Source organism: Entelurus aequoreus, linkage group LG13, assembly GCF_033978785.1.
Source record: "Entelurus aequoreus isolate RoL-2023_Sb linkage group LG13, RoL_Eaeq_v1.1, whole genome shotgun sequence".
Classification (NCBI taxonomy): Eukaryota; Metazoa; Chordata; class Actinopteri; order Syngnathiformes; family Syngnathidae; genus Entelurus; species Entelurus aequoreus.
This window is the reverse complement of record NC_084743.1, coordinates 20,158,422-20,230,510: the sequence shown is the minus strand read 5'-3', so window position 1 is coordinate 20,230,510 and position 72,089 is coordinate 20,158,422.

The following is a 72,089-nucleotide window of genomic DNA, read 5'->3' as shown; positions in this document are numbered from 1 at the left end:
GAAAGTGTGTTCATGGTTTAATTCAGTGGGAGATTTGGGCTTAGCCATCGGTTTCTTACTTGGCTTACAGATGCTTTTAGAGAAGCTTTTTGGACATATTTGCTTTTGAAGCGTTTGTGGGTGAAAGGGGTCAGCTGTTGCTAAGTTGTCATCAGAGACATAGTCGTCCATTGAGAATAGGTTTGACTTGTTCTTTGTACTGGTACTCCCAGAGTGCCGTTTCATTATTCTGGTCTTAGTAGCTTGCCTGTCCTCCTCAGAACCTACCCTAAAAAGAGTAATTTGGAAACCGAAGATGGGTCATTCTTCTTTGGCTTTTTTTTTACCTCATTTGAAAACCTTCGCTCAAGATTCTGTTCATCCATCAGTCCATTTTCTACCGTTTGTCCCTTGTAAGGTCTGCAAATATCCAGAAGCTTATCGCCACTATCATCAGTAACACTACAGAGACAAGTAGAGCAAGCTATTGGAATTCATGCTTTATATATAAGATTGTGTTTTTAAGTACCTTTTAAAGGCCTACTGAAACCCACTACTACCGACCAGGCAGTCTGATAGTTTGTATATCAATGATGAAATCGTAACATTGCAACACATGCCAATACGGCCGGGTTAACTTATAAAGTGCAATTTTAAATTTCCCGGGGAACTTCCGGTTGAAAACGTCTATGTATGATGACGTTTGCGCGTGACGTCACGGGTTGAAGCAGACATTTTGGAATAGCACGGTGGCCAGCTTAAGTTGTCTGTTTTCACCACATAATTCCACAGTATTCTGGACATCTGTGTTGGTGAATATTTTGCAATTTGTTTAATGGACAATGAAGACAGCAAAAAAGAAAGCTGTAGGTGGGATCGGTGTATTAGCGGCTGGCTACAGCAACACATTCAGGAGGACTTTGAGTCGGATAGCAGACGCGCTATCCGACGCTAGCCGCCGACCGCACCGATGATCGGGTGAAGTCCTTCGTCGCGCCGTCGATCGCTGGAACGCAGGTGAGCACGGGTGGTGATGAGCAGATGAGGGCTGGCATAGGTGGAGAGCTAATGTTTTTAGCATAGCTCTGTCGAGGTCCCGTAGCTAAGTTAGCTTCAATGGCGTCGTTAGCAACAGCATTGCTAGGCTTCGCCAGGCTGGACAGCATTAACCGTGTGGTTACAGGTCCAGGGTTTGGTTTGGTGTCTCCTGATAGTAGAAGTAATAATAGTATTGTTGATCTTCTGTCTATCCTTCCAGTCAGGGGCATGTTTCTTCTGTTTCTATCCGCAGTTAAGCACGATACTATCACGTTAGCTCCAAAGCTAAAGTGATTCACCGATGTATTGTCGTGGAGATAAAAGTCACTGTGAATGTCCATTTCGCGTTCTCGACTCTCATTTTCAAGAGGATATAGTATCCGAGGTGGTTTAAAATACAAATCCGTGATCCACAATAGAAAAAGGAGAAAGTGTGGAATCCAATGAGCCCTTGTACCTAAGTCACGGTCAGAGCGAAAAAAGATACACCCTGGCATCCTGCACTGCATTCTAATCCTTCACTCTCACTTTCCTCATCCACAAATCTTTCATCCTCGCTCAAATTAATGGGGTAATCGTTGCTTTCTCGGTCCGAATCGCTCTCGCTGCTGGTGTAAACAATGGGGAAATGTGAGGAGCCCTTCAACCTGCGACGTCACGCTACTTCCGGTACAGGCAAGGCTGTTTTTATCAGCGACCAAAAGTTGCAAACTTTATCGTCAATGTTCTCTACTAAATCCTTTCAGCAAAAATATGCCAATATCGCGATATGATCAAGTATGACACATAGAATTGATCTGCTATCCCCGTTTAAATAAGAACATTTCATTTCAGTAGGCCTTTAATAGCACTATATAATTAAAATCAATTGTTGTTATTATTGTTTACGACCTTCTATATTGTTTATTATATTTTAAAGGAAGCCATTTATTTTGACACTGAAGGTTTCCGTTTTTAAAAAGTACGTTGGTGTGTACTTATATGACAAGGAAATGTGTGATAATTGGAAAGAAGTGTCTATCAATAGAAATTCTTAAAACGTGTTAAATACTTAGCTCCTGTTTGAAAGACATGGTATGTAGTTTGAGTACAAATGTTCACATATTTGTGCCATAACGGGACAAGCGGTAGAAAATGGATGGATGGATGGATATTCTACTGTGTTGTTGTTGTTCGATGCACTGCTAAACCACGTGTGTATAATCTCTGATTTAATACAGTATGACAAGTGTGTGGTTGTTAACTAATGTCATAAATCTACAATCCACATATTTTAGACATATATAGTGTTTATGTATATGCTTGATGTAAAGGACATGTGTTTTTATTCCTTAAATAATTAATATCCTGTTATTTACCATAGTATTGTGTACTGCACTCTCAAAGGAGGTTTAAGTGGTAAAAATTGTATATTCTATGGGTTAAGAATGTATGTGTTTGCAATTTAAGGTAAAGGAATTGGTATAGATTTGATTATATAATATAGACGAATAGCTAGAGTAAGATTTATTTTATTTTTTGTAACACATGTTTACATGTATATTGTTTTTCTTATAGCTCTTACGGTGTTTCCATTAACAAGGAGATATCAATAAATGAATTGATCATCAGTGCAAAAGAGTCTAATCATAATTCAGCCGGGGATGTTACAATTATTATTATTATAATGCCCATAGCGGAAAGTTCCATACCAAAATGTAGCTTGATCCCTGCATCAAACTGCCCACACACAGTTGAATACGATTTATAAATATGTGTGGGAATGGCATTGGAATGCTGAACAAATATACACAAAAGCTTTGATCTTATTGCAACATTCAGCAAACAACAAACTCAAATCCACACCTCACATGCAAATATGTTTTTTTCACACTTTGGACTTTAGTCGTAATATTTATCTTGTAAATACTTTCTATTGTGGCATTTCAAACTTGATACACCCCGCATGTTTTCACGACTGGTTGAAAACAAGACCTCTAAAAATAGCTAATGAAGCTTTCTGACAGTGGCTTCAGGATGCGCCGTTTTGTGGGCGGCCTTATTTACGTGGCTCACCTTCGGCAGCGTCTTCTCCCCGTCATCTTTGTTGTAGCGATGTAGCGTGCAAGGACGGGAGTGGAAGAAGTGTCAAAAGATGGCGCTAACTGTTTTAATGACATTCAGACTTTACTTCAATCAATAATGGAGCAGCATCTCCTCATCCGGAAACAACAAGTATACGGAATGTGTCCCGTAAAAAAACGTACGACCGGAACTGTTTAATAACTGAAGTTGCTTGGGTGAATAATGTAAACTCACTACACCGGTATGTTTTAGTGCTTTTTAGCAAGTTTACTGGCAGATATAAGTAAGAACTTTACACTACTTTATATTAGAAATGGCAACAGCGGAGGATGAATGTCCCATAACAAGAAGATAGAGAAAAAGAAAAAGCTTATCGACTACGTTGTCAGCACGGACTACAAAGGCGGACTTGCACAATTTTTCAGGATTCATGCAGATCCCAAATACAGATCAGCAGGTACCAGAAGGTAAGAAAAGTTGTTTTTGCATAATATTGCGAAACAAAACGCCAGAAAATGTCTTACCTTATACACGCACCATAATAATACTCGTATGTTTAATGCGCCAACAATCCATCAAGCGGTGCGGCTTCAAAGCTTACCAAAGTCGTACTAAAACATTTTGATAGAGCTTTGAGCACTGTGTGTAATGTTCTATATTTTCAATGGAACATATAAAATGTTGGCGTTGTTTACTTGAGTCATATTGCCATCATATTGCAATCTACACGTATCTCTTATGTTTGACTGCCATCTACTGGTCACACTTATCATTACACCATGTACCAAGTAAAATTGCTTCGAGGTCGGTAAGCACAACCAGCATTATTCCCTACATTAGGCGCATTAGGTTATAAGGCGTTCTGTTAAGTTTTGAAGAAAAAAAAAAGGATTTTAAGTGCGCCTTATAGTCCGAAAAATACGGTAATTGGATTTAATGCAACCTAATGTCATGTATCATGTCATATGTTATTTTGTTTGGGGTTTTCAATACTAAATTAGACTGTCTAAAATGTGATATGAAATCACATTTTATACTGTATCAGTGGCCTTCATGCAAACATTGTGGGGGCGAAAAACATGCTTCCAATGTTTCTAGAAAAAACACCAATTTGACAATCATTTTATCAGAAAAAAACAAATTAATTAACTTTGACAAAAAAAAGCTATTTCCATGAGCCACTTTTTAAATCATGTCATTTTGTCTATAAAGGGCTTCACATATATTTCTGTTTCTGACAGCTTTCTAAGTAATTTATTAGCTTGTACCAATCACATGACATGATTATTATGAGCTGTTTCAACATTTGACAGGAGGAGAGTAGCAGTAAAGTTACAATATGAAGAAACGAATGTACCAAAAAAGCGTGACTCATCAGTCCAGAGAAGGCCTCTCCACTGCTCTAGAGTCCAGTGGCGACGTGTTTTACACCACTCTGCATTGGACTTGGGGATGTATGGCTTAGATGCAGCTGCTTGGCCATGGAAACCCATTCCATGAAGCTCTCTGCGTACTGTACGTGGGCTAAATGGAAGGTCACATGAAGTTTGGAGCTCTGTAGCAACTGACGGTGCAGAAAGTCGGCGACCTCTTTGCACTATGCGCTTCAGCATCCGCTGACCCCTCTCTGTCAGTTTACGTGGCCTACCACTTTGTGGCTGAGTTGCTGTTGTTCCCAAACTCTTCCATTTTCCTATAATAAAGCAGACAGTTGACTTTGGAATATTTAGGAGCAAGGAAATTTCACGACCGGATTTGTTGCACAGGTGGCATCCTATGACAGTTCCACGCTGGAAATCACTGAGAGCGGCCCATTCTTTCACATATGTTTGTAGAAACAGTCTCCATGCCTAATTGCTTGGTTTTATACACCTGTAGCCGGGCCAAGTGACTAGGACACCTGATTCTGATCATTTGGATGGGTGGCCAAATACTTTTGGCAATGTAGTGTTTATTTTTCAAGTGTGGGGGGACCTGGCGAGCAGGACTGTCATGGACACTGCCTTATAAAATTCCAAATATTTAAACCGTAAGGTAAACTGAACTTGTGAATACAAATGTTGTTATTGCAGGCTTGTGTAACAACATCTGACATGTTTAAAGTTTTTAATAAAAATCATTTAACATTTAATGCAGCTGACAGAGAGAAAGGGAGAGGGGGCATTAACGACTACCACACCCTCCTCTTGGCTGATGTTTACAGAGTATATGAACTGTCTGCAGCAGGGTGTGTCGTTCTTATTCTAGCCTATTGATCAGTTGTGTTTTTCCAGACCCATTCATAGTCAAATTGGAAGCAGCTGCTCCAGCTAACTCTTTTGTTGGATTTGCTTACAGGATATATTCTGGGAGGTGTACAAGTGTTTTGCTACCCAGTAAGCCCAAAAGCCCATCATCTTGTCAAATGGCTATTTCCTTGACGGAAAAGTTAATGAATACTTTTCTGGCCAAGGTCCTCTTCGGGTGATTCTCATAAAACAATCTCCAAAAATAAGGACATCTCAGACAAGCAGTGGGAGACCCAGGATTAAATACATGGCTTAAAAAATAGAGAATACCTAAATCGCACATCCTGGGTCTTTATGAATGAAAGAATTCATCTGAAAGTCGTTACTGAAAAGTATATATCAACATGAATAGCACTCTTCTTGAATGAAATTGGTCTTGACTTAATGTCTGCTCGAACAAAGACACCACCTGCATAAAACTAAACACTTTTCCCTCCTAATTTGCTGAATTGAAACAAGAAAAAAGTAAAAGATGCAATGAAGAAAAATGATTAGACCCTGATGAACAATAGTCAATAGTTTAGCCTTTCGATTCAAAACTGAATAACATGTCTTCTGGTAGTTTCTAAGTACGTATGAGAGATGTTAGCACTTTCTTCCATACCAATGTTTTCGAGACTATCCAAATTGCTTAACCTCCAAGCACGGACCCAAACTTTCAGTTCTATCCACATATGCTCCATAGGATTGAGATCTAGACTCTCAGAGGAACACTCCAGAACTTTCATTTTGGTGACCTTCAAAAGGTTCTAGACAATGTTGATGTATGCTGAAGGTTGTTACCTGATAGAAAGACAAAATAAAGTCCAAACATAGACTGATAGCAAACGTCTTGAAAATATCGACATAGTCCCTGGCATCTGATCAAGGTTTCCTGTGCCTTAAGCAGCAAAACACCTCAGTACTATGCTCCCACCCCCATGCTTCAGTGTAAGTGCTGTACTTTTAGGGTTGAAGGCCTCTCCGTTCCTTCGCCAAACAAAAGCAGCATCCATTTGCCCAAAGAGTTTAATTCCATAAAACCAAAGAACCGACTTCCAAAACCCGCATTCCCTCTGGCAAACTTCAGTCAAACGTTGATGCGCCGCTGTGAGAGCAATTCTTTTTGGACCGTGGCCATGAGGTCCACAGTGATGAGGAGATTTTACAACGTGAAATGAAACAACTCCTTTGCAGAGAGGGTATTGTTTTAGAGTCTCAAACTAATATTCTCTCCAAATTTCTAGAAATGTTGTGTTTTTGATAACTTACGGGTTTATATTTGACAGAACTTGTTTTGTTGCAACACACAGCTGTTCCAGATACAGTAAGAGTTTCCTTTCATATCTCACTAATTTACTCAAAATTAGTGAAGAATCAGCCAGAATGAAGTAATCTGTGAAAAGTAAACATTCACTGAGAGCTGTTGTCTTTCTAATTGCCATAAGGGCCTTGCTCACACTTTTTGGCCCATATGTGAAATGTATCAGATTTTTCCATGTCAATGAACAGTGCGATTCTTTTTTCAAATCCGACCCAGGCGTCTTTCATATGTGGATATCAATCATATATTTAAATAATGCGACTGCAGTATGAACGATCGGGTAGCGCTCATCCGACCAATATGTCATGAAAAAGCGCTAAGCATTGCCAAAATAGACTATTTCAAAATAAATGGTTGACAAATGCGCAAAGCAAATGCCCCACTAACTGTGAGAACCAAAATACTTGCCCTCTTCCTTCTTAATCTTCTATGCGCAATAATACGATTCACGAAACGTTGACTTTGATTGCACAAAATCCTTGAAATTGCCACAAATGCGCCAAGGCTGAGACCTACTAGAAATGGAGTTTCCGTAAACACAGCTCGTGTGACGTCATGTCTGCATGCGGGTCAGATTGCGTTCATATTAGACATTGCATTTTTTTGTAACGTGAACGACCACATAAAAAGATAGGATTTGACTTAAAAAAAAATGTATTGGACATCCAACCTTGCAGTGTGAACGTGGCCTACTGTACTTCTCACCTCCTGTTTCTCAAAGGCAGGTGTTTGGTTTTGCTTCTTAACTGAACAGACTGATATCTTAGCCAATATCTTTACTCTGCCTTTTCACTATTTAATAACACAAAATGGTTGTGTGAAAGATGTGTGTCCTTTTTGTTTTATTTCTTCACAAAAGTACACAATTCTGACCACAGTTGATTGTTTATGAGCCCAAAAGTTTGGACACACTTTCTCTTTTCAATGCATTTATTTTCATGATTATTTACATTGTAGATTGCATCAAAACTGACACCTGTGAAGTGAAGACCCTTTCAGGTGACTACCTCTTGGAGCTCATCGAGAGAATGCCAAGAGTGTGCAAAACAATAATCAGAGCAAAGAGTGGCTATTTTGAAGAAACTAGAATACAAAACATGTTTTCAGTTATTTCACCTTTTTTTGTTAAAGGCCTACTGAAACCCACTACTACCGACCACGCAGTCTGATAGTTTATATATCAATGATGAAATCTTAACATTGCAACACATGCAAATACGGTCGGGTTAGATTAGTAAAGTGCAATTCTAAATTTCCTGCGAAATATCCTGCTGAAAACGTCTCGGTATGATGACATTTGCGTGTGACGTCATGGACTGTAGCGGACATTTTGGGACAGCATTGTGGCCAGCTATTAAGTCGTCTGTTTTCATTGCAAAATTCCACAGTATTCTGGACATCTGTGTTGGTGAATCTTTTACAATTTGTTTAATGAACAATGGAGATAGCAAAGAAGAAAGCTGTAGGTGGGAAGCGGTGTATTAGCAGCCGGCTGCAGCAACATAAACACATAGCCGGTGTTTCATTGTTTACATTCCCTAACGATGACAGTCAAGCTTTACCATTGGCCTGGGACAACAGAGACTCTTACCAGGAGGACTTTGAGTTGGATACGCATGCTTGTGGAGATGGGACAACAGAGACTCTTACCAGGAGGACTTTGAGTTGGATACGCGGTACCGTGAGTACGCAGCTGTGGCTTCCAAACTTTTGATCGCTTGCACGTACGTGCGTGCCGCTATGTGCATGTCACGTACGTAACTTTGGGGAAATATATGTGCTGTATGAACTTTACGGAGGTGAACGGTACTTTGGGCTGTGGGATTGAGTGTGTTGTGTGTGTGTTTGAGTTGTATTGGCGGGTTATATGGACGGGGGGGGGGGGGGGGTGTTGGTTATGCGGGATTATTTTGTGACATATTAAATATAAGCCTGGTTGTGTTGTGGCTAATAGAGTATATATACACTACCGTTCAAAAGTTTGGGGTCACATTAAAATGTCTTTATTTTTCAATGAAGATAACTTTAAACTAGTCTTAACTTTAAAGAAGTACACTCTATACATTGCTCATGTGGTAAATGACTATTCTAGCTGCAAATGTCTGGTTTTTGGTGCAATATCGCCATAGGTGTATAGAGGCCCATTTCCAGAAACTATCACTCCAGTGTTCTAATGGTACAATGTGTTTGCTCATTGGCTCAGAAGGCTAATTGATGATTAGAAAACCCTTGTGCAATCATGTTCACACATCTGAAAACAGTTTAGCTTGTTACAGAAGCTACGAAACTGACCTTCCTTTGAGCAGATTGAGTTTCTGGAGCATCACATTTGTGGGGTCAATTAAACGCTCAAAATGGCCAAAAAAAGATAACTTTCATCTGAAACGCGACAGTCTATTCTTGTTCTTAGAAATGAAGGCTATTCCACAAAATTGTTTGGGTGACCCCAAACTTTTGAACGGTAGTGTATGTCTTGTGTTTATTTACTGTTTTAGTCATTCCCAGCTGAATATCAGGTCCCACCCGCCTCTCACACCATCTTCTCTATCTGAATCGCTTCCAATGCCCTCTAGTCCTTCACTCTCACTTTCCTCATCCACGAATCGTTCCTCCTCGCTCAAATTAATGGGGAAATTGTCGCTTTCTCGGTCCGAATCGCTCTCGCTGCTTGTGGCCATCATTGTAAACAATGTGCAGATGTGAGGAGCTCCACAACCTGTGACGTCACGCTACTTCCGGTACAGGCAAGGCTTTTTTATCAGCGACCAAAAGTTGCAAACTTTATCGTCAATGTTCTCTACTAAATCCTTTCAGCAAATATATGGCAATATCGCGAAATGATCAAGTATGACACATAGAATGGATCTGCTATCTCCGTTTAAATAAGAAAATCTCATTTCAGTAGGCCTTTAAGTGCATAACTCCACATGTGTTCATTCGTAGTTTTGATGCCTTCAGTGACAATCTACAATGTAAATAGTGATGAAAATAAAGAAAACCAATTGAATGAGAAGGTGTGTCCAAACTTTTGGCCTGTACTGTACGTAAATATCCCATTTTATTTATTATGAATGTGCCTACATTACATATATGCTCACAACGTGTATATAAAATGTTGATGGAGGTTTTTCCGATGTTCAGTTCCCCTTTAAGTCTTGCATATCGTATGCATAGGGGAGTAAAAACCCAGACACTCTTATAAATATATATCATGGGTGATGTAAAAAACATTAGAAGGAATCCCATGGACTGCTGCACAATTCACAACGTGACTCTGACACATCGACTTGATGGGTTTGCTGTGTCCCCAGACAGCAGCAAAGAAATGGGTCTTTATTGAAAGTAGACATGGGTACCTTCCAAGTTCACAAAACTTCCGGTACTTTTGTGTGTGTTCATGTGATAATTAATGTTCATTTGTGTAATAATACAAAAAAAACTGAGATAACTGGGCTGTCGAGTTGTTATCTTGAATCTTTAGACTCCTGGGTCTTCTTTGCAAGTATGAATTCATGTCAGGTTGTCCTAAGTGTGTTGCCGTAGCCAAGAAGTAGTGGCTCCCCTTGTGTGGTGTTCGGGTCTGTGGGACCCGTTTTCATTTTTTATTAAAAGAAAAATGATACAATTAATTAATTTTTCAAACTGAGACTTTCTGACTTTGGCTAATTTTCTGTGAAGAACATGTATCAGAATACATATTTAATGACCACACACCATACACCCCCCCTACACATTTGTATTACATATAAGATGTCCGGTTCCACTAGACCCGGGGCTAATAGAAGTGTGGAAATTGATGTTCTGTGTACCACACGCAACCACCCACCCACCCACACACACACACACACCCACACACACACAGCAGGCCTAGACAGGAGGAGGACAGTGTGAGGTACACAGAAGAAAATGAGAGCAGACAGTGTTGACAAACAATGTTGCAACCTTGTGTGGGAACCGCAGGTGCAGAAACACAAAAGAAGAATCCCTGTGGGATGCAGAAACTGGCAGAGAAGGCTAATGCCTCACAATCAAACACTTATATGTTAAAATACTGAACAGATGTTTACCTTATCCCAATAAACATCTGTTCAGTATTTTAACATAAAAGTGTTTGATTGTGAGGCATCAAAAGCCACAAAATACAACGGGTCCATCAGACCCACAAACGCTGGCTGAGTAACAACAATATGAACATTACACAAGGGTTAAGTTAAACGTGCCAGTCTTGTCTTCTGTTGAGTCCTACAAAGTGATTATACTTATTACACACCAGCTGTTTGATTAGAATGCGCTGTATTTGTTTGGATCATTACTTGTACTTTTGATTGACAAATGTTGAAATTGCCATGTAAAATCACCAATGCTAATCAGTAGCATGTATATGGCATATCCAATGCAAATTAGCATCAAGGTAGCTTGAAAAGTGGAGCCTTATTTTTGAGCGCTTTCTATCAGACATGCTTGCTTTGTTGGCATGGAAAATTGAAAAATGTTTACTTTTGACACACTACTATATTTTTGTTTACAATCAAGGGGCAGTGTGAGTTCACACCTTTTGATCTCTAAACACAATTTACCAGAGTGAGGGCCAACATCTAAGGCCCCTTCTACACTATCCAGGCTATTTCCCACCTAACCTTATCCTTGTCCACACACACACAATGTCACCGTTTAAGACTCCCTCCCCCCTCCGTCGCAACGCGACCTAGTACGCATGCGCGGAAAAAAATGTGCGTGTCATAGTCACCTCTGACCTGGAAGTGTATCCTTACCCTGTGTTTCAATCTAGCCTATTGCCACATTTCTTTTAACAGTAAACCTTGCTCGCCTCACCATCAGCAGCTGTTGGACTATTGTAGTGAATCACACCTGAGCCATCATACGTGAATCATATCTATAATGGACGTGTGAAAGTAAACAATGTGATAAAGAACACTTTACAACAACCAATCTAGAGATCTAGATATCTGGTCAGGACACTGTGCGTGTTGACTGAAATTGGTGGTCGTACTTGACGGCCGCAACCACTTCATGGCTTCACAATAGTTATCGAGTACACAACTAGACGTTGAGTAATCACACAATAACTGATAGTCTCCTTTGCCAGTCCAAATGCATTCGCTGTTTTCCGTAGCACTCCCTCGTCCACGGGAGCCCGCATTCGCATTGTCTACCCTTCGACAAATGGACAAAGTTTTTCGCTAAGTAGAATCACAGCTGACCTGGACATTCGAAAGTTCTCTTGCCGTTTCGCTGGCACAGCACACTCGTTGACAAACATATCCCACCAGGTTGCGGTTCTTCCGGGGCTTATCCAAAACCGTCGCTCAACATTGCTATGTTGACGTCTGAGATGTGTTGTATCCTAAATAGCTGCAATTGTGCATTTCCTTTTCTTAAGGTGTTTGTGTATGATTTCCACAAGCGTTTGTACATGTAGAAGGAGAAACACAGGCATGTCTGAAGGATTCGGCTCCATCTTTTCAGTGGTTACCTCCGAGTTACGATAAAGTTAAAGTACCAATGATTGTCACACACACACTAGGTGTGGTGAAATTTGTCCTCTGCATTTGACCCATCTTCTTGTTCACCCCCTGGGAGGTGAGGGGAGCAGTGAGCAGCAGCGGTGGCCGCGCCCAGGAATCATTTTTGGTGATTTAACCCCCAAGTCAACCCTTGATGCTGAGTGCCAAGCAGGGAGGTAAAGGGTCCCATTTTTATAGTCTTTGGTATGACTCGGCCAAAACTCACGACCTACCGATCTCAGAGCGGACACTCTAACCACAAGGCCACTGAGTCTGATACCGCTTGTTATGAAGCTGGCTGTGGCGCGTTCTTTCTGACGTCACTTCCTGTGTGGGGCGCGGTCTTTCTGGCGTCACTTCGTCTCCGAACTCAGTTTGTAAACGAACGATGAGTCCATACAAAGCTAAGAGCCGGACATTCAAGAAATACACAGCGCACTTACACGTGTAAAAAATTATCCAAGGAGAAGATCCTTAAACGGTGGGTTAGTGTGGCTTAGGCTAAATAATTATTCGTTTAAATGGTAAATGGTGAATGGGTTATACTTGTATAGCGCTTTTCTACCTTCAAGGTCCTCAAAGCGCTTTGATACTATTTCCACATTCACCCATTCACACACTTATGGCGGAAGTTGCCATGCAAGGCCCCAACCACGACCCATCAGGAACAAGGGTGAAGTGTCTTGCTCAAGGACACAATGGACGTGACTAGGTTGGTAGAAGGTTGGGATTGAACCAGGAACCCTCAGGTTGCTGGCATGGCCACTCTCCCAACTGCGCCACGCCCTCCTCCCCCCGTTAAGGAGTTATCCGGCTTAATTTTAGACAGGGTCTGGGTTGTCTTTCATAAAGATGAACACATGCAGCTATAAAAACAAATGTGGATATAATAAAATGTCTTAATTAAGCATGTGTGTAACAATTTGCGTCGTACAAAAACAAAGCTGTGACTTAGGAGGACAGGAAGGGATTGTTGGAGGAAACGAGCAATGATCATCGGGTTAGGTGTGGAGGAAGAGCATCACCGTATCATAATTGAACACAGAAATGATCTTAGTCCTATATTGTGTTTCAGACTTTGATGGTTCAATGGTTTTATCACAATGTCCGCATTTGTTGTCATGCAGTAATTACTCTGTGATTGCCTGTAAGTCCTCTTACTCATTGCACTAGAATATGTTTCACATCTTTGAGTGTTTTCAAACACGACTTTCAAAGACTGATCTTCATTTGTTGCTGTGGAACACATGCAAGAACTCTCTGTCTTTGGCACAACTCGTCCACTTCAATCAAACGTGAATAGAAATGCACGGTGTAAACGGGATTTGAGGAAAGATATCTGTTTTCCGAAGCACGGTAAGGTTTGGATTTGTTGTCTGAATAATAAAGCGTTGCTTTATTTGGTGGTATTTGGAAAACACACAAATCACACATCTGAGTGTTGCAAAAGTTGTTCAAATGGAAGAATAATAAACACTCATGCAAATCACTTGTACAATAAATTAGATCTTTGGAACGTGTACACACATTTTCCAGAAGAAGTTTGTGACAAAAAGGGGAATAAATGGACTGTTTTGGACTTTTTTTCCACTAAAGTCAAGCATTTGTCAGATTTCTTGCAGTGCATACCGTATGTCCTCTTTAGTTTTGTAGAGCGCCTGGTCCTGCAGCAAGTTCAACTTGATGGCAGAGATGGAATTTACTTGTGCTAAGAACTACAAGCGCTGCTTTAAATGTACCTGGCACTCTGAGACTACCTTGTAGATTACCGTATTTTTCGGACTATAAGGCGCACTTAAAATCATTTCATTTTATCAAAACTCGACAATGTGCCTTATAACCTGGTGCGCGTTATGTACGGAATAATTTTGGTTGTGCTTACTTACCTCGAAGCTATTTTATTTTGTAAAAGGTGAAATGATAAGTGTGACTAGTGGATGGCAGTCACATAGATATACATGTAGACTGCAATATGACTCAAGTAAACAACACCAAAACTTCATATGTTCCATTGAAAATATAGAACATTACACATGGCACTCAAAAATCTATCAAAATGTTTTAGTACGACTTTGGTAAGCTATGAAGCCGCACCGCTTAATGGATCGTACTGTGCTTCAAGATACAAGTATTATTATGGTGTGTGGTAAGACATTATCTGACGTTTTGTTTCGCTAAGACACTTTTCTTACCTTCTGGTACCTTTTGATCTGTATTAGGGATCTGCATAAGTCCTGAAAATGTGCGCGCATCCACCTTTGTAGTCCGTGCCGACACAATAGTTGATAAGCTTCTTCTTTTTCTCTATCTTCTTGTTATGGGATATTCATCCTCCGCTGTTGCCATTTCTAATATAAAGTAGTGTAAAGTTCTTATTTGCTGTCAGTGAACTCGCCATGAAAGCGCTAAAACATACCGGTGTAGTGAGTTTACATTATTCAACCAAGAAACTTTAGTTATTAGAGAGTTCCGGTCGGACGGTTTTTCACGGGACACATTTCCGCCATGGTTGTTGCACTAGTAAGCCACGTATGAGGAGATGCTGCTCCGTTATTGATTTAAGTAATGTGTAATGTTCTATATTTTCAATGGAACATATAAAATGTTGGTGTTGTTTACTTGAGTCATATTGCAGTCTACACGTATCTCTTATGTGCGACTGCCATCATATTACAGTCTATGCGTATCTCTTGTGTGACTGCCATCTACTGGTCACACTTATAATTTTACCATGCACCAAATAAAATAGCTTCGAGGCGGGTAAGCACAACCAAAATTATTCCGTACATTAGGCGGGCTATAAGGCGCACTGTCGAGTTTTGATAAATTTAAAGGATTTTAAGTGCGCCTTCTCGTCCGAAAAATATGGTAAGTTCTTTGATGCAACCCAAGTACAATCACGTTATTGACTATAGGGAGAAACCCTGTTGAATTCAAGAAAACATTTGCAGCGAAGTACAGAAGTGGCATTTGCGCCACTGCCGAGATTCTTCATTAAAGGTAAAAGTGATGTTAAATGTTTTTTTATATCATATAATGTATATATTTCATTTTTCAATTACATGTATTTTTTGCGTAAAACTCGAATGATTCTGTATAAAAGTGTTTTGTGCTAACATTTTTGGTTGTCTGGAATATGTCATTTGGATTCAAATGTTTTCCTATGGGAAAACCGGTTTCGGTTTTTATACGATTCTGATTTTTGAAATGGCTTAACAAAAACAAAGGTACCATTGTACCACAATCAGTGGCCTTTCAAGGTTAGGAAACTCATATTTGGCCTACATCGTACAATGTGTCCATTTATTCATACATGAAACATCGAGAAAGGTTAACAAATGTTGTGCCATTTTCTGTCTCATGTGTGCTGGTGGATCAATCAAGGGCCTTGAATCTTTAAAACCAGTAACACCAGAACAAGATGCTAGATTTTTTACAGACTGAACCTTGATGGTGGTGGTTTATATTTAAATATCACTGATTCGCTGACAATGAAAAAGGGATTCAGCATCAAACAGATCATCCGATCAATATACAGAAGCCCGGTTTTCAGACCATTCTACTTCCCCATAGACCCCCAGAGATGTTGAGCGTCTACAAAGCATTTATCCAATTTTCTAGTTTCGCTGTCACGGAACAGCCCACTCTGTTCTTCCCTATTGACGTCTTTGGACGCTGAGGTTCAACACTATTTATTGCTGTGACACAATGAGAACGAATGAGTAGAAAGTTGCATCAGATACCAGCCATTGGTAGCCAAAGATGAACACGTTCTCGCAGAGTTTCCCTTAATTGAAATGTAACTACAACAATAAATATTTTGCCAATGATGTGAATACTTTTGTAAGGAACCGACAATGAGAAATAGGCACAACCACCGATCAACCAGCAGTGGTTTAAGCCACACTAAAACCCCAACTGACCATTAAAATTGTACCCCGTAGTCCTTGCTTTTGACAATGGAAACAAGCAGGTGTAGCCATAGTGAGTAGTTACTATAAGGTTGAAGCTCGGTACTGTACTTGACATTCTACATTTTTCACGAGATTAATTAAAAGAGAGTTTTGCAACAAAACTGACCCCAGGAAACAATTGACATCGATTCTATGTTATTATCTTGACAAAAAACAATAAAATGCTTCCTACTACGTGTGTGAGGACAGCTTTACACACTCTGACAGGGTTTGCGGAACTAATCTGGCAAGGCCGTGCCCCTGTTAAGAGTGACGGTATAAATTATGAGCTCTGAAATTACTCATTTATATTGGGAACATCTTACCGCGGTTGTTGCCACCCCTGTCAACATCCTTAAGTATGTAGTGGAAAGTTGTCAAGGTCCCAAATACTCACTTTTCCCTCGTGTCGATAATTTTGCTGTGCCTGTCATCGCCACACAGGGCGCTTGTGAACTTGCTAAAACTTAGTTGGAGCAGCTGTAAAAAATGTCTGCTCAGTTGCTAAACCGCATGGGCGAGTTTAGCAATGTCATCTTTGTAACAGATAAGACGGTACAGGTTATGGAATCGCAGCTAAAACGCAGAACCGGTGCTAAGATTTTCGAGAGTTCTTTGACTATGAGAAGATTTGGGGGTTGGAGGCCAAGTGTCATGATCGCTCATGACAGGTTGGACCTGTGTATGTTTTCCTGTATTTTGGTATGTAGTTCCTGTCCAGTGCTCTTATTTTACGTTCCATTTCCTGTTTGCCTAATCTAGGGGTCGGCAACCCAAAATGTTGAAAGACCCATATTGGACCAAAAATAAACAACAAATCGGACTTGAGCCTTGTATTAGGGTTGTCCCATACCAATATTTTGGTACCGATAAGACATATCGATGTAATCATGGTAGTATCGACTAGATACGCTATTGTACTTGGTATCATTACAGTGGATGTCAATTGTAGATCCACCTATGGCATTTGTTTACATTCAGGCGTGCTAGCTTTTGTTAGCGGTAACGCTGGTGAGCTATTGTATCCTCCTACAGTGTGTAGTGAAGCATGTTTAGCTATTCCTCGTCCTGCAGGGATGATACTTGTAAGAAACATACTTTATTCGTCGCCACGGAGGCGAGGATTAGTGATTTAGAAGAAGCTAAAACACTGCCGACTGCGGATGGATGTTCACTACTGGCTAGCTAGCCATGTCTTAAAGCACCTCTTCCTGAGGGCGTTTCAGTGTTATAGCTTCACCTTTATCGTTAGCTTTTAAGCCAAAATGCACTTGTTCTCCCTTTTCTGTCTACACACTGTGCCTCTGTGATTGTGCGCTGCCGAACATGCTCCTCTGGTCGTAAAACCAGCAATGTGACGACGCGCCGTCATGCCCGGGAAACCTGGTACTTTTCAAACAAAGTATAGTATCGTTTTTGATTCATTAGTTCCGCGATACTATACTAGTACCGATATACCGTACAACTCTACCTTGTACGAGTCTTATAATGAAGACAACACATGATATAAGTGTCTATATTAGCTATTATAGCCTACTATCAAAATGTTGCAGGTTGACGCAAATCTTCGTTGACAGAAATGTTGACATTTTTATATTTAATCTACACATTTTTACAACATTGAAATACATTAGAATAACAAAAGCTTTTCACAGGATGAGATAAAGTTAAGATGTGTGTGTCAAAGTTAAAGGAAACTGCAGGCTGTCTTCTAATTGATTTATTACAGTCTTTGGCATGCTGGGTAACATTTGCTGTGGTCTGGAACAACATAGCATACAAACTTTCAGAAAATCAGCCAATATTACATAGAGATAATTTGTCATGAGACATGCAAATATTAATTAAATACAGAGAGGAGATACTGTATGTAATGGAAATTAAATGAGCTCAAATATACCTACAAACAAGGCATAATGATGCAATATGTACCTACAGCTAGCCTAAATAGCATGTTAGCATCGATTAGCTTGCAGCCATGCACTGACCAACTATGCCTGATTAGCACTCCAACAAGTCAATAACATTAACATAGCTCACCTTTTTGCATTCTCACACAGCATAAAACGTTTGGTGGACAAAATGAGACAAAGAAGGAATGGCATGAAAAAACACGTCTTTCTGTGGCAGCGTCGGCGAAAGTTGCACATGTAAGCAAACTGTTGCGTCACAGTCCACACAAGTACGGTGAGTTCAAAGACCGTCGAAATTAGTAGGACAAAAGGGCGCGCGCCAAATACTCTCATCAGTGAAGAATAAACACAAACATATTAAACAGTGGGCTTCCTAACAATTAGGAATGTTTGTGTCACGTTTGTCCTCCTACAAAAACCATATAAAAACAAAATATATATTTTTTCCCTCATCTTTGTCCATTTTCATACATTTTTGAAAAAGCTCCAGGGAACCACTAGGGCGGCACTAAAGAGCCGCATGCAGGTTGCCTAATTATTTTTACACTGACTCCTCTCACTTGCTCCTGTTTAGTGTTCAGGCGACTCACCTGCCTCTGATCACTAATCAGAAGGGTTTACTTGCCAGTGTCGCCCATGGGGTCCACTATTGTCTGTTTGTTGGTTTGAACTTTTGCTTTGCCTTGTTTCACCTCAGCGATTTGCTTTTACCTTGCCTTATTTTTGCCATTTGTATCTCACCCGTGGTCCACTGCTGCAACCACGTCGCACCGTCTACCTGCATGTCGCTGCTGTCTCTGCATCCTGGGGTCACGTCGCCTTCCAACATGCCAGAACGTGGCACAGAAAATGTTGGTGGAATTTTTATTGTGTCCAGTGTGTATTTTTTTGTCATCTTGAGAGCTGTATATATCTATTCTGCTGATTAACAGAGATCACGTAGTATAAAGTGTTCTTTTAGACCAGGGGTCGGCAAACCAACATGTTGAAAGAGCCATATTGGACCAAAAATACAAAAAACTAATCTGTCTGGAGCCGCAGAAAGTTAAAAGCTTTATGTAAGTGTTATAATGAAGGCTACACATTAAGTAAGTGTCTCAGAGGGTTAGATAACTCCAGGAAATTACTGGCTTAAAACTGCCAAAGGTATAGATGTGTGTGCCCAAGTTAAAGGAAAGGACAGGCTGTGTTTTTCCAATGGATTTATTACAATCTTTGCAAGCTGGGTAACGTTTGCTGTGGTCTGGAACAACATGGCGCACAATCAGAAATGCAGCCAATATTACATACCGTATTTTTCGGACTATAAGTCGCAGTTTTTTTAATAGTTTGGCCGGGGGTGCGCCTTATACTCAGGAGCGACTTATGTGTGAAATTATTAACACAGTACCGTAAAATATCAAATAATATTATTTAGCTCATTCACGTAAGAGACTAGACGTATAAGATTTCATGGGATTTAGCGATTAGGAGTGACAGCTTGTTTGGTAAACGTATAGCATTTTCTATATGTTATAGTTATTTGAACGACTCTTACCATAATATGTTACGTTTACATACCAGGCACGTTCTCAGTTGGTTATTTATGCGTCATATAACGTACACTTATTCAACCTGTTGTTCACTATTCTTTATTTATTTTAAATTGCCTTTCAAATGTTTATTCTTGGTGTTGGGTTTTATCAAATACATTTCCCCCAAAAATGCGACGTATACTCCAGTGCGACTTATATATGTTTTTTTCCTTCTTTATTATGCATTTTCGGCCGGTGCAACTTATACTCCGGTGCAACTTATACTCCGGAGCGACTTATAGTCCAAGAAATACGGTACAGATAATGTGTCATGAGACAGGCAAATATAAATTAAATACACATAGGACATGAGTAAAGGAAATTAAATGAACTCAAATATACCTACAAATGAGGCATAATGATGCAATACGTACGCACAGCTAGCCTAAATAGCATGTTAGCATGGATTGTTAGCACTCCACGCAAGTCAGTAACATCAACAAAGCTCACCTTTGTGCATTCGCGCACAGCATAAAACGTTTGGTGGACAAAATGAGACAAAAAAAGGAGTGGCATTAAACACGTCTTTCTGTGGCAGTGACGGAGAAAGTTGTACACGTAAACCAACTACGGTGAGTTCAAGGATCGCCAAAATTAGTAGGACAAAACGGCGCTGGCCAAATACTGTCATCAGTGAAGCATAAACACAAACATATTAAACAGTGGGCTTTCTAACAATTAGGAAGGTTTGTGTTATGATTGTCCTCTTACAGAAACATTATTGATTTTTTTTTTTTTTTTTTTGAAAAAGCTCCAGGTAGCCACTAGGGCGGTGCTAAAGAGCAACATGCGGCTCGAGAGCAGCGGGTTGCTGACCCCCGTTTTAGACTAAGGCTTGCTCAGATGGTGGAGCGACCGTCCAGAAACTTCTGCGTTCCTGGTATGAATCCAGCTTCCGCCATCTTAGTCACTGCCGTTGTGTCCTTGGGCAAGACACTTCACCCACCTTGCCCTCCGTGCCGCTCACGCTGGTGTAGGAATGTGAATGAATGTTTGGTGGTGGTCCTACAGGCCGTAGTCGCAAATTGGCAGCTATGTTTCCCCAGTCTACTTTTAAGGGAAGCTGTGGCTACAAATCTAGCTTACCACCACTTATGTGTGAATGTGGCGTGAACGAATGATGGGTTCTCATTTCTCACTGTTAAGCGCTTTGAATGTCGAGAAAAGCGCTGTATAAATCTTATCCGTTATTATTTTTCTCTAACAGTTACCAAGATTGTGTGTTGTTCTAACTGAAATGAGTTGCACTGATATCTGGCTTAGTCCCAAACTTCAAAATGATCTTCCATAAACTTAATTGAATTAAATTACAATCTCTGGCAGTGTCATGTAAAACCAAATGGAACATTTTTATGGCGTTGATTTGTAAAGGCATAATTTATAGGAAGGGAAAGCTGTGATTTGTATCACACGTGAATTGGCCAGCAAAAGTTGCTCAGTAATCTTTTTCAGTGACTTTTAGCTTTATTATCATCACTCAGAATCTCCTGACTCAGGGAAAACACAATCCATGTTTATTATGCTTGGTGCATTAGAGAGTGACTGACTGAATATGTGAGTGCTGGATGCTCTGTGGTTTATCATAGAAGCAGAACGTGTTGGAACAGATGCCAAGTTTTCACTGAGAAGAATGTCATAAAGTACGGCTCATGCGGTAATGAAGCATCCCATGTCAGTTTCTATTGTGAAATGCGATAGGTCACTGGGAACAATGAACTGAGACGTTTACCAAAAAAAAAAAAGTGAACAAAGAAAAAAAACATGAGGTAGCTCGGAGCACGGCTCGACCCAAACAAGAACAAAAACCACAGGCGCAATGAGGCAACCCAGGAAGACGCCAAGGAGCCACAGTAGCACGAAGTAGCTGACAAAAATCTACCAGAAGTAAGCGTTTTCTCATCTGAGAGCTGCTTGCCCTTCCAAAAGACTTCATTGCTGGAACAAGGTGCAGGTCAGATCGTGCGAAGAACGGATGGTCGTCGATTTGAGGAATCATTTTATAGTAGCATACCCAGGACATTGTCTTCCAGGAAACCGACCCTTTTGGTCAACATGCCACGCCTTTTGGTTGGAAGGCCTCCCGCAATCCCGGCAGCCGTGAACCGAGGTGGTACGCTTTGGCGTGAAATCCGTCAACCCGTGTTGGGTCCAAAAGACCAAAAGCATGGACTTGCTTACTAAGGTTTACCTTCTATGGAATTGGAAGTAATGTGTCCAGTGCTTAACTGGGGTTCAGTCTCAGCATCATGGTATTGGATATTTTATTAAAGGCCTACTGAAATGCGATTTTCTTATTTAAACGGGGATAGCAGGTCCATTCTATGTGTCATACTTGATCATTTCGCAATATTGCCATATTTTTGCTGAAAGGATTTAGTAGAGAACATCGACGATAAAGTTTGCAACCTCTGGTCGCTGATAAAAAAAGCCTTGCCTGTACCGGAAGTAGCAGACGATATGCGCGTGACGTCACAGGTTGTGGAGCTCCTCACATCTGCACATTGTTTACAATCATGGCCACCAGCAGCGAGAGCGATTCAGACAGAGAAAACGACGATTTCCCCATTAATTTGAGCGAGGATGAAAGATTTGTGGATGAGGAAAGTGAGAGTGAAGTAGAAGTGATTCAGATAGGGAAGATGCTGTGAGAGGCGGGTGGGACCTGATATTCAGCTGGGAATGACTAAAACAGTAAATAAACACAAGACATATATATACTCTATTAGCCACAACACAACCAGGCTTATATTTAGTATGCCACAAATTAATCCCGCATAACAAACACCTCCCCCCTCCCGTCCATATAACCCGCCAATAAAACTCAAACACCCGCACAACACACTCAATTCCACAGCCCAAAGTACCGTTCACCTCCCCAAAGTTCATACAGCACATATATTTTCCCAAAGTTACGTATGTGACATGCACATAGCGGCACGCACGTACGGGCAAGCGATCAAATGTTTGGAAGCCGCAGCTGCGTACTCACGGTACCGCGTCTGTTCTGTGTATCCAACTCAAAGTCCTCCTGGTAAGAGTCTTTGTTGTCCCAGTTCTCCACAAGCCAATGGTAAAGCTTGACTGTCATCTTTCGGGAATGTAAACCATGAAACACCGGCTACGTGTTTGTGTTGCTGCAGCCGGCCGCTAATACACCGCTTCCCACCTACAGCTTTCTTCGTTGCTGTCTCCAGTTCATTGAACAAATTGCAAAAGTTTCACCAACACAGATGTCCAGAATACTGTGGAATTTTGCGATGAAAACAGACGACTTAATAGCTGGCCACAATTTAAATTTAAAATTGCACTTTAGTAATCTAACCCGGCCGCATTGGCATGTGTTGCAATGTTAAGATTTCATCATTGATATATAAACTATCAGACTGCGTGGTCGGTAGTAGTGGGTTTCAGTAGGCCTTTAAACTGCTGAAAAAGTACTACCCGTTTTCTAGGCGCATGACCAAAAGTACTTTGGAGTCTTGATAAAAGTTGTGGGCAATGTCATGGATTACTTTTTCCCCACACTAACCCTGATATCTTTGGGTAAATTCGGAAACCGTTATGCAGCAATCCTACAAACGGTCAGCCTCCAGTTTCCGGATGGTGCCTGTATCAATGACAGCATATGGTCTGGACCGGCTGCCATGCCTGTCACTTTTACTGGGGATCCCAGTGCTGGACTCCGTAATGATAATAGGCATTTCCCCCAAAAGTCTATTTCGTCTCATCGAATTATCACACTTCTAAATCAGCACAAGAAAAAGAACTATGTGTTTCTAACTCCAAATTACCACATGCTGTATAGATGTACAGGTATGTCAAGACTTGGACTATGGCGTGGTTTGTTCTCCCGTGGTGCAAATGATTTGGACCAGACATGGCGTGAAGGTGAATACATATTTAATTTTAACACTAAAAAAAAAGGAATAAACAAAAGGCGCGCACAAGGGCGGAAGTACAAAACTTGGCTATAAAAACAAAAACTCGCACGAAGGCAGAACTATGGACATAAAACAAAACTTGCAAACTATGGCTTGAATAAAGAAAACTTACTTGGACGAGAAAAGGGCATGAAAAAGAGCAGCATGGATCATAAGGGTGTGTAGAGAGTGTGATGTCGCCAGGCTGACTTCCTGGCAATAATGGGCTTAAATAATAGTGACATGATTAGTGAAAACAGGTGCGTGACTCAAAACGTGAAACAGGTGCGTGACATGACAGGTGAAAACTAAGGGGTTGCTAAGGTGACAAAACAAACACAAGTGCACAAAGAGTCCAAAAACAAAACCAAACATGACTAAAACAAAACATGATCACACAGACATGACAATATACACTACCATTCAAAAGTTTGGAGTCACATTGAAATGTCCTTATTTTTGAAGGAAAAGCACTGTACTTTTCAATGAAAATAACTTTAAACTAGTCTTAACTTTAAAAAAAATACACTCTATACATTGCTAATGTGGTAAATGACTATTCTAGCTGCAAATGTCTGGTTTTTGGTGCAATATCTACATAGGTGTATAGAGGCCCATTTCCAGCAACTATCACTCCAGTGTTCTAATGGTACAATGTGTTTGCTCATTGGCTCAGAAGGCTAATTGATGATTAGAAACCCCTTGTGCAATCATGTTCACACATCTGAAAACAGTTTAGCTCGTTACAGAAGCTACACAACTGACCTTCCTTTGAGCAGATTGAGTTTCTGGAGCATCACATTTGTGGGGTCAATTAAACGCTCAAAATGGCCAGAAAAAGAGAACTTTCATCTGAAACTCGGCAGTCTATTCTTGTTCTTAGAAATGAAGGCTATTCCACAAAATTGTTTGGGTGACCCCAATCTTTTGAACGGTAGTGTATATATATATGATTATACAATACATGCAAAATGCCAGCATCCTACACCCGGAAGTGGGTCAAGCAAAGTCCCTACTACTTCTACTGGCAATGCTCGGGTTATAATTATCATTCAGTCCAGGTTTTAAAAGGAAAACAAAGCATGCAAGTGTAAATGGCTCAATAGAATACACATGGACATAATATTAGTGTTCCTTGTCACTATTAATATGTGTTCAGTATTTCCTCTTTATGCGTCAGTATACCACAGACAACAATGTTAATAACTTGCTTTGGGCTGCAGCCTCTGGTCAGGCTACCATGACCTTATATAATAACCAAAAGCAGAGGCCTTTAATGGAATTCAGGACATCGCTTTTGTGTTTTAAGTGGGTTTCTTTCTAGGGCAAGCCATCTATTAGTCATGCTATACTGCACAATATACAGTATGTGCTTCCTTATTTTCTTATCTGCCTTTGTCCTTAGACTATAATCACAGAGTGATGTTTTGACTGGCCAAATACTGAGCATTTCTCCTGATGTTGGAACACGGTCACTCATAAGAGTTTCGGACAATTTTCCAGCTAAATGTTTCCTCCCCCAACAGGCAGCTATGCTGATCCAGTCCGACTATGTGTGGATTGTGGGGACGTGTGCATTGTTTGTGAGATAATTGATTTTGTGTGGATTAATACTAATGTGACAAGAACAGCGATACTGGACGAGGACCTTTACAGTGTTGCAAGGGATTACCTAAAAAAATGTGAATAGTAATGATGTAAAAGGTATGCTTAGGATATATTTTCAGTTTACAGTGAAATGATCACGACACAATCTCATCTTGGCACAACAACCAGCAAGAGAGTGATTGTGATCAACTAAAATCATTTGTAACAAAAGAAAAATGTACATTAATTAAAAGGATCAGAATAAGTAGGCAAGGTTTGTGGGTTGGCAGCCAAAGAGCTGCAAGAGAACAGCCTTTGGGATACCATTATGTGGTCAAAAAGATATTACTTTCTCTTAGTTATGTGTAGCACAGGTTGCCACTTCCATTTGTGGTGTGGTGTATTTGGTGTGGTGCGACTGGTTCAAGTCATTTCTGACAGTGCTTGTAGTATTTACCTAACGTCCATAAAAGTGGTCCGTAAATTAAAGTCTGTGTGTTGCTTTGTTCTCATGTAAATAAAAGCATATCTAAGTAAGTCTAAAGGCCTACTGAAACCCACTACTACCGACCACGCAGTCTGATAGTTTATATATCAATGATGAAATCTTAACATTGCAACACATGCCAATACGGCCGGGTTAACTTATAAAGTCCGGCTGAAAACGTTTCAATATGATGACGTTTGCGCGTGACGTCAACTGTTGAAGCGGAAGTATTCGGAGCCCATTGAATCCAATACAAAAAGCTCTGTTTTCATCTCAAATTTCCACAGTATTCTGGACATCTGTGTTGGTGAATCTTTTGCAATTTGTTTAATGAACAATGGAGACTGCAAAGAAGAAAGTTGTAGGTGGGATCGGTGTATTAGTGGCGGACTACAGCAACACAACCAGGAGGACTTTGAGGATAGCAGACGCGCTAGCCGAACGACCTCACCTTGACTTCCTCCGTCTCCGGGCCGCCGACCGCATCGGTGATCGGGTGAAGTCCTTCGTCGTACCGTCGATCGCTGGAACGCAGGTGAGCACGGGTCGTGATGAGCAGATGAGAGCTGGCGTAGGTGCAGAGCTAATGTTTTTAGCATAGCTCTGTCGAAGTTCCGTAGCTAAGTTAGCTTCAATGGCGTCGTTAGCAACAGCATTGCTAAGCTTCGCCAAGCTGGAAAGCATTAACTGTCCAGAGTTTGGTAGTATTGTTGATCTTTTGTCTATCCTTTCAGTCAGAAACGTATTTGTTTTGTTTCTATATGCAGTTAAGCCCGATGCTATCACGTTAGCTCAGTAGCTAAAGTGCTTCACCGATGTATTGTCGTGGAGATAAAAGTCATGGTGAATGTCCATTTCGTGTTCTCGACTCTCATTTTCAAGAGGATATAGTATCCGAGGTGGTTTAAAATACAAATCCGTGATCCACAATAGAAAAAGGAGAGAGTGTGGAATCCAATGAACCCTTGTACCTAAGTTACGGTCAGAGCGAAAAAAGATACGTCCTGCACTGCACGCTAGTTCTTCACTTTCACGTTCCTCATCCACAAATCTTTCATCCTCGCTCAAATTAATGGGGTAATCGTCGCTTTCTCGGTCCGAATCTCTCTCGCTGCTGGTGTAAACAATGGGGAAATGTGAGCAGCCCTTCCTCCGGTGACGTCACGCTACTTCCGGTAGGGGCAAGGCTTTTTTTTTATCAGAGACCAAAAGTTGCAAACTTTATCATCGTTGTTCTATACTAAATCCTTTCAGCAAAAATATGGCAATATCGCGAAATGATCAAGTATGACACATAGAATGGATCTACTATCCCCGTTTAAATAAAACAAATTAATTTCAGTAGGCCTCTAAATACTGCATTATGGACTGCTGCATGCATTACATTTTCCCAGCTGACATGTTTTGGTTGTTTCGCTTTGGGTTCATGACACTAGAAAACCAGTCAGCTTTGCCAGAGACTGTGCAAAGAACCTGGCTTTCATCTCAACTAGTCTTAAAATAGATTTCCTCCGTATACAAACCACCTGTATGGGGAAAAACCACTGTTGCAGCCAGGTTAGTCTGAGCCAGCGAGGGCAACATGCAATATAATATTTATGTGTTTTTTACATTTTAGTGTCATGACTGTACAGTATTTTGTCGGTTGGTGGCCTCTCCTACCCATAAAATACATGTTTTTACGAATTCTGTAATTGTTTTTTTATTACTTGGTCACAGGTGAGAACAGTTAGAATTTTGCTAAATGTATGGCAGGGTTGTCAAAGAATGTTTCAGATCTTACCTAGAGTAGTCTAAGCTTTAAATAGCAACTGGGTGTTGCCCGTTTCCTGTGCTGGCTCATACGATGCAACCACACATGAACTAATGAATTACAAGTTTACGGGAAATCATAAAGACTTCCAGAAAATAAGAGCAATTTTTCAATAATTGCCATCAGCCTGTGAGGTCTTGCAGTGCAATGCTCTTACATGCTAAGAGTGCAGGTGCGGTGGATGGGATTTTTCCCCCTGAATCAAGTTCAAATGTTCGCACTCAAATGTTATTCCAATGGAAGAGCCATTGGAATAACATTCAAAGCTCAAAATAATTTATGTGATGTGCTTTCCCACTTCAGTCTTTTTCTTCTGTTGTTTATTGTGTTGGATGGTCTGCCAAGTTGTTGGGTTCACAAAGGTTCATTGAGCAGGAGCATCCTTTTTAAACATGACATGTACGCCTGACAAACAAATATTATTTTATCCGTTTGTCCTAGGCCAACATGCACGTAACATACGGCACTGAACGTTGTATTGGAGTAGAGCATTGAAATAAACAAATAATCATCTTTGTGTGTATCAGAGTATTGCTGTGGAAGCACACTAGTGTTGAGTCAGAAGTTTGTTTTTTGCCAATAAAATTAGTACTGTTTTAGTCTTCATCATGTAAATCAATTCTGTCGGTGCCATAAAGAAAGACACAGTGTGTCCTCGGCCTACTCGGGGTCCCCATATGGTTGGCAATGTCGGATGTGTGTCGTGGTCAGCATAGAGACATCTGGGAGTAATGTGAAATAGATACTTGGGACACACTCAACTAACTGTCAATGTGGAGAAGCGGCAGCTCTACTTAACTAACTCTCTTCGGTTGTCTGAGTTTCTTACCCTATCTAAAGGTTAGTCCAGCTCGGAGGAAATACCTTTTCGCCGGTTGTATCCACAACCTCGTTCCCTTGGTTACTACCCAAAGACTGTGGACCCGTGAATGTAAATGTAAGTCGAGCAGTAAATTTCGAGCTTTCCCTTTTAGTTGTATTGTAAAGGGACCATAGCAACCCGTAGCAGCAGGCTTCGACCACTAACAGCTACTTCCAGGCTAAACTCACAAACACCCTCCAGTACTTCAGCAAGACTGTAAAGCTGGTCCTTTGTTTTATGACAAGAACAAAAACCCCGTTGCACCTCCTATATCGCATGTTAGACAAATGGGTGGATTTTTCTCTGCGGCACTCTAGAATAGCCTTATTAGTGTGATCTAGTTAGCGTAGACTCTGATCTACCTTCCTAAAAAGAACCACAGCACCATTTTTTTGCCAATCTCGAGGTACGGTCCCAGACTTCCATGCAATAATGAAAATGCATGTCAACCATAGCAATCAACAACAACATCCAGAGCCCTGACGAATACAGAGCAAATTGTATCCACCTTAAAGGCCTACTGAAATGAAATGTTTTTGTTTAAACGGGGATAGCAGATCCATTCTATGTGTCATACTTGATCATTTCGCGATATTGCCATATTTTTGCTGAAAGGATTTAGTATAGAAAGACGATAAAGTTCGCAACTTTTGGTCTCTGATAAAAAAAAAACCTTGCCCCTACCGGAAGTAGCGTGACGTCACCGGAGGAAGGGCTGCTCACATTTCCCCATTGTTTACACCAGCAGCGAGAGATATTCGGACCGAGAAAGCGACGATTACCCCATTAATTTGAGCGAGGATGAAAGATTTGTGGATGAGGAACGTGAAAGTGAAGAACTAGCGTGCAGTGCAGGACGTATCTTTTTTCGGTCTGACCGTAACTTAGGTACAAGGGTTCATTGGATTCCACACTGTCTCCTTTTTCTATTGTGGATCACGGATTTGTATTTTAAACCACCTTGGATACTATATCCTCTTGAAAATGAGAGTCGAGAACACGAAATGGACATTCACCATGACTTTTATCTCCACGACAATACATCGGTGAAGCACTTTAGCTACTGAGCTAACGTGATAGCATCGGGCTTAACTGCATATAGAAACAAAACAAATACGTTTCTGACTGGAAGGATAGACAAAAGATCAACAATACTACCAAACTCTGGACAGTTAATGCTTTCCAGCTTGGCGAAGCTTAGCAATGCTGTTGCTAACGACGCCATTGAAGCTAACTTAGCTACGGAACTTCGGCAGAGCTATGCTAAAAACATAAGCTCTGCACCTACGCCAGCTCTCATCTGCTCATCACGACCCATGCTCACCTGCGTTCCAGCGATCGACGGTACGACGAAGGACTTCACCCGATCACCGATGCGGTCGGCGGCCCGGAGACGGAGGAAGTCAAGGTGAGGTCGTTCGGCTAGCGCGTCTGCTATCCTCAAAGTCCTCCTGGTTGTGTTGCTGTAGTCCGCCACTAATACACCGATCCCACCTACAACTTTCTTCTTTGCAGTCTCCATTGTTCATTAAACAAATTGCAAAAGATTCACCAACACAGATGTCCAGAATACTGTGGAATTTTGAGATGAAAACAGAGCTTTTTGTATTGGATTCAATGGGCTCAGAATACTTCAGCTTCAACCGTTGACGTCACGCGCAAACGTCATCATATCGAAAAGTTTTCAGCCGGAAGTTTGCCGGGTAATTTAAAATTGCACTTTATAAGTTAACCCGGCCGTATTGGCATTGGCAATGTTAAGATTTCATCATTGATATATAAACTATCCGACTGCGTGGTCGGTAGTAGTGGGTTTCAGTAGGCCTTTAAGGGACTTGCCCTTGAGAAGTTTTCTATCTCACATATTTTGGTCGAAATCCTACTCTGCATCCTCTATGGAAGATGTGTCAGTGGGATTGAGAAGTAGTAAGAAGGTCCAGCTAAACCTCAAAGGTTGCCAGGCGATCGCACTCCTCTGGCTGGCAGAAATCCCACTTTCAACCATGCTGAAGGTGGCTAGAAATTAGACACAGCCTCACCCCGGAGGTGTAACTCTCCTCCTGAAACCGGTAATGATCCTTCCACAGGTTCACATATGGAAACTTTAAGACTTTTACTTCCTCTTGTGAAATGTGATGTCTTCTTGGCGCTCTGCACCAGAGCCAAGGAGTTACCAAATTGTGGTTTAGCCTTTTCTGGAGGTGGAAAAACTAGCAAATGAGATATTTGTTTGGTTCAATCAAATGAAAGACTGAATTTCTTATAGAAATACATTTTGGTAACTTTGGAAGATTCGCGTGTAAGGGCTCGAGCACATCCACGTGACTTTACTGACACCTAGTAACCAATCTCTATACATAATTTCTCTTAAAAAACGCTGACAATTGACTGAAATCGTCAACGATGGGCTAAATCTAACGAATCAGATTTGACTATGAACATCTTTAGTTGAAGACAGCCCAAGTGTACAATGTATTGACGATAGTCTAATTAAAGACATCAAGTCATTTGAAGATTATTCTTTTCAAGTTTCAACCTTGTCTTTGTGTTTAATCGGGACTAAATTGTTGTGTTGACTCAAACTGACAGGAGACAATATATGCATTTTTTGTTCTTAATGAACTTTGTTACTTTGCGGTTCCTTTTGTAGATGTGAGTGACTACCACCATGGAACCTTATGCTGGTTTTACGAGCAGAGGAGCATGTTCGGCAGCACACAATCACAAAGTACTTACAAGCAGACACAGTGTGTTGACAAAAAATGGAGAACAGACACATTTTGGCTTAAAAACTAATGATAAAAGTGAAATTATAACACTGAAACTCCCTCAGGAAGAGGTGCTTAAAAACATGGCTAATTAGTTAGCGGCTAATGTCCATCTGCAATCGACAGTGTTTTAGTTTCTCCTAAATCACTAATCCTCGCCTCCATGGCGACAAATAAAGAGAGTTTCTTACAAGTATCATCCCTGCAGGACGAGGAATAGCTAAACATGTTTCACTACACACCATAGGAGGATACAATAGCTCACTGGCGTTACAATGCCAAATGCCATTTGTGGGTCTACACCTGACATCCACTGTAAAGATACCAAGTACAAGAGCGTATCTAGTCGATACTACTATGATATCAATATTTTTTTATCGTTTATCTTTTAAATTCATATTACACATATACATACACTCAGTAAATATGTCCCTGGGTACATGAGAACTTAAATTATGACCAGAATCAGAATCAGAATCAGAATAGTTTTATTGCCATTGTTTGAGAACGGGTTCACAAACTAGGAATTTTTCTTGGTGCAAACGTGCGACATAAAAGCATATAACACATATTTGGTAATAAAAAGAGCTGTAACTGAGCTATCAGATAGACTTAGAAGGAATTCAAGGAATTCAAGGAGCTGCTGTTAGGAGTTATTGTTCATTTGCCTGATGGCCGAGGGGAAAAAACTGTTCAGGTGGCGGGAGGTGTGGGTCTGGATGGAGCGTAGTCTCCTGCCTGAGAGGAGAGGGGATCGCCATTCGAGATGAGCCCGAAGAGGGTGGTGTCATCCGCAAACTTGAGCAGTTTTACGGATTGGTGACTGGAGGTGCAGCAGTTTGTATACAGGGAGAAGAGCCGGGGGGAGAGTACACAGCCCTGAGGAGTACCAGTGTTTGTGGTTCGACTGTCCGAGACAATCTTCCCCAGCCGTACGTGCTGTCTTCGGTCTGTCAGGAAGTCATTAATCCAACTGCAGAGGGAGTCGGGCACGCTGAGCTGGTAGAGCTTGTCTCGTAGCAGTCCAGGGAGGATGGTGTTGAAGGCAGAGCTGAAGTCCACAGACCAATGTATGATCCTGTAACTACTTGGTACCAGATCAATACCTACATTTGTGGTATCATCCAAAACTAATGTAAAGTATCCAAACAACAGAAGAATAAGTGATTATTACAATTTAACAGAAGTGTTAAAATATTAACAGTAAATTAACAAGTAAATTAATAATACATTTTTACGGCTTGTTCTTTATAACTTTGACAAAATAATAGAATGATAAATGACACAATATGCTACTGCATATGTCAGCAGACAAACTGGGAGCCTTTGTTTGCTTACTTACTACTAAAAGACAAGTTTTCTAGTATGTTCACTATTTTATTTAAGGACAAACTTGTTATTCAATTGCAACAAGAAACATATGTTTAATGTACTGTAATATTTTTTTTGTTAAAAAAATGCAATAATGCCATTCGTTGTGGTCCCCTTTATTTAGAAAAGTATAGAAAAGTATCAAAATATTTGTATCGAGACAACCCTAGTCTAAATGCATTGCGACCTGAATGTCATTTTTTTTGTCAGCTTTGCGCGAGCCACGTCACTCGTGTGCTGATTTGGGCTACTTTGGCCTTCAGTATAAACATAGTCAAAGAGAATGAGGAACTAATTCCAATATTTTGCTGATTTTGTTAAACTGTCGACATAAAAAAAACTCGACAGTGCGCCTTATAACCCAGTACGCCTAATGTACGGAATAATTTTGGTTGCGCTTACCGACCTCGGAGCTATTCTATTTGGTACGTGGTGACATGATAAGTGTGACCAGTTGATTGCAGTCACACATAAGAGATACGTGTAGACTGCAATATGATGGCAGTCACACATAAGAGATACGTGTAGACTGCAATATGATGGCAGTCACACATAAGAGATACGTGTAGACTGCAATATGATGGCGGTCACACATAACTGTATTGCCAAATGTATTTGGCCACCTGCCTTTACTCACATATGAACTTGAAGTGCCATCCCATGGAATTGTCCAAAATGTTTTGGTATCCTGGAGCATTCAAAGTTCCTTTCACTGGAACTACAACTCCTGAAAAACAACCACACACCATAATTCCTCCTCCACCAAATTTCACACTCGGCACAATGCAGTCCATTGAAAAGATAGAACATTACACATGGCGCTCAAAAATCTATCAAAATGTTTTAGTAGGACTTTTGGATTGTACTGTGCTTCAACATACGAGTATTATTATGGTGTGTGTATAAATTAAGACATATTATCTGACGTTTTGTTTCGCAATATTATGCAAAAGCAACTTTTCTTACCTTCTGGTACCTGCTGATCTGTATTTGGGATCTGCATAAATCCTGAAAATTTGCACGAGTCCGCCTTTGTAGTCCGGGCCTACGCCGTAGTCGGTAAGCTTCTTCTTCTTCTTCTTACTTATATCTGTCAGTAAACTCGTCATGAAAGTGCTAAAACATACCGGTGTAGTGAGTTTACATTATTCACCCAAGGAACTTTAGTTATTAGAGAGTTCCGGTTCTGACAGGTTTTTCACGGGACACATTTCGTATACTTGTTGTTGTTTCCGGATGAGGAGATGCTTCTCCGTTATTGATTGAAGTAAAGTCTGAATGTCATTAAAAACAGTTAGCTCCATCTTTTGACACTTCTTCCACTCCCGTCCTTACACCGCTACACCGCTACAACAAAGATGACGGAGAGAAGACGCCGTCGAAGGTGAGCCACGTAAATAAGACTGCCCACAAAACGGCGCATCCTGAAGAGACCGTCAGAAAGCGGCTTGAAGATGATCTGTAAAACATAATCTATGCAACATGTTCACCAAAGAACCACCATTACATGTTATGTAGACCACAAGGAAGTGTTTTACATTTAGAAAAAAATATATATAATATGACCCCTTTAATGCGCCCTATGTGCACCTTTTGTATGAAAATAGACCTGACTAGACCCGCTCATCGGCAGTGCGCCTTATAATCCGGTGCGCCCTATGGTCCGGAAAATACAGTACAGTTACTGCATTTGATTGGTATTGGTATCGGCCAATCCCACTCAGGGATGATCGGTATCGAAATCGGCAGCATACAACCTTGATCAGAACGTCCCTATCAAAAAACAATTAATTTGAATTAAAAAATCTGTGAAATTGGTTTGCGAATTGTGAATATGCAGGAATCTGCTGTAGTTATTAATCCCCACAAAATGACACCAACTGGAAGTTGGGACATTTCCATCACATACAAAATGAATCCATCCATTTTAGCTTTGACGTCCTCTGAGGCTGAAAGGTGATGTAATGATGTGTGACAAGCTGCAGTAACACTGCTGCTTAGCCACGTCTGAGGTTCTGTTTAGTCAACTTGCTGGCAATTTCTTAGATCACAGCTAGGCCAAAAAACTGTAAGGCTCACATGGAGACACATTTTTCTGAAATAGGCAGCGAAAGTTTTGATTTCATTATTCTGATTGTGCAGGCATCCAAAAAGTACTTAAAAAGTCCTCTTTTCACAATGCGTCCCCTTCTACGTTCACATTTGAGTTTTTTAAAATCTTCCGAAAAAAGTAGCTATTTTATTTTATCTTATTACTTAACCATAGTGCTGGTGCCCATTGTTGGGCCGCAAGCGCCCCCTCCTGGGCCGTCAAAAAATATATGTTTCTTAGCTGTGGTCCTTATGGGCCGCAGCGATACTCAGCTGTAATACACCTCTCCACCACTTGTGGCAGTAATGACAATATCAAACAAACAGAAGAAGTCTGTAACAAAAGTTAAAGAGAAGTTTTTAAGCGCAGTAAAACGGCTGATCAAACAAAAGAGAAGACTCACTAGCTGCGGAAGTTAGCTCTCCAATCAGCTAAACAGACTCAAAAACTCCACGGTGACGTTTTGGTGAATTTACGAAACTCAAACAATACAAAAGTAATGCTTTTCTAAGTTAATAACACTCCACTTTTAAACGTGTTAGCATATTGGCTAATGCTAACGACGCTAGCTTGATTACATTACGATAGCACGTACGAAAATGCACAAAAACACTCCTACAGACATCACACACGGGACGTAAGTAAGAATTGTTTTAGTTATATTGTAAAACTTACAAACGTCACTTTTAGTGGTGAATGAAGAGTTCTTAAGAGAAGATACGCTATGGACGGTTTCATTTTCCGGTTCAAGGCATTTCAACAGGAAGTACGTTTTAAACCAGAGCTGGGCAAATATTTTGACTCGGGGGCCACATTGAGAGAACAAAATGTGTCTGGGGGGCCAATGTGTATAAATTATATATACACATTTAGCTGTAAAAATCTGCTGTACAGTATGTATGTTTGGGTCCCTTTTTTTACAGGAACACTAATACCAAAAGTCACAATGTCCGATAGAATTCTAAAAACGTTATGACAGACCACCTAAAAAAAAACGGAATGGAATTTGACAGTTTTTTACAGAATGGGACACCCAAAATGTACTTTAAAATAAAGAAAGTGGGATTTACAATATTAAGTATGAACAATAAAACACTGAATATTAACAACATTTGAACTTCGCTCCTCTTTTACTTCTCACACCAGCTCCTCCATAGACATATTTTACAATCAAGCAAAACACAACACAAATGATGCAAACAAACAGCAAAATATGAATGCAAAGTGTAATAAACACCAACAATTATCACATTTATGTGGAAATTTGTTGTAAAAATTTGCTTCCGCATCTGTTTCTGACACACGCTGGCTGCTCTGAAAACAAACCCCGTCCACTCTGGTTTGTTCCTCGTCTGAGCTGCCGTGACGAAAATTACCGTAATAACGCCTATAACACCCAAACGCGCAGATTTCAACCATTGAAATACTTTGTATAGTTCAAGACTTACAGTAATTTAAAAACAGCACTGCACATCATAATGGCGGCTACAGTTTTGATGTTAAAGGTCTAAAAAAATTATGTAGAATGTCCGGCGGGCCGGATTGAAAATCTTAACGGGCGCATGTGGCCCGCAGGCCGTATATTGCCTAGGTCTGTTTTAAACCCATGATACCTGAAGTGAGTAAACTCGTCCGAAAGATGGCGCCATAGCCCAAACAATAACACACCTTTTCAGTGTCAGTTGAAAACTTTTTGTTGGATACAACACATCGTGGCCTTTAGCGAAGAAAAATCCATATATTAGCCGCACCTTTTATAAGCCGCAGGGTTTAAAGCGTAGGAAAAAAGTAGCGGTTAATAGTCTGGATTTTATGGTAATTAAATACAAGAGTAAAATGACCAATTCAGTGTTATTATTTCAGTGGGACCAGTACCCCAAAGTGAAAAAAGTTAAGAGCCCCTGTTTTTAAGTGGTAAAGTAGCATTATTTTTGTTTTAGAATTTGAAAAGGGAAATCATTGCAGAAATGAAAATGATATATGCAAATGTGTCTTTCCCTTCATTTACTCTCCTCACTTCTCTTTATTCCCACTGGTATTGCGACGCCCCTTTTAAACATGTTAACATATTGGCTACTGCTAACGACGCTAGTGTCAGGTTCAAACACTGATGACATCTATTAAACAAGACAAGAAGCAAGGAATTAAACAGAGACATAATTCAATTATGCAGAAGTCTTAGGCTGCTGCCCCCGCGACCCAACCTCGGATAAGCGGAAGAAGATGGATGGATAATTCAATTTGGCTCAATGAGGAGAAACGCGTAGACCTGTACCCTTATACAGTGTCTTACCACGCTCTGACGAAAGATTGTACGCCTCCTCTTTTATTTGGACTTTCCCTGATTACATGGCTGTTTCTAAGGGAGAGGGGTCGTAAACAGCCGTCGTCTTTGGTTACAAAACCGTTCAAAGAAAAGGTCGTAAAACAGTTCAAAGAAAAGGTGCCTGGATGGAGGTCAGGCCCTGCCTCCTCTCCGCTTTGTAGATCTCGGGTAAAGACACGATCTTCCTGTGGATTACAATACATCAAAGAACCTGATGCCTTCATGTCGCTTCCCATCCTACACAGTGGATTTTTACAAGCCTTTTGCTTGGTAGGATCAAAGACAGCTTTTGTCCTCTCGCAGGGCGAGCTGAACTCAATGTAACACAAAGTTTTGTCATAATTTAGATACAATTATTCTGACAGCTAGCTTGATTACATTACGATAGCACGTAAAAATATGCATGAAAACACTCCTACAAACATCATACATGGGCCAGTTTAGTAAGTATGAATTGTTTTAGTTATATTGTAAAACTTACAAACGTTGCTTTGAGTAATGAATGAAGAATTATTTTGAGAAGATACGCTAAGGACTGTTTCATTTTCCGGTATCAAGGCATTTCAATAGGAAGTAAATTTTAAACCCGCGACACCTGAAGTGAGTAAACTCGTCCAAAAGATGGCGCCATAGCCCAAACAATAACACACCTTTTTCAGTGTCATTTGAAAACTGTTTGCTGGATACAAAACATCATGGCCTTTAGTGAAGAAAAATCCATAAAATAGCCGCACTTTTTATAAGCCGCAGGGTTTAAAGCGTAGGAAAAAATTAGCGGCTTATAGTCCGGAATTTATGGTAATTAAATACAAGAGTAAGATTACCAATTCAGTGTTATCATTTCAGTGGGACTAGTACCCGGTTTCATTTTCCGGTTTCAAGGCATTTCAACAGGAAGTACATTTTAAACCCACGACACATGAAGTGAGTAAACTCGTCCAAAAGATGGCGCCATAGCCCAAACAATAACACACCTTTTTCAGTGTCCGTTGAAAACTGTTTGCTGGCCGTTAGCGAATAAAAATCCATAAATTAGCCGCACCTTTTATAAGCCGCGGGGTTTAAAGCGTAGGAAAAAAGTAGCGGTTTATAGTCCGGATTTTATGGTAATTAAATACAAGAGTAAGATTACCAATTCAGTAGTAGTAGTAGTAGATTTTATTTGTAAAGAGCCCTTTACATTGAGTAAACAACCTCAAAGTGCTACAGTGTATTAAAAAAAATAAATTAAAAAGATAAGAAATAAAAATAAAAACTAGAACAGCCAAATAGCTAGAATTAGTATGCATATAACCTACTCAGTGGCCTAGTGGTTAGAGTGTCCGCCCTGAGATCGGTAGGTTGTGAGTTCAAACCCCGGCCGAGTCATACCAAAGACTATAAAAATGGGACCCATTACCTCCCTGCTTGGCACTCAGCATCAAGGGATGGAATTGGGGGTTAAATCACCAAAAATGATTCCCGGGCGCGGCACCGCTGCTGCCCACTGCTCCCCTCACCTCCCAGGGGGTGATCAAGAGGATGGGTCAAATGCAGAGGACAAATTTCACCACACTTAGTGTGTGTGTGAGAATCATTGGTACTTTAACTTTAATATATCTAAAAAAAAGGCTTTCTTAAAAAGAAGGATTTTTAAGCCTTTTTTAAAAGCATCCACAGTCTGTGGTGCCCTCAGGTGGTCAGGGAGAGCGTTCCACAGACTGGGAGCGGCGGAGCAGAAAGCCAGTGTTATTATTTCAGTGGGACTAGTACCCCAAAGTGAAAAAAGTTGGTAAAGTAGCAGTATTTTTGTTGTAGAAATCATTTCAGAAACGAAAATGATATATGCAAATGTATCTTTCCCTTCATTTACTCTCCTCGCTTCTCTTTATTCCCCACTGGTATCGCGACGCCACTTAATCACATTTCCTCCGCGCTGCCTTTTTGCCAGTGCTTTAGCTCCGTAATGACGATCCCAGATGTGGCTTAATAAACGCTCTGCGGCCTGATGATTGAACCCGAACTCCACTCTTTGGAAGTTCACCGGTTTGAAGGCACCAGAAAATGAGCCTGCTCCTTCTGAAATGGGAGATGTTTACGCTTTTTTTTTCTTTTTTTTTTTCTCGAGGGCAGAGCGCACAGAGAGCCGCGCGCTCGCAGAGTATGGCTTGCATTAGGGACACTTCATATTTCATGTCTTTTTATCAAGAGGACGGTGAGAAGTCAGGGATGCATTTAGCTGGTGTGACCACGAGCTAAAAATACGGTAATGTGCCACAGTTAAAGCTACAGCAGCACGCCCATCGCATGCATTGGAATGATTTAGTGCGGATCAACATCGGCGGCATCAGCATGCCTGAAAGCACTCATGTCTATTTACATGGTCATGCATTATATGCGCCTGATGGATGGCCTTTAACGCTTGCCATAAGGTGGAAGATGCGGGATCACATGATAGTCATTTTTTGGTATCGTTAATGGCATCCAACTACTCCTCGGCATACTTGCCAACCTTGAGACCTCCAATATCGGGAGGTGGGGGGGGGGGGCGTGGTTATTTACTGCTAGAATTCACCAACTCGAGTATTTCATATGTATTTCATATATATATATATATATATATATATATATATATATATATATATATATATATATATATATATATATATATATATATATATATATATATATGCATGAAATACTTGACTTTCTGTGAATTCTAGCTATATATATATATATATATATATATATATATATATATATATATATATATATATATATATATATATATATATATATATATATATATATATATATTTATTTATTTATTTATTTATTTATTTTATTTACATAAAAGAAATACTTGAATTTCAGTGTTCCGGTGGCTATCCATTAGATGGCAGTATTGTCCTGTTTAACTTCTCCGCTCATGATGAGTATATTATCTCGGCCACCGTGTTCAATGGAGAAGTCTGTTCTACATATTTACAGGCAACATACACCTTCCCCTTCGAACTGTCCTGGATGAACTGAAATTCTTGTTTCCATTCGTTTTGAAACTTGCAAGGGTATTTCTTCATCTCGCTCGTCGACGGCGTCGCCATGTCTGTAATTTCCTCGCTTTTCTGCTCCGTCTCCTTGTTGTGTGCGCAGTTGTGCACTCTACTCTCTAAAAGCCCTAGATGTTATGACGTCATTGGGCAGGCAAGCTGTTTATATTGTGGGAAAGCGGACGTGAGAACAGGCTGTCCCCACTCAGTCTCAGGTCCGCATTGAGCTGGAGGGGGCGTGGCCTCCAGCTCCGGCTAAAACGGGAGGGTTGACAAGTATGCTCCTCGGACAGAACTGTTTTATCTGTTGCTAACTTTCACGTCTACACGTACACTATATTGCCAAAAGTATTTGGCCAACCATCCAAATGATGAGAATCAGGTGTCCTAATCACTTGGCCCGGTGTATAACCCCAAGCACTTAGGCATGGAGACTGTTTCTACAAACATATGTGAAAGAATGGGCCGCTCTCAGTGATTTCCAGCGTGGAACTGTCATAGGATGCCACCTGTGCAACAAAATCCAGTCGTGAAATTTCCTCGCTCCGAAATATTCCAAAGTCGACTTTATCATAAGAAAAGTGAAGAGTTTGGGAACAACAGCAACTCAGCCACCAAGTGGTTGGCCACGTAAACTGACAGATAGGGGTCAGCGGATGCTGAAGGGAATAGTGCAAATACTTTCTGTCAGTTGCTACAGAGCTCCAAACTTCTCGTGACTTTCCAATTAACCCACGTACAGCACGCAGAGAGCTTCATGGAATGGGTTTCCATGGCCGAGCAGCTGCATCTAAGCCAGGGGTGTCCAAACTGTTTCCACTGAGAGCCACACACGGAAAAATTTAAGCATACGGGGGCCATTTTGATATTTTCCATTTTCAAACCATAACAAAATATATAGATTTTTTTTTTTTTTACCTTTAGGGCTCCTGGGGACCAGTCAAGGGTCAAGGGTCTCAGTCATTAAAATGTTAAAAATAAGTCAAATTATTATTTTTTTTTTTACAGTATATCTCTATATCAACTTCAGGTTGATATCAAGTAAAAAAAAACAGGTTTTATGCCTTTTCTGTCAAAGACAACTTTGTTTTTTATAGTAAAACTATATGCAGTATTTAATAATTAGAGCCCTAAAAAATCAATAATGCAGGACACCATTTATTTGAATTCTTTAATTTTTTTGTGTAATCACAGTGAAAAGTTAAATAAAATCCCACTAAATATATTTGGGATCCAAAAGGTCCCCCACTCATAAAGTGATACATTTTTATTAGTTTTTTTTTTACTTTTCACTCTTAAATTACGAGATCAACTTCAGATATATCTGTCGATTTTACGTTTGAACTATTATTTTGTTTGTTTTATGCTCTTTTGTCAAATAAAACTTTGATGTTTTTATATGGCAACCACACAATATATGCAATATTTTTTCCACATAGCACATTTTAAAGTGACATTTTTAAGTAATAATTCATTGTAACATAGATTTTTTGTCTTTTTTTTTTTTTTTTTTTTCGAGCAATGGCAAAAAAAATAAAAATAAACAAAGACAAAAGAAAAAAAAACAGCATGCATGGCAGCTTTGTGTCAACATTGCAACGTTTTCTCGTTAGATTTCACTTCATTCCACTTTTTTTAAATGTTTTATTTTTATTTTTGCAATACTATCAATTTTGCAATTTTTGCAGAATGTTTGGGGGGCCGGTAAACGATTAGCTGCGGGCCGCAAATGGCCCCCGGGCCGCACTTTGGACACCTCTGATCTAAGCCATACTTCACCAAGTCCAATGCAAAGCGTGGGATGCAGTGGTGTAAAGCACGTCGCCACTGGACTCCAGAGCAGTGGAGACGCCTTCTCTCTCTCTCTTCCATGAATTGATTAACGTGGACCCCGACTTAAACAAGTTGAAAAACTTATTCGGGTGTTACCATTTAGTGGTCAATTGTACGGAATATGTACTGTACTGTGCAATCTACTAATAAAAGTCTCAATCAATCAATAATGAATCATGCTTTTCCATCTGGCAATCTGATGGACCAGTCTGGGTTTGGAGGTTGCCAGGAGAACGCTACATTTCGGACTGCATTGTGCCGGGTGTGAAATTTGGTGGAGGAGGAATTATGGTGTGGGGTTGTTTTTCAGGAGTTGGGCTTGGCCCCTTAGTTCCAGTGAAAGGAACTTTGAATGCTCCAGGATACCAAAACATTTTGGACAATTCCATGGGATGGCACTTCCAAGATCAGATGCGAATACAGGCAGGTGGCCAAATACTTTTGGCAATGTAGTGTATCTCTTATGTGTGACTGCCATCATATTGCACTCTACACGTATCTCGTATGTGCGACTGCCATCATATTGCAGTCTACACGTATATCTTATGTGTGACTGCCGTCTACTGGTCACACTCATCATTTCCCCACGTACCAAATAAAATAGTTTCAAAGTCGGTAAGCGCAACCAAAATTATTCCGTACATTAGGCGCACCGGGTTATAAAACGCGCTGTCGAGTTTTGAGAAAATGAAGGGATTTTAAGTGCGCCTTATAGTCTGAAAAATACGGTACTATCAAAAAGCTGGTATAAAAGAGCAAACAGGTGAAATGTAATGACAAAAAGTTTCATCAATAACTCTAATAACACAAAGCTGCTATGTAGGCTTGTTTCCCTTTTAAAACTGAAAATATTACTGAATCAAAATGAATGCTGTTATGAATTATTGACCTATTCAAGTCTCCAATTACTTCACATCAAAAATTCCACTTAATACAATATATACAATATTGCATATTTTGCATTTTTGCCTTTATAAAAAACAGTTTTCTTTGACAAAAAGGGCACAAAACAAACAACAAATAAAATAAAACTTGTAATCGATGGCTAAATCTGAAATTGATTGATAGGAAAAAAAATAAAAAATAATGTTTGACTTATTTTGAACACCTTTATGATTTAGTGGGATTTTTATTTTTTTAAAAAATCTTAAAATGTCATTGCTGAAAAAATTATTATGCAAAATCACCGTTCTTATGAAATGACCGTTTCAGGGCTTCAATGACTTAACTTCAAATATTCTACTTTTAAATTTTTGGTTGGGTAAATATTGCATATTTTGTGTTTTTTCCTTGAAAAACAAGGTTTTGACAAAAAGGGCATACAACCTAAAAAAAAATTAAACGTTATGTGTATGTGTATATATAAATATATAACCCTAAAACATACATACAAATATACTTCATACAAATATACTTTATACAAACATACGGTCGCGATCAAAAGTTTGCATACACTTGTAAAGAACATAATGTCATGGCTGTCTTGAGTTTCCAATCATTTCTACAACTCTTATTGTTTTGTGATAGAGTGATTGGAGCACATACTTGTTTTATGAAGTTTGGTTCTTTTAAGAATGTATTATGGGTCTACTGAAAATGTGACCAAATCTGCTGGGTCAAAAGTATACATACAGCAATATATATATATATATATATATATATATATATATATATATATATATATATATATATATATATATATATATATATATATATATATATATATATATATATATATATTATGTATGTATGTATGTATATATGTACTGTATGTATATATGTACAGTATGTATGTATGTATGTATATATGTACTGTATGTATATATGTACTGTATGTATGTATATATATATATATATGTATGTATATATATGTATGTATGTATATATACATATATATATATATATATATATATATATATATATATATATATATATATATATATATATATATATATATATATGTATCTAAACATACATATGAATGTGGAGTTTGCATGTTCTCCCCGTGACTGCGTTCAGCTTCCTCCCACCCCCAAAGACATGCACCTGGGGATAGGTTGATAGGCAACACTAAATTGGCCCTATGTGAGTGTGAATGTTGTCTGTTTTTCTGTGTTGGCCCTGCGATGAGGTGGGGACTTGTCCAGGGTCAGGGATAGGCTCCAGCCCCTCTGCGACCTCGAGAAGGACAAGCGGTACAAATTAGATGGATGGATGTACAGTATATGTATGTATGTATGTGTATATTATATATTTTTTATGTATGTATATATGCATAAGCCCCCACAATCTATAGGGAGCCCAATTTTCTGTGAGTACATTCATGTAAAATAACAATAAATGAATGACAACTTATCCAAGCCCTATTACTGCTCCATCACTGATAATAATATAATAGCAAATTTCCCTCCACATTACATTGTTACTGTCATCTGCGGTGTGCAGCATTAGAGCACTGGTCTTTCAAGGCAGACATTCTGGGTTTGATCCCAGAAGGAAATGTTGGCAAGAAGCTAGGTTTGAAAATGCATGTTACGAATTTGTGATTTTTGTACTAAAGAATAGAAATACGATTGAACAATTTCTCTCCCATGAAAAAAAAATAGTACACAACATACATCAAATTGTCTATGAACGTTCTTATTCATCAGGTCATTGCCATCTCTCAGGGCATTCAATCCATTGCAACCGGACTGTTTGATTGATTGAAACTTTTATTAGTAGATTGCACAGTACAGTACATGTACGGTACAATTGACCACTAAATGGCAACACCCGAATAAGTTTTTCAACTTGTTCAAGTCGGGTTCCACGTTAATCAATTCACGGTTTGGTTTGTCTTAGAATACGTTTCGCCTCTCATCCGAGTTGGCTTCATCAGTTCGTGCTCATAGACTTAGATTGGTCAGACTTAGTCTAGCTGCAATTTAGGCCATGTCTACGCTAAGTCGTTTAACCCCTTAAAGGAATAATTATTTAGCCTAAGCCCTGTTTCAGCCACACTAAACCAGCGTTTAAGGTCCCCCTCCTCGGACAAATTTTTACACGGGTAAGTCAGCCGTGTAATTCTTGAATCTCCGGCACTTAGCTTTGTATGGACTCATAGATCATTTACAAAGTGAGTTCGGAGAGGAAGTGACGCCAGAAAGACCTCGCCCACACAGGAAGTGACGTCAGAAAGAACATGCCACAGCCAGTTTCATAATAAAGCGGTTTTGTAGCTCGGAGCTAACCACTGGAAATACGAAGGCGAGTCATCCAGACATGCCCGTGTTTCTCCTTCTCCTACATGTACAGACGCTTGTGGAAATCACACATGAATACCTTACGAGAAAGCGATTGCAGCTATTTGGGATACAACACTTCTCAGACGTCAAGAGAACTTTCCAATGTCCGGCTGGGTCAGCTGTGATGCTACTTTAGCGAAAAACTTTGTCCATTTGTCGAAGGAGAGACAGCGAGAATGCTCACAGTCAAGCTTCTTAGAATTACTCCTAAGAAGTCTGCTAAGAGTTGACTTAAGAGTAAATAAATTCTTCGCTGAAAGCTGCACTTAAAAGTTAGTTATCAAGCGTCTTACTCACACTTTCAGCGAAGTGTAGGACTGAATCTTAAGTGTCACACTCAGAGCTGAATTACGACATTACTATGTGCCGTAAACGGAATTTTAGGTGACGTCATTTCTGTGTCCATAGAAATGACCAATCACGGAATGGAATCCCTTGTCTAAGAATAAAGAAATATCTTGGAAATTTTTAAGTGGACAATGGGAGTGTATATTTTGACAATAAACTACAAAATTATACAAAACAAACTAGTCCCCGCCGGCACTCACGCTACCGCTCCCTCTCTTCTATCGCCCACACACTCACTGACGTCACTCACCTCACGGCCACACACATACGCTACTGTCATAACATTTTCTTTCCAATTCATTAATCAGGCAACTAATTTGAAACTGGTGTGGGTGGCTCTATATATATTAGCCCACTGCAGACACATGCAGAAATCAACAAGGAATCGAAAAGTATTAAATCTGTGACAAAAATAATATCCACTCTGTCTAAACGATACCGTTTGATCAGCTGCTCGTCATCAAAAAAAAACCCAACATTGTTCCGTTCCCTGAACGTTCGCGCACGTCTCTCTCGCCTCAGTGCCATCCCCTGCTGGCAACTCCTAACCACTTAAGACACTTCTGAAGGTCTCTTAAATATCGTGGAGAGTAGGAGTGATTCTTAGACTTAAGAACGTTGATAAAAAGCTTTTATTCTTAAGTTTGAGAGTAGGACTAAATTTCGCAAATTCTCAGGACTTAAGTGTAAAATGGCACTCTAAGAAGCTTGATAAGTACGGCCCCAGAATGCCATTTGTGCCTTTTGTTTACAACTGTATGGAATGCTTACGTGGGGGTTTCCGACTATTTTGGACTGGCAGTAGTCGATCCACAGCGATGCCACACCAAGCCTCAATGCTAACGAGGGGAATTTACACTTCAACGACTGTCGTTGGCTTTGACAGTAGGATTGCTCGGTGTTTTTCTCACTACGATAGGGGCGAAACCATCCTTACACAGGCACACACTCCTGTTTTTTTGGAGTATAAACATTTGGGGTTTTGGCACCAACCGCTAGATTAAATCTGACCAATCTAAGTATATGAGCCCGAACTGATGAAGCCTATTTGGATGAGAGGCGAAACGTCTTCCAAGACAAACCAAACAGTGGTGGTGCCGTCAGGGCCAGCAAGGCCATCTCTGCTGGCCTAACATAACCAGAAATCACGATCATAATTAAAGATGAAAGTAATTTTTAATATCCCTAAATATCTAAAAGTATTCATATTCTCTTCATGTCATATTATGCTCATTCCAATGCTGTTGTTTTTAGTTTGGAGTGTGCATCCAATCAGAATTCAGCTAGCTTATGTTGCCATGCTGTACGAAAACTGCCCGAAGCCTACAGAATCAACAATGCGGGCGTCTTTGCACTGTAAGTGAACGGGCACATACGGTTGATAGATAATTGCGATAGCCAATCAGATCACGAGTTGTTGTCTGTAAGGCCTAACGCTCTGATTGGATACTCACTTGGGAGTCGCGAAAACAGGAAGTGGCGCCGGAACCATACGAGCCACAGAAAGTCACAGAAAACCAGTGTTGGGACTAACGCGTTACTGTAACGCCGTTAGTTTCGGCGGTAACTAGTAATCTAACGCGTTATTTTTTTATATACAGTAACTCAGTTACCGTTACTGCATGATGCGTTACTGCGTTATTTTACGTTATTTTTTATGTAGTATCGGCTAGAAACTGAAGATCTGAGTGTGTTTTATTGGAGCGCTCCGGGGGAAAAGAAGAGGCGTGCTTTCCCCCACCCACAGAAAGCACGCCTCCCCGCAGGGGAGACGTTCCTCCAGAGCCGTACTTCAGGTCTAACAATCTTCACTTTACCCGGAAGAGGGTCTTTACAGCTGAGGGTGAATGACGAGCCCGGCGGTTTGTTGCAACTTTGTGACTTTACTGCACGCAGCCATCCACCAAGCTAGAGCACCTACACACACTCACTGTCGCCGCTCCCTCACCTCTCTCGCCCACTCACTCACTGACGTCACTCACCTCTCATGCTGTCATATCTTAAAGGGCCACACACACACACATACGCTACTCTCATAACAACTAACAAGACATCATGGCGAAGCCAGAAGTCGAGTTTTTTAACATGGAGACATTCTCAATACTTTTCTTTTGTCGAGCACAAAGAAAATAACATTTTAGTTAAACGCAAGTTGTGTCTTGGATCAAAGATCCTATCTACTTAGAGTTAAAGTTAAAGTGCCATTATGTTGCAGCTATTTAAAATAGTTTTGTCAATTTTTTCTGGCCTGAAATAATTTGGCCCTTTGAAACATATCTTTGTCTTTGTGTGTTGTATGTAGACCACATTGTTTGTGTGTTGTATGTAGACCACATTGTTTGTGTGTTGTATGTAGACCACATTGTTTGTGTGTTGTATGTAGACCACATTGTTTGTGTGTTGTATGTAGACCACATTGCTTTCTGAGTTCAGTGATGCAAATGCATGTCAAGTTGATCAACAGATTGTATTATTCTCCAGTGCAATAACAGTACTGAAATGAAGGCTAAAAGGGCATTAATGGGAGCCTTAAAAAAAGGGGGGGAAAAAGTAACTAAATAGTTACTTTTCACAGTAACATATTACTTTTTGGTGTAAGTAACTGAGTTAGTAACTGAGTTACTTTTGAAATAAAGTAACTAGTAATTGTAACTAGTTACTGGTTTTCAGTAACTAACCCAACACTGCAGAAAACTCACCGGTACAATAACCACGAAGATAAAGTGTTTGTCTTACACCTAGTAATCCACTGTGGACAGACGAAACCAAGCAATGCAGGTTTAGCGAGCGGTGCGCGCTCCCGCGAATTAAATCGATTTTTGGTGGGCAATCACATTTTAGCACCAATGGTTTCCCCGCCACTTTCACACGAATCGACCGACTAGGACGGCACCACTGGCTTATACGGCATCGGCTGGGTGCTATAAATTGTGAGTTCAAATACAGTTTGTATTTTATTTCTTAATTTTTGTCATGTTTTATTTGTTTTATACAATTATTTTAATTTTGACGGTACCACGTAAGATATGTTTTAAGTGCTGGTTTATTGAATGTTAAATGCGCCGAAAAATAGACCCTTTTGTACACTGTTGAGGGGTTCAATGCCCAGTAGCGTGCAAGTGGGTTTCTGTGTAGTATCTCCAGCCGTGTCCATGTGGTGACATAAATTACGGTATTTTGACAGGTGAAGTCGGACTAAGGAGGACATCACTGAAGGCCTAAGTGAGAAATGCACGGCAAACCAAACAATCCAGTTGTCATCGATTAAACGCCCTGAGAATGCATCAAATTGATATAAACTTTGATTGACATAGTATAAAAATAGTATCATACTAATAAAGAGTGAAAGTTGGGGGGTTCCAAATAAAATTCTGCTTGGGGCCCCAATTTGAGTTTGAGTTTGAGTTTTGAGTTTATTTCGAACATGCAAGCATACAACATGATACATCACAATTTCCAGTTTCTTTTCAACATGTTCGAAAAGGAGTAGGAAGACGCAGAGCTTATTTAATCCTACCCCCTTTCTTTACATAACAGTTGCAAAACTTTTTGTTCACTTCCTGTTCACAATTTTTTCACAATAAACTCCATAAGTAATCACAATAAAAATAAATAAATAAATAATAGTAAGAATTTAATAATAATAATTGGTGAAGTAAGTCATATTTCATATGATGAGATAAGTAAGATTACTTTAAGAATGAATGAATGGATGGATGAAATAAATTGAGAATGTTTGTCATGGTTCTTCTTCTTTGTACTTTGTAAACACTTTAAGTTTGAAGAGTTTCTTGAAGTGTATCATATTAGTACATTGTTTGATTGCTTTGCTTAATCCATTCCATAATTTAATTCCACATACTGATATACTGAAGGTCTTAAGTGTTGTACGTGCAAACAAATGTTTTAAATTACGTTTTTCTCTAAGATTATATTTCTCCTCTTTTTTTGAGAAGAATTGTTGTATATTCTTGGGTAGCAGGTTATAGTTTGCTTTGTGCATAATTTTAGCTGTTTGCAAATTCACTATGTCGTGGAATTTCAGTATTTTTGATTCAATAAATAAAGGGTTTGTATGTTCTCTATATCCAACATTATGTATTATTCTAACTGATCTTTTTTGTAACACCGTTAATGAATGAAGTGTACTTTTGTAATTATTTCCCCATATTTCTACACAGTAGCTCAGATATGGTAACACTATTGAGCAGTAGAGAATATGAAGGGATTTTTGGTCTAGAACATGTTTTGCTTTATTCATTATTGACGTGTTTCTTGCAACTTTATGTTGTATATTTTTTACGTGAGATTTCCAGTTCAATTTATCATCAATCATTATACCTAGAAATTTGGTTTCGTTTACTCTTTCAATTTCTATTCCGTCTATTTGTATTTGTGTTTGACTTTCTCTTCTACTGTTACCAAATAGCATTATTTTAGTTTTACTAAGATTCAACGATAGTCTGTTTTTGTCAAACCATCCTTTTAATTTGTTAATTTCTTCAGTTATTATTTGTATTATCTCCTGTGTGTTCTCTCCTGAACAAAACGCTGTTGTATCATCCGCAAATAATACTAACTTTAAATCTTTTGTAACTTTACAAATGTCATTTATATAGAGATTGAATAATTTAGGTCCTAATATTGATCCCTGAGGTACACCACAGGATATATTTAGCGTTGTAGACGTGTGTTCGCCTAGCTTCACGTATTGTTTCCTGTTCGTTAGATAACTTCTTATCCAGTTTAAGACTAACCCTCTGATGCCATATCGTTCTAGTTTTTTGATTAAAATATTGTGATTAATTGTGTCAAATGCTTTAGTTAGATCCATAAAAACCGCTGCCGGTTTAGCAAGGGACGGCCCTTAATTCAACTTATTTGCACTAATCAGTTTCTAAAGACCTGGCTTTAAACCTGAGGGTCGCAGGTTTGGGCTCAGGTTGCGAGCGAGAGGCCAGTTTATCGCCCAAGTTACCCTTGAGCAAAGCACACTAAAGCCAACAGCTGTTGGTCACTTTTTACACCTCTCCCCAGGCCAATTGTGGGGGGAAAAAATTCCCTCTGGGATCAGTTAAGCAATTTTCTCCGCTGAGCGTATATTTTAGGGGAGGGTCGGCATCCCGTGTCCACAACTGAGTGGAGCGTATGCAGATTGAGGTCGTACTCGTTCCATGCCTGGCACACTTAACACCTAAAGCATGTGTAATGAACGTGTGATAGTATGTTCTATAAACTTCACTCCCCGGTGTTTTAAGAGCTGCACTGGACAATGGGTTGACAGCCCCCAGGCTTTTAGGTCATTGGCTACCGCTGTTCCACATAAATCACAAACTGCGGGCATGGTGCATGTCTGGTCCGAATTACACACCTGGAGAGTGTACTTTTAAGTGCACGGTTCCCCTCTTTTGGCACGGTTTAGAACAAATGATCGAGGGCCAAACATGATTCCATGCACAGCGGAGTCAAAGAATGACTGTACTGAGATTGTTCACAGCCAATTCTTTAATGGCAACCGACACTATTCATCATGGGAATAAAATACAAAGACACCGAATGATCCTGAAGTAAAACCCACATCATTTTCGCTCAGCCGCGGAAAGTCATGTGCGTACAGTGTGATGGGGATTCATATGGCCCCAATTGTCGTGGTTTACCTGACACATGAAACGTAACATATTCAGAACACACTATCCACTTTAGCTGCCATATGGCGTTAGAGTGTTGAATTGCTTAAAATTTGTGATCTGTATTTGGGATCTGCATAAGTACTGAAAAATTGCGCATGTAGTCCGTGCCGACACCAAAATGGATAAGCTTCTTCTTTTTCTCTATCTTCTTGTTATAGGGCATTCATCCTCCGCTGTTGCCATTTCTAATATAAAGAAGGGTAAAGTTCTTACTCATATCTGTCAGTAAACTCGCCATGAAAGCGCTAAAACAGGGGTCACCAACGCGGTGCCCGCGGGCACCAGGTAGCCCGTAAGGACCAGATGAGTAGCCCGCTGGCCTGTTCTAAAAATAGCTCAAATAGCAGCACTTACCAGTGAGCCGCCTCTGTTTTTTAAATTTTATTTATTTGCTAGCAAGCTGGTCTCACTTTGCTCGACATTTTTAATTCTAAGAGAGACAAAACTCAAATAGAATTTGAAAATCCAAGAAAATATTTTAAAGACTTGGTCTTCACTTGTTTAAATAAATTCATACATTTTTTTACTTTGCTTCTTATAACTTTCAGAAAAACAATTTTAGAGAAAAAATACAACCTTAAAAATGATTTTAGGATTTTTAAACACTTATACCTTTTTACCTTTTAAATTCCGTCCTCTTCTTTCTTGACAATTTAAATCAATGTTCAAGTAAATTAATTTTTTTTAATGAAAAGAATAATAAATACATTTTAATTTAATTCTTCATTTTAGCTTCTGTTTTTTCTACGAAGAATATTTGTGTAATATTTCTTCAAACTTATCATGGTTAAAATTCAAAAAAATTATTCTGGCAAATCTAGAAAATCGGTAGAATCAAATTGAAATCTTAATTCAAAGTCTTTTGAATTTCTTTTAAAATTTTTGTTCTGGAAAATCAAGAAGAAATAATGATTTGTCTTTGTTAGAAATATAGCTTGGTCCAATTTGTTATATATTCTAACAAAGTGTAAATTGGATTTTAACCTATTTAAAACATGTCATCAAAATTCTAAAATTAAGCTTAATCAGGAAAAATTACTAATGATGTTCCATACATTATTTTTTTAATTTTTTCAAAAAGATTCAAATTAGCTAGTTTTTCTCTTCTTTTTTTCGGTTGAATTTTGAATTTTAAAGAGTCAAAATTGAAGATAAACTATGTTTCAAAATTTAATTGTCAATTGTTTTCTCCTCTTTTAAACCGTTCAATTAAGTGTAAATATCATTAATTATTAATAATAACATAGAGTTAAAGGTAAATTGAGCAAATTGGCTATTTCTGGCAATTTATTTAAGTGTGTATCAAACTGGTAGCCCTTCGCATTGTTGTTTCCGGATGAGGAGATGCTGCTCCGTTATTGATTTTAAGTAAAGTCTAAATGTCATTAAAACAGTTAGCTCCATCTTTTGACACTTCTTCCACTCCCGTCCTTGCACGCTACACCGCTACAACAAAGATGACGGGGAGAAGACGCTGCCGAAGGTGAGTCACGTAAATAAGACCGCCCACAAAACGGCGCGTCCGGAAGAAACTGTCAGAAAGCGGCTTGAAGATGATTTGTAAAACATAATCTATGCAACATTTTGAGTAAATAACCACCATTACATGTTATGTAGACCACAAGGAAGTGTTTTACATTCAGAAAAAAATAATAATAATATGACTTCTTTAATGCGCCCTATAATCCGGTGCGCCTTATTTATGGAAAAAGATCGAAAATAGACCATTCATCGGCAGTGCGCTTTATAATCCGGTGCGCCCTATGGTCCGGAAAATACATTACAAACAAAGGCTGTGGGCTCCCACAACTTTTCTTACATCAACTGATTCAATATTTAGAAGAAGAAATAATAGTTTTTCATATACTAGCTGCACCAGACCATATGCCGCAGATATATACTGGTACGAAGAATTTTGTAAATGTTTATTTCCATACCTTAACTGTTTCCAAACGATGCCTGTAACAGCAGTAAAACGACTGATCAAATAAAAAAGAAGTCATTGATGTCTTTATTCATTCTTTATGAGATGAATAATATTTTCAATTTTTTTAATAATGTTCAAAATATAGATATTATTCTCTATAAAATTTGGGAAATAAGTAGCGGCTTATTCCCAAAAATAATTTACAGTGTTTTCCGGACCCTAGGGTGCACCGGATTATAGGGCGCATTAAGGTCATAATTATTTATATATTTTTCTAAATGGAAAACGCTCTATAGTCCGAAAAATACGGTATATCGTGATTCGTGATACAGTTTTCAGCCATATTTCCCAGCCCTGACACAAATTATTGTTCCAATAATTCATGCACAGAGTAGACATGTATACCTCGAACCTATACAAACAGATTTATTCAAGGGTGTCTGGGTTGTTGTTGTTTGGGCGGTGTCACCCTGTATGCCAGGGGTGTCCAAAGTGCGGCCCGGGGGCCATTTGCGCCCCGCAGGTAATTTTTTAACGGCCCCGCGGCACATTCTAAAAATACGATTAAAAAAATAAAAAATATAAAAAGTGGTATAAAAGAGCAAACAGGTGACATGTAACAAGAACATGTTGCAATGTTTACTCTAATAACACAAAGCTGCCATGCAGGCTGTTTCTTTCTTTAAAAAATAATAATGAATCAAAATCAATGTCATTATGAATTATTGACCTATTCAAAGCTCCAATTACGTCACATTAAATATTCCACTTTGAAATATTTTTGGGGGAAAATGTTGCATATTTTGTGTCTGCCATGTAAAAAACTAAGCTTTTTTGTTTAAAGAAGGGCCTAAAACGAACAAACAAAAAACATAAACAACAATAAAAGTTATAATTGACGGATAGATCTGAAGTTGATCTTGAGACTATTGTTAAAAGTAAAAAAAAAAAAAAAAAGTATGCTTTATTTTTTAATACTTTACTGAGCAGGACCCTTTTGGATCCCCAATAATTTTAGTGGGACTTATTGTTTTTAAAGTGTCATTGCTCAAAAAATAATAATTAATTAATGTTGTTATGAGTTATGCTATGAGCTCCAATTATTATACCTAAGAGGTGCTTTCACCCGTCTTAAACCCAAAAGTGATGTTTTGAAAAAGACTGTAATGTATAGGGCAATCACTTACTGGAATCGACTTCCACAATATCTGGTATCAATCACCAGCAGAGTGAGTTTTAAGAATAGACTAAGAGGAGAAGTATTGCGGAAAGAGATTATTCTAGATTGTACCTAATGTCATGACTGTTTTTATTGACTATTTTATTGATTATGGGACAAGCAGTAGAAAATGGTGGATGGAACTTTTTTCGTCACTTACTGTTTGTCTTTGGTACACTAATGTATATATTTTAGGCCATTGGTTCTATGTTTTATTTTTTTTTTGCAAAAATATATATATATATCTATTTTTATATTGCTCTTTTTATCTTTGGTATGAACAATATTATGTAAACTCGAAGTTATTATTATTTTTTTGGTTCTTTGTTGTTGCTATTTTTGTATTACAACATTTTATTATTTGATCATGTTGTACTGCATTTTAATCTTTTGTTTTGTGATTGTGTGATGTTTTTTGCCTGGACCCCAGGAAGAATAGTCTCCACTGCGGTGTAGACTAATGGGGATCCTTAATAAACTAAACTAAACTAATATCATCTCAAATATTCCACTTTAAAATGTTATTGGGGGAAAATATTGCACATTTTGTGTTTTTTCCATAAAAAAAACTGGGTTTTCTTTGACAAAAAGAGCATACAACTTAAATCTTGAAAAAACACTCTATATTGACAGCTAGATCTAATGTTTATCTGGAGATTTAGACCTTGAATAATAATAATAATACTAAATCATGACACATTTTTTATATATTTTTTTACCTAAACCTTTTGGGGTCCCCAGGATCAAGCCTGAGTGGAGGCCTTCATGTATATTTTTTTTATACATATATTGTATTGGTTTTTAAAATAAACAATATCAAAATGACCCCCGCTTACTTTGATATTTCAGTGTGCGGCCCTCAGTGGAAAAAAATTGGACACCCCTGCTGTATGCGTTGCTTTGTTGGGTCATGCTGACATTTAAGAGGGAATGTTGAAACTTTGACCATCTGTAGGTTGTTAATCTTAATATTTGGAATTTGTTTTGTCTGACAAATGCTCAAAGACAAAGCAACAAATGTGTGTCCATTCCAGGTCCCTACAAAAGAGCATGCTAAGAGCATGCTGACTGTGTGCTTCCTAGAACTGCACAATGGGATTACAATTCAGAGAATGCTCAGCGGAGTGTTGCCTGTAATAAATCACACAATCGCTTCGTATCCCCAGCTGTTGTGTACATTCAAGCTAGCCAACGTGATCACCTTTCATCTTGCACGCAGTTTTATTGACAAACATTAAAATACAGTACGTCTGTAAGTATGTCAGTAATGGCAGCCATACATGCGAGGGCAGTAATTGACCTAAAAGTCGGCATTTCCTGACTTGATTTTGTTTAGATGAGACTGCAGGATGAGGTCTCACGTAACATACGCTCATGCTGTACCTTAATGTACAAGCCTGGATGTGATTAGGCCGCACCTCCACCATCTGTTTGTGTACACCCGCGTTCGGACACCTCTTAAGTGTTTACATGTACACGTGTTGTGTACAAAGTGTAGCCTATGCTCAAATGTCCCAGGGAGATGAGGGGGAGTGGGGTTTTTGTTGTTGTTATTTTGTCCCGTGTTTCCGTGAAAGGGCTGTGAGCTCTGCGGTGCCCTCAATTTGTTTTGTCACTCCTGTCAGGCTAATGAGGTGAGCAAGTGAGGGCGGTTTGGTGCAAGCAGAGGTCAGCCAAGAGCCAGCGCTCAGTACTGGACTGCTGCGCTGCAAGGACTGGAAACAAGTCGGCGGGGCGATCAGTTAGAATTAGACTATTGAATGTAATAAACCCCCCAAAAAGTATCATTTCTATTCTCGAAAAAACACATTAAAAGTCACCCCTTTCAGACAGTTCAACGAGGATTGTTTACTTCAGTTTTTCGAAAACTTTTAGTACCACCTCAGAAAACACTTGGCTCTCCCAAGTACCACCAAAATAACCAACATTAAAGGCCTACTGAAATGATTTTTTTTTATTTAAACGGGGATAGCAGGTCCATTCTATGTGTCATACTTGATCATTTCGCGATATTGCCATATTTTTGATGAAAGAATTTAGTTGAGAAAACGACGATAAAGTTCGCAACTTTTGGTCGCTGATTAAAAAAAAAGCCTTGCCTGTACCGGAAGTAGCGTGACGTCACGGGAAGAAGGACTCCTCACATTTTCCCATTGTTTACAATGCAGCAAGAGAGATTCGGACCGAGAAAGCGACGATTACCCCATTAATTTGAGCGAGGATGAAAGATTTGTGGATGAGGAAAGTGAGAGTGAAGGACTACAGTGCAGTGCAGGACGTATCTTTTTTCGCTCCGACCGTAGCTTAGGTACAAGGGTTCATTGGATTCCACACTTTCTCCTTTTTCTATTGTGGATCACAGATTTGTATTTTAAACCACCTCGGATACTATATCCTCTTGAAAATGAGAGTCGAGAACGCGAAATGGACATTCACAGTGACTTTTATCTCCACGACAATACATCGGCGAAGCTCTTTAGCTACTGAGCTAACGTGATAGCATCGTGCTCAAATGCAGATAGAAACAAAATAAATAAATCCCTGACTGGAAGGATAGACAGAAGATCAACAATACTATTAAACTATGTACATGTAACTACACGGTTAATAATTCCCAGCTTGGCGAAGCTTAACAATGCTGTTGCTAACGACGCCATTGAAGCTAACTTAGCAACGGGACCTCACAGAGCTATGATAAAAACATTAGCGCTCCACCTACGCCAGCCCTCATCTGCTCATCAACACTCGTGCTCACCTGCGTTCCAGCGATCGACGGAAGGACGAAGGACTTCACCCGATCATCCGTGCGGTCGGCGGCTAGCGTCGGCTAACGTCGGCTAGCGCGTCTGCTATCCAAGTCAAAGTCCTCCTGGTTGTGTTGCTACAGCCAGCCGCTAATACACCGATCCCACCTACAACTTTCTTCTTTGCAGTCTTCATTGTTCATTAAACAAATTGCAAAAGATTCACCAACACAGATGTCCAGAATACTGTGGAATTTTGAGATGAAAACAGAGCTTTTTTGTATTGGATTCAACGGGGTACCAATACTTCCGTTTCAACGATTGACGTCACGCGCATACGTCATCATACATAGACGTTTTCAACCGGAAGATTAGCGGGAAATTTAAAATTGCACTTTATAAGTTAACCCAGCCGTATTGGCATGTGTTGCAATGTTAAGATTTCATCATTGATATATAAACTATCCGACTGCGTGGTCGGTAGTAGTGGCTTTCAGTAGGTCTTTAAATATTCATTAAAAATGAGGCAGAGGTGTTGTTTAAGAAGTACAGTTGTGCTCATAAGTTTACATACCCTGGGAGAATTTATGATTTCTTGGCCATTCTTCAGAGAATATTAATGATAACGCAAAAACCTTTCTTCCACTCATGATTAATGGTTGTGTGAAGCTCTTTATTGGCAAACAACTGTGTTTACTCTTTTTAAATCAAAATGACAAAAGAAAGTACCCAAATGACCCTGATCAAAAGTTTACATACCCCAGTGACTTTCATCTGATAACATGGCTAATCAAGGTTCCAATCCTCACCTGTGACCTGTTTGTTTGTAATTAATGTGTGTGTATAAAAGGTCAGTGAGTTGCTGGGCTTCTGACAGACCATTGCATCTTTCATCCAGTGCTGCACAGATGTTTCTGGATTCTGAGTCATGGGGAAGGCAAAAGAATTGTCGAAGGATCTGCGAGAAAAGGTAATTGAACTGCATAAAACAGGAAAGGGGTATAAAAAGCTATCCAAGGAATTGAGAATGTAAATCAGCAGTGTTCAAACGCTGATTAGGAAGTGGAAAATGAGGGATTCAGGTAGACCAGCAAATATTTCAGCCACAACTGCCAGGAAAATTTTTCGAGATGCAAAGAGGAATCCACAAATAACTTCAGCTGGAGTACAGGACTCTCTGAAAAATTGTGGTGTGGATGTTTCAAGATGCACAGTAAGGAGGCACTTGAAGAAAAATGGGCTGCATGGTCGAGTCGCCGGAATAAAGCCATTTCTGCGCAAATGTCACAAAGTATCCCGCTTACATTACGCCAAACAGCACAGAGACAAGCCTCAAAACTTCTGGAACAAAGTAATTTGGAGTGATGAGACCAAAATTGAACTTTTTGCCGACCCATTTTTCAAGTGCCTCCTTATTGTAACATTACACACGGTTTGAACAGTCACACTGTGTTTGCATATTCAATTCAGGGATTCTTTGGCATACAATAATGGCGTATAATAATGAGTTTTAAGGTGGGACTTCAGCGCTTCTACTGAGGTAACATCTCTTAACTGTGGATGGTAGGGAATCCCAGAGTACTGGAGCCTGAATAGAGCAGGGGGGGTTCTTAACCTTTTTGACCCAAGGGCCCAACTTGCCCCAAATCTTACAGTAAATTAAATATATGTTTCTTATTGCAATTTTGTCCTTAAATAAAATAGTGAACATGCAAGACAACTTGTCTTTTAGTAGTAAGTAAGCAAACACAGGCTCTTATTTTGACTGCTGACGTATGCAGTAACATACTATGTCATTCTCCATTCTATTATTTTGTCAAATTTATGAGGGACAAGCGGTATAAAATGGATTATTAATCTACTTGTTAATTTAATGTTAATATCTGCTTACTTTTTGTTTTAACATGTTCTATCTACACTTCTGTTCAAATGTAATAATCACTTATTATTCTCTTGTTTGGATGCTTTACATTAGTTTTGGATGATACCACAAATTTGGGTGTCGATCCAATACCAAGTAGTTACAGGATCATACATTGGTCATGATTGGTCCAGGGATGTATTTCCTGAGTTCATATACAGAATATAAATTTTAAAAAAAAAACGAGGAAAGATTTTGTGATGCTAAAAAATATTGATGTAATCATAGTAGTATCGACGAGATACACTCTTGTACTTGGTATCATTACAGTGGATGTCAGGTGTAGATCCTCCTACGGTGTGTAGTCAAGCATGTTTAGCCATCCCTCATCTTGAAGGGATGATACTTGTAAGAAACTTACTTTGTCGCTATGGAAGCGAGGATTCGTGATTTAGAAGTAGCTAAAATACTGCCGACTGCGGATGGACGTTAGCCGCTAGCCCAGCTAGCAATGTTTTAAAACACCTTCCTGAGGGCGTTTCAGTGTTATAACTTCACCTTTATCGTTAGTTTCTAAGACAAAATGCGTCCATTGTCCCTTTTCTGTCTACACACTGTCTGCTTGTAAGTACTTTGTGATTGTGCGCTGCCGAACATGCTCCTCTGCTCGTAAAACCAGCAATGTCACGGCGTAACGACGGCGTGCCGTCATGCCCGTAAAAAAAGAAATTTACTTTTTGGAGGCGGTATAGTACCGAATATGATTAATTAGGCTGACCATATTCTGAAATCCCCAAAAGAGGACACATATATGCGTGCCAAGGCGGGCAGCACGCCAAGGCCGGGACTAGGTGAACATTTGCCAATGATACTCGAACTTGCTTTATAAATAATATATTTATGTAAATAAAACATTTTTTCTCCTCTGTTGACAGCAGTGTTTTCAAAATCAAGTCCCACAGTAAATTTTTGGGGTTCCACTTTTTTGTAAGCGTTTTGAAAAAAAAAAAGATAAATGTATGCATTATCCTGTTATATCTCACATTCTATATTGTGTTTTGGAAAAAGGTTGTCATAAACGTAACTTAATTCATTAAAAAAGACCATGCAAAAGAAAACAAATGTGTATACATATGTAAATGTATTCAGTTATAAACATTCATTCACTTTCTTCTTTCCTTCATGGATCTAAACTTTACCGCTGCTGGTAGTTTTTTCTATGTTTTTATTTAATAAGTTGTAGGTGTATTTATTTCAGTATAAAAGTGTAAAAAGTGTTTTGCTTGGGTCATGAAATGATGATAATGGTGTGCCAGGGCATACATACATTTTATATTTAACGCTTAAATCTCTGGAGTCTACATCAACTTCACATCTAGTTCTCATTTCAAAATGTTTTAGTTTTTTTTATGTTGTTTTTTTTTGTTTGTTTGTTTTCCGCCCTTTTTGTCAAACAAAACTAGGTTTTTAATGGCAAACACACAAAATATGCAAAATCTTCCGCCAAAAATATTTTTCAAAGTGGAATATTTCATGTGAAGTAATCGGAACCTTGGATAGGTCAATAATTCATAATAATATTGATTTTGATTCAATATTATGTTTTGAGCAATGACAGTTTGAAAGAAATTGATTAACGTGGACCCCGACTTAAACAAGTTGAAAAACGTATTCGGGTGTTACCATTTAGTGGTCGATTGTACGGAATCTACTAATAAAAGTTTCAATCAATCAATCCACTCCCTCACTCTCTCTGTCTCTGCCCCTCCCTCTTGAATGCTGTTGCGTGCGCACACATTCACAATTTGTTTTGTTTTTAACCCCTTCTTAACCCTGAACGTACATTGAAAATACACGCAACCCTAACTCAAAATGCCGGACATTTGAGGCATTTAAGAAACTACGCCCGGACAGCCCCGCAAAAGAGGACATGTCCGGGGAAAAGAGGACGCATGGTCAGTCTAGATCAGGGGTCACTAACGCGGTGCCCACGGGCACCAGGTAGCCCGTAAGGACCAGATGAGTAGCCCGCTGGTCTGTTCTAAAAATAGCTCAAATAGCAGCCTCTATTTTTTAAATTGTATTTATTTACTAGCAAGCTGGTCTAGCTTTGCCCGACATTTTTAATTCTAAGAGAGACAAAACTCAAATGGAATTTGAAAATCCGAGAAAATATTTTAAAGACTTGGTCTTGACTTGTTTAATTAAATTTATTAATTTTTTTACTTTGCTTCTTATAACTTTCAGAAAGACAATTTTAGAGAAAAAATACAACCTTAAAAATGATTTTAGGATTTTTAAACACATATACCTTTTTACCTTTTAAATTCCTTCCTCTTCTTTCTTGACAATGTAAATCAATGTTCAAGTATTTTTTTTATTATTATTGTAAAGAATAATAAATACATTTTAATTTAATTCTTCATTTTAGCTTCTGTTTTTTCGACGAAGAATATTTGTGAAATATTTCTTCAAACTTATTATGATTAAAATTCTAAAAAAATATTCTGGCAAATCTAGAAAATCTGTAGAATCAAATTGAAATCTTATTTCAAAGTATTTTGAATTTATTTTAAAAATTTTGTTCTGGAAAATCTAGAAGAAATAATGATTTGTTAGAAATATAGCTTGGTCCAATTTGTTATATATTCTAACAAAGTGCAGATTGGATTTTAACCTATTTAAAACATGTCATCAAAATTCTAAAATTAATCTTAATCAGGAAAAATTACTAATGATGTTCCATAAATTATTTTTTAAATTTTTTCAAAAGGATTCGAATTAGCTAGTTTTTCTCTTCTTTTTTTCGGTAGAATTTTGAATTTTAAAGAGTCAAAATTGAAGATAAACTATGTTTCAAAATTTAATTATCATTTTTTTCGTGTTTTGTCCTCTTTTAAACAGTTCAATTAAGTGTAAATATCATTAATTATTAATAATAACATAGAGTTAAAGGTAAATTGAGCAAATTGGCTATTTCTAGCAATTTATTTAAGTGTGTATCAAACTGGTAGCCCTTCGCATTAATCACTACCCAAGAAGTAGCTCTTGGTTTCAAAAAGGTTGGTGACCCCTGGTCTAGATTAATTAGTATTGCAGTACTTTACTAGTACCGGTATACCGTACAACCCTAGTACACTCTATTTTATCACTTGATATTTATGCACAACCTGGCCACGGTCATGTGCATTTTTGAAAAAAAAATGCATATTTTCCCACACTAGGGTGTTGAAAAAAACTCTGCAAAGGACGCCACAACAAGGGGGCTCGGAAAGTAGTGGAGGGCTTAAGAGCGCACGAACACGCATCACTATTTGGAGAGCTCTCCCATCCCAAAAGGCAGCGACAAGGGTGGACTACCCTCCCCACCTGTCAAAAGACGACTTAATACATGTTTTCGAGCGTGCATCAGTATGAGCAATTCTCTTCGCCGAGGGTGCGGCGACTAACGCGGCTGTGGTTTGCACACACGACTCCTCTGATTGGGCCTGAAGCGAAGATTGAACTCTGAAGATGTTAGGAGTGAAATTCAAGCAGGGGTGAAATGTTGTACATGTTTTTAATGTGGTTTGTTTTGCGATGTTATCCAATAGTCAAACGCACGCTTAAACATTGACTTTTTCCAGCGCCGCGGTCCAACACTCATGGGCCTTGACGGGATGAATTCCTGCAAGATCTTGTTTCTTTTATTTTGCCATTTTTTTGTCATCTTTTGGCGTCGCGGAGAACACTTTGCCTCAAATTCCCCGACACTCAACGCCTCTGCGGCCGTCACGTCCGAGCTGAAAATGAGTCGGCACACCTGCCGGGGGGGTGAGGAGGGGGGTTGGGGGCGGGGGGGGGGGCTGCAGCTGTGGCTGTGACACAGAAAGTCCACAGAAATTAAGAGGGGTCAAAGGTCGTCACCTCTCCTCGACTCTGTCTTCTCAGCAGCAGCGCCACGCCCCTCCTTTTTAAAGCCTCGGGGTTGTGTAACAGGGCCGGTGTCACAAGTCTGTACATCAACACGCGCACGTACACACAGCTGGGGGTGATTTAACACGGGGGTCAAGGTCAGGGAGCAGATGGGATTTTCTGTGACCTTTTGTGGACAACAGGAGCTTGATTAGCTCTTTGCTGGCTCAGACCTACGGACCTCTAACTGGAGCTTAACCAGCTACGCGGATACAAGTTCTGTAATTTTCCATCTTAAAAATACAGATTGCTTCTTTGACTATTCAACATGCGGCCCGGGGGCCACATCCGGCCCGCCAAAGCTTTTAATTTGGCCAAATAGGCTTGATGAAGCCATTCACTTGTACCAGTGTGCTTTTATTGTGAAATTACGTCCCGATCGTAAAAGTAGCAAACCATCGCGAATTATAGTTTGAACTTACAATGTTTTGGCAGTATTTTCAAACAAACATTACAACATACTTACCAACCTTGAGACCTCCGAATTCGGGAGCGGGGGGTGGGGGGTGGAATATATTTTCAAGTATTTTATATATATATATATATATATACACTACCGTTCAAAAGTTTGGGGTCACCCAAACAATTTTGTGGAATAGCCTTCATTTCTAAGAACAAGAATAGACTGTCGAGTTTTAGATGAAAGTTCTCTTTTTCTGGCCATTTTGAGCGTTTAATTGACCATAAATGTGATGCTCCAGAAACTCAATCTGCTCAAAGGAAGGTCAGTTTTGTAGCTTCTGTAACGAGCTAAACTGTTTTCAGATGTGTGAACATGATTGCACAAGGGTTTTCTAATCATCAATTAGCCTTCTGAGCCAATGAGCAAACACATTGTACCATTAGAACACTGGAGTGATAGTTGCTGGAAATGGGCCTCTATACACCTACGTAGATATTGCACCAAAAACCAGACATTTGCAGCTAGAATAGTCATTTACCACATTAGCAATGTATAGAGTGTATTTCTTTGAAGTTAAGACTAGTTTAAAGTTATCTTCATTGGAAATAAGGACATTTCAATGTGACCCCAAACTTTTGAACGGTGTATGTGTATGTACACTACCGTTCAAAAGTTTGGGGTCACATTGAAATGTCCTTATTTTTGAAGGAAAAGCACTGTACTTTTCAATGAAGATAACTTTAAACCTAGTCTTAACTTTAAAGAAATACACTCTATACATTGCTAATGTGGTAAATGACTATTCTAGCTGCAAATGTCTGGTTTTGGTGCAATATCTACATAGGTGTATAGAGGCCCATTTCCAGCAACTATCACTCCAGTATTCTAATGGTACAATGTGTTTGCTCATTGGCTCAGAAGGCTAATTGATGATTAGAAAACCCTTGTGCAATCATGTTCACACATCTGAAGACAGTTTAGCTTGTTACCTTTGAGCAGATGGAGTTTCTGGAGCATCACATTTGTGGGGTCAATTCATACTTGCCAACCCTCCCGTTTTTAGCGGGAGAATCCCGGTATTAAGTGCCTCTCCCGACAACCTCCCGGCAGAGATTTTCTCCCGACAAACTCCCGGTATTCAGCCGGAGCTGGAGGCCACGCCCCCTCCAGCTCAATGCGGACCTGACACTGAGTGGGGACAGCCTGTTCTCACGTCCGCTTTCCCACAATATAAACAGCTTGCCTGCCCAATGACGTCATAACATCTAGGGCTTTTAGAGAGTAGAGTGCACAACTGCGCACACAACAAGGAGACGAAGCAGAAGAACGAGGAAATTACAGACATGGCGACGCCGTCGACGAGCAAGATGAAGAAATACGCTTGCAAGTTCCAAAACGAACGGAAACAAGAATTTCAGTTCATCCAGGACAGTTCGAAGGGGAAGGTGTATGTTGCCTGTAAATTTTGTAGAACAGACTTCACCATTGAACACGGTGGCCGAAATGATATACTCATCATGAACGGAGAAGTTAAACAGGACAATACTGCCATCTAATGGATAGCCACCGGAACACTGAAATTCAAGTATTTTTATTTTTTTTCTATGTAAATAAAATATATATATATATATATATATATATATATATATATATATATATATATATATATATATATATATATATATATATATATATATATATATATATATAAAGCTAGAATTCACTGAAAGTCAAGTATTTCATACATATATATATATATATATATATATATATATATATATATATATATATATATATATATATATATATATATATATATATATATATATATATATATATATATATGAAATATATATGAAATACTCGAGTTGGTGAATTCTAGCTGTAAATAACCACGCCCCCAACCTGAAAAAAGGTGATTTTCGAACATTTAATTATTATTTTTGTGGATAAGTTAGACTGTTTTACATTCCGTAATGGATTTAGAAGGTGGAGAGGGTACACAGGCGGTTGCAAGTGCGCTAAATTCACTGCAGTCGGCGAATCTTCTTAGTGCTGCTGGTCAGGAATATTACGGACAGCTGACCAGCTGACAAACTGACCAGTGAACAAAAAAACTGTGACATAACAGTGTTGAAATTTTTGTACATAACCGTTTTCAATAGAGTTGAATATATATTTTTCCTTTAGACATGGGATTTGACTTTAATTGTACCAGTTTTGGTGTTGCTACAAGGACTTTTAAGGTATGGTTGCTATGGAGTTTTGTTTTGGAACAGTAAAGTTTAAGCTGTTTTTTCTCAAAACGGACCCTCAAACTTGGTCGACTTCAATCGGATGTAACTCGGTCATTTTCTGTCCGATTCCAACAAACCATATATCATTTTGAAGGTCTTTAGATGGAGAATGTGTAAATAACAATAACTCAGTTTTAAAAATTTCCTCATTGTGACTCATTTTGCCAGCACAGGTCACATATTTTGTGTCTCTTTATACAGTTTTACAGATAAATAAAGAAGAGAAGATAACAAAAAGGGAAACAACATCAATAACACAGAGCTATTTTAAAGCAATGTTAAAAGGATAAAGCCATTGTTTACACATTTTGGTAAATAAATAACCAGAAAATGTATATTTTGTTGTTTTCTTACTGTACCGAAAATGAACCGAACCGTGACCTCTAAACCGAGGTACGTACCGAACCGACATTTTTGTGTACCGTTACACCCTTACTAATTAGATTACCATAGTAACTAGTATATCATGCAAAAGCGCAGATTCCAACCATTGAAATACTTTGTATAGTTCAAGACTTACGGTCATTTGAAAACATCACTGCACATCATAATGGAAGCTACAGTTTCCATCTTAAAGATCTAAAAAAATAATTTGGGAATGTCCGGCGGGCCAGATTGAAAAGCTTAACGGGCCTTAATTTGCCCAGGTCTGCCATAGATGATACCAGCAGGTTCATGCAGAGACGGACACTTGCTGGTTTTTGAACAGCAGAAGTCAAAAGTGTGAAGTACTCCAACAGCACAGAAGGAGTGACCATATATCAAGCACGGAGGAAACAGAAGTCCTCCGGGGGTCAGAGGGTGTTTTGACAAAGAGGCACCTGCTGCCACAAGCACCTGCATTGTAAAAGAAAAAAAAAACTACGAAGAGACTAAGTCATCTCAAAATAGGTCGTGGGGGTTTAGGGTGTTCATAACATGATTCAAATTACGGGTTGATCTGATCTTCCAGGATGAGGAGGTGAAAATGAGGTTAAAGGCCTACTGAAATGAATTTTTTTTATTTAAACGGGAATAGCAGATCCATTCTATGTGTCATACTTGATCATTTCGCGATATTGCCATATTTTTGCTGAAAGGATTTAGTAGAGAACAACGACGATAAAGTTCGCAACTTTTGCTCGCTGATAAAAAAAACCTTGCCCCTACCGGAAGTAGCGTGACGTCACAAGCGGTAGTGCTGCTCACAATTCCCTGTTGTTTACAATGGAGCGAGAGATATTAGGAGCGAGAAAGTGACGATTACCCCATTAATTTGAGCGAGGATAAAAGATTTGTGGATGAGGAACGTTAGAGTGACAGACTAGAATGCAGTTCAAGAGATATCTTTTTTCGCTCTGACCGTAACTTAGGTACAAGCTGGCTCATTGGAATCCACACTCTCTCCTTTTTCTATTGTGGATCACGGATTTGTATTTTAAACCACCTCGGATACTATATCCTCTTGAAAATGAGAGTCGAGAAGGCGAAATGGACATTAACAGTGACTTTTATCTCCACGACAATACATCGACGAAGCTCTTAGCATGAGCTAACGTGATAGCATCTGTCTCAAATGCAGATAGAAACAAAATAAATAAATCCCTGACTGGAAGGATAGACAGAAGATCAACAATACTACTACCAGGAGACACCGAACCAAACACTGGACATGTAAATACACGGTTAATGTGTATTCGACAGCTGTCGAAGCCTAGCAATGCTGTTGCTAACGACGCTAACTTAACAACGGGACCTCGTCAGAGCTATGATAAAAACATTAGCGCTCCACCTACGCCAGCCAGCCCTCCTCCACTCATCAACACCCGTGCTCACCTGCGTTCCAGCGATCGACTATGCGGTCGGCGGCCCGGAGACGTAGGAAGTCAAGGTGAGGTCGCCGCTAGCGCGTCTTCTATCCAACAAAGTCCTCCTTGTTGTTTTGCTACAGCCAGCCGCATACACCGATCCCACCAACAACGTTCTTCTTTGCAGCCTCCATTGTTCATTAAACAAATTGCAAAAGATTCACCAACACAGATGTCCAAAATACTGTGGAATTTTGTCGAAGAAAACAGAGCTTTTTGTATTGTGTCCAAAAGGGTCCAAACACTTCCGTGGACGTCGCGACGTCATCCTCCAAAGGTGTTTTGAACCGGAAGTTCCCCGGGAAATTTAAAATTGCACTTTATAAGTTAACCCGGCCGTATTGGCATGTGTTGCAATGTTAAGATTTCATCATCGATATATAAACTATCAGACTGCGTGGTCGCTAGTAGTGGCTTTCAGTAGGCCTTTAAGAAAACTCTGATTGCTACCTCTGATAAAGAGGAACCCTCTATCTTAGATAACACTTTGTAATGGTTGAAGACATTTGACCAAAAACGAGAGTTCTGCAATTTAAAATGAATAATTCCTACTTTGCAAAAAATTAATTTACCACAGCCAGGCCTGGAACCAACAATGATAAACGAGGGTTTACGATTACTATTACTTTTGGCTAGAGGTGGGGAGTAACCTGTTGGATCAATTGTACCATATTTTCCGGACTATAAGGCGCACTTAAAAATCCTTTTTTTTTGTCTAAACTCGACAGTGCGCCTTATAACCCGGTGCGCCTAATGCATGGGGTGTCCAAACTTTTTCCACTGAGGGCCACACACTGAAAAATCAAAGCAAGCGGGGGCCATTTTGATATTTTTTATTTTAAAAACCAATACAATATATGTTTAAAAAAATATACATTGAGGCCTCCACTTAGGCTTGATCAAAGGGTTTTGGTCAAATAAATATAAAAAATGTCTCATTATCATGTGTCGTCATTGGGACGGTATAGCTCGTTTGGTAGAGTGGCTGTGCCAGCAACTTGAGGGTTTCAGGTTCGATCCCCGCTTCTGCCCCATCCTTGGGCACGACACTTTACCCACCTTCCACCCACACCGGTTTAAAAATGTAACTTAGATATTGGGTTTCACAATGTAAAGCGCTTTGAGTCACTAGAGAAAAGTGCTATATAAATATAGTTCACTTCTCATTATTCAAGGTCAATATTAAGTTGTATGCCCTTTTTGTCAAATAAAATCATTTTTTCTTATGGAAAAAACACTAAGTATGCAATATTTTCACCCAATAAAAATTTTAAGTGGAATATTTTGGATGATATAATAATTGGAGCCTTAAACAGGTCAATAACTCATAACAACATTGATTTTAATTAATTATTATTTTTTGAGCAATGACACTAAAAAAAAAAGTCCCACTAAAATGATTGGGGATCCAAAAAGGTCAGTAAAGTTAAAAAAATTTAAATCATACTTTTTTTTTTTAACTTTTAACACAATTGTCTCAAGATCAACTTCAGATCTATCCGTCAATTATCATTTTTATTGTTGTTTATGTTTTTTGTTTGTTTGTTTTAGGCCCTTCTGTTTTTTTAAATGGCAAACACAAAATATGCAACATTTCCCAAAAAACTATCTCAAAGTGGAATATTCAATGTGATGTAATTGGAGCCTTGAATAAGTCAATAATTCATAATAACATTGATTTTGATTAGTTATAATTTTTTAAAGAAAGAAACTGCCTGCATGGCAGCTTTGTGTTATTAGAGTAAACATTGTAACATTTTCTTGTTACATTTCAACTGTTTGCTCTTTTATACCACTTTTTATGTTTTGATTTTTTTTAATCGTATTATTAGAATGTGCCGTGGGGCCGTTAAAAAATTACCTGCGGGCCGCAAATGGCCCCCGGGCCGCACTTTGGACACCCCTGGCCTAATGTATGGAATAATTCTGGTTTTGCTAAATGACCTCGAAGCCTAATTAGGTAACATCCACATGCCGAAACATCCACATTTTGATGTTTGGCCCCTGGGCTCTTAAAACTGTGGCCCTCTTCATTATGTAGTTCGAATAGCCCTGCTTTAAGGTGTACGGCTGCGAAATTGGACAAAAAAGTGTAAAACTATCTCAACTATCAATACAAACTATCTTGTATTGATGTTTTCTTTTTTTCCTTGATAGCTGAGGGGATTATAATCAGAGGAAGGTCACATTTGAAGTAAAAATTTTAACATTTAACATATTTTTCTCCTGGTCCATATTTCCATAGGTCATAAAAAATATAAATAATTATCGATATCGACCACTACAAAAAACTTACCGTATTTTCCGGACTATAAGGCGCCTTATAACCCGGTGCGCCTAATGTACGGAATAATTCTGGTTTTGCTTACCCACCTCGAAGCAGTTTTATTTGGTACATGGTGTAATGATAAGTGCGACCAGTAGATGGCAGTCACACATAAGGGATACGTGTAGACTGCACTATGATGGCAATACGACTCAAGTAAAGAACACCAACATGTTACAGCCCTTTGAGACACTTGTGATTTAGGGCTATATAAATAAACATTGATTGATTGATTGATTGATGTTGAATGTTCCATTGAAAATATAGAACATTACACACGGCGCTCAAAAATCTATCAAAATGTTTTAGTACGACTTTGGTAAGCTATGAAGCCACACCGCTATATATGTTTCAACATACGAGTTTTATTATGGTGTGTGTATAAGGTAAGACTAGGCATGAAGTTCGTTAAGAAATTATCGATGTTGATTCCTTATCGAATCTCTTATCGAATCCAGATAAGTTGTTGTGTGTGCACTGAGTTCCAAAAGCCGTAGATGTTATATGACTGGGCCGACACGCTGTTTATATGGAGGAAAGTGTGCACTATGGTCGCGAAAATACGGTATAGTGGCTTCGATAGCGGGAACCGGTTCTCAAAAAGGGATTCGAATCCATGGAATCGGTTCTTTTCTTATCGAAGCATCGGGAGAACCGGTTTTCGAACATAATTCCTCGGTAAGACATTATCTGCCGTTTTGTTTTGCAATATTATGCAAAAGCAACTTTTATTACCTTCTGGTACCTGCTGATCTGTATTTGGGATCTGCATAAATCCTGAAAAATTATGCGCGTCTGCCTTTGTAGTCGATAAACTTCTTCTTTTTCTCTATCTTTTTGTTATTTTGCCATTTCTAATATGAAGTAGTCCCTGACATGTATGCTGTGTATACTGTATGTACATAATTTATCCATTTTGTAACGTAATTTTTTATATACATGTTACAGGTTATATATCTTTTATTATTGAATGTATCAAATGTGACGAATATTTAATGGACCACAATAGAAAAAAGCCTTTTGGCTTTTTGTGCCATCCATTTGCTTTTTTAAAGCATTACATGGATTAAATTCTTTAAGATGTCAATAAACTTCTCAATCAATCAATCAATCAAGCAATGTCCCTGACACCCGCATTTCAGGCTGGCCGCTCTGGAAACACTCTGTGGAAACGCTCCCCACGCACACTGCTTGGTGCCTCGTCTGAGCTGCTGTGACTTAGATGACCATAGTAACTAATTAAATTACCATAGTAACTAGTATATCATGCAAAAGCGCAGATTCCAACTAGGGATGTCCGATAATATCGGACTGCCGATATTATCGGCCGATAAATGCTTTAAAATGTAATATCGGTAACTATCGGTGTCGGTTTCAAAATTATCGGTATCGGTTTCAAAAAGTAAAATGTAGGACTTTTTAAAACGCCGCTGTGTACACGGATGTTGGGAGAAGTACAGAGCGCCAATAAACCTTAAAGCCTCTTCCTTTGTGTCATATAATATCTACGACTTTTCACACACACAAGTGAATGCAAGGCATACTTGGTCAACAGCCATACAGGTCACACTGAGGGTAGCCATATAAACAACTTTAACACTGTTACAAATATGGGCCACACTGTGAACCCACACCAAACAAGAATGACAAACACATTTCGGGAGAACATCCGCACCGTAACACAACATAAACACAACAGAACAAATACCCAGGACCCCTTGCAGCACTAACTCTTCCGGGACGCTAATGTTCCACTTTAAAATTTTATTGGGGGAAAATATTTCATATTTTGTGTTATTTCCATAAAAAACTGGGTTTTCTTTGACAAAAAGGGCATACAACTTAAATCTAAAAAAAAAAAAAACTTTATATTGACAGATATACCTATTTTTGATCTAGATATTTAAACTTTGAATAATAATAATAATAATAATACTAAATAATGACTTTTTTTTTCTTTTTTTTAACCTAAACCCTTTGGCCTGAGTGGAGGCCTAAATGTATATTTTTTATACATATATAGTATTGGTTTTTAATAGGGATGTCCGATAATGGCTTTTTGCCGATATCCGATATTCCGATATTGTCCAACTCTTTAATTACCGATACCGATATCAACCGATACCGATACTGATATATACAGTTGTGGAATTAACACATTATTATGCCTAATTTGGACAACCAGGTATGGTGAAGATAAGGTCCTTTTTTTTTTTTAAATTAATAAAATAAAATAAGATAAATAAATTAAAAACATTTTCTTGAATAAATAAGAAAGTAAAACAATATAAAATCAGTTACATAGAAACTAGTAATTAATGAAAATTTGTAAAATTAACTGTTAAAGGTTAGTACTATTAGTGGACCAGCAGCACGCACAATCATGTGTGCTTACGGACTGTATCCCTTGCAGACTGTATTGATATATCCAATCCAATCCAATCCACTTTATTTATATAGC